This window comes from Polyodon spathula, chromosome 50 (assembly GCF_017654505.1).
Source record: "Polyodon spathula isolate WHYD16114869_AA chromosome 50, ASM1765450v1, whole genome shotgun sequence".
NCBI lineage: Eukaryota > Metazoa > Chordata > Actinopteri > Acipenseriformes > Polyodontidae > Polyodon > Polyodon spathula.
Genome location: NC_054583.1, coordinates 1,133,406 through 1,203,813, shown reverse-complemented (window position 1 = coordinate 1,203,813; position 70,408 = coordinate 1,133,406). Strand labels below are relative to the sequence as shown.

Genomic DNA, 70,408 nt, shown 5'->3' with positions numbered 1-70,408 from the left:
TCTGACACCAAATGTGGCAGGCTGGCGAGTGGATAGAGGCCCAGAGACAGACTGCAGTTCAAAAAAATAACTATTTTATTATAAATAAACAAAAATAAAGTGCACAAGGGCAAAATAACAGATACTCAAACACAAATAAAGCAAAAACAAAACTCACAAAAATAAAGTTTCCAGGCTGGGCAATGCCTTCACTGGACTTAGAATTCAAAAACCACAAAAACCCACAAACACCAACTTGCTTCCTCAGCTCCCTCTTCCCAAATGAGAAGCAGAGGCCTCCTTTTATATCAGGTGGCTGGGCGCTGATTGATCGTTAATTAACCTAATCAACTAATCAACCCCAGCCACCTGAACACAATAAACCCAGGCAGGTAGGGGAATTTAACCCCATCCCTGCCAATTTCTAAAGAGCAGAGCTTTGCTCTGCCACAGTTCCAGACCCTCACGATTCTCTGTGTAAAAAAGTGCCTCCTCTTTTCTGTGCTTCACTACAGTTCAGTGACAATAAGCAGTGGGATCTTCTCTATTGCTTCTGAATCTCTGCAAAGCAAGACTGAATATCTTTCATATTCTGGATTTTAAAGTCCCTGCAGCCTTCCACTGGGACTGGCCCATAGAAAATCAACATTCAATATGCTCTACATCCCATAGTTTAATACAGTTACCAACGGGGCATTCCAGAAGATTTTGGGCAGAGACATTCAGAGGCAGTTTTGTCATTGTAAAGTCTTTCATAACTGCATTTGTAATAAACAGGCACGCACTTGACTGAATAATAAACAAAAACAAAGAGAAACCTTAAAATAAAAATAAACTCATTTTTCTGAGTGTCTGAGAAGCGATCTCCCTTCATCATCTGAAAATACTGCATCCCAATTAAACAAAGGGACGTCCCAATTAAATAACATCAACAGCACTGTCTCTGCTGGACTAGAGGCCTTGTTGGACTTCTAGCAGCAAACTGAGTGTTGTTTACAGCACCACAGTCCGACACAGAGACCTGCAACCACACAAAGAAGAAGAGGAACTGCTCCTAAAACCCACCAGTGGTGTCGTTGAGCCGGAACCACGACTACCTCAGTCAGGCCCGACCCGTGCAGTCTAGGAGTGGAAACAGAGCACTCATATTCTCCAGCATCTTCCTCCCTGACTCTCCTCAGCAGCAGTGAAGCGTTCCCGCGCTGCAGCTCAGAATCAAACAGGCTGGTCCTGCTCACATACTGAGGGAGCTGATGGGCAAGCTCGTCCCTGTTGTCATGGTAACTGTGAACAATTTTGTGTGTTCCCACTTGTCTCCAGGTCACACCTGTCTTCTCATCCCAGCCCCCAGCTGTGTGGTTGAAGGTGCAGCTCAGGATACAGTCCTGCCCCTCAGTACACTTCACTGAGCCCGGGACTGTCACATGAGCTGGTGCTGTTGTGGGTTCAGCCGGAACCACGACTACCTCAGTCAGGCCCGTCCCGTACAGTCTACGAGCGTTAACAGAGCACCTGTATTGTCCAGCGTCTTCCTCCCTGACTCTCCTCAGCAGCAGTGAAGCGTTCCCGCGCTGCAGCTCAGAATCAAACAGGCTGGTCCTGCTCACATACTGAGGGAACTGATGGGCAAGCTGCTGATTATTAAGCAAGTGTCCATGTTATAGTAACTGTGAACGATCCGGCCTGTTTCTAGTCGTCTCCAGGTCACACCTGTCCTCTCATCCCAGTCTCCAGCTGTGTAGTTGAAGGTGCAGCTTAGGATACAGTCCTGCCCCTCAGTACACTTCACTGAGCTCGGGACTGTCACAAACTCACTGCCGCTGACCCTGCCAGCAGCCAGTATGAGGATTGCCAATACCCCGGTAACAGCAGCAGCAGCAGGGCCAGTGAAGCACACTCTCCTCCTTAACTGGATCCTGGACTCGGTCCTTCTCTTCAAATAGAGCCTGAACAGGAGAAGAGCAAACAGTTCAGAAACACAGAGAGAGAGAGAGAGAGAGAGAGAGAGAGAGAGAGAGAGAGAGAGAGAGAGAGAGACACACAGGGAGCACCAGGGTTATAAACACACACGAAGGGTTCAGCACATTTGTGACTCGGACACTCACTGGGGCAGTTTGCTCCCAGGCTGCCTGATGTGATCCGGTGCCAATGAAACAAGTTCAATAGCGACTAGAAACTTGAAACAGAAGAGAAGAGGAGAAAGTGACGCATCAAACTGAGCGCAGAGAGCAGGACGAGAAGGGCACGCATTGAAGCCAAGAGAAAAGAAACCCTGGAGTACAATACTGGATCGGGGGTCTTACTGGTTCCAGGGCAGCTCAGGTGAATTCAGGGACGCTTCTTCTCCTGCAGAGTCCATCCTCTTTGCACGCTCCGTCTGCATCTCTGTACCGACAAACAAGAGAAATCTCAAATTCATACCACGATACACACTGGAGCCACTCAATATTCAAAGACTCGTCTGTCTGTTTATCATTATTATTACACATCACAGCGCTCTTAGTTATAGACTATACACTCCAGGAAAGTTTCATGAAATTAAACCCAGAAGGAAAGGGCAATTGTGAACGCCTACAGATTCACAACCAGAAAAACTACACTTCCCATGAGCCTCTCTTCAGTTTCCCTTCAGCTACAGGATGCACAGGGTCTCCCCCCATTTCTTCAGAAGGACGCAGAGCCTACAGCAAACATGCAGCTTTGAACCCTTGTGAATGAACTGCAGCACTGCTGATTATAAACTAACCTGCCTGCACACACACACGCCTAATCGCGATACTGATAAGTTTATCCCGCCTCAAAATTGCCGATGTTTAGACACTAGAAAAATAAGAGAGTGCAGCAGACATGCAAGTTAACACAGGCCATGCAAACTCACTGTTAGACTCCGCTTGCATTTTAACTGCAAACACAATCTGCATTTACAAAAATAGTCCGCTTTAACGTGCCTGAGGACATTTAACAGCCTGTATCTATTTTAAACACAATATTTAATAACTCTCTCTCTCATAACATAAATGCAAGCATGTGGGCTGCGTGTCGGGGCGCCTCACTTCTGTTCCCTGTTCCTTCCTGAAGGAGGAATAAAATCGAACCCCTTCGAGTATTTTGTTGCCAGCAATGCTAAAGTGCATCTGGGTTTGCTTCCAGTGTCGCTTCATCTCCCTTATTGTAAATCAGCTAAACGCTACGCCTGCACCGATTTTTATCAGCTTCAGAAAAGAAACTTGAGCGAGTCCGGATCTCAGTGAAGCGCACCGAGGGGCAGGGCTGTGTCTCACACACCGGAGTTTGCAGCGATTCCGCTCCGCTCATTTTTGCTGCACATTAAGCAGAGAGACGCTGCAAACATGCGTGTGTATTTCACAAAGAAAAAAAAAAACCCAACCCAGGACCTGCTCTGATAAACTGGATCTTCAGTGAAAGCAGCTCGAACCGAACCGCCAGCAACCTCCTATTGGGTTAGCCAGGGAGCGGCACCAACGCCATTGGATCATCAACCAATAGAGGAACCGCCCGCAGGATTGATTACAGGAGTGGTTTTAAATCGCAAATCGCGACGCAATTACTGTGGTTAAAATTGACTGAGTGGTTTGAAACTTGAATACATACCAGACAGAGAGAGACCTGCAGAGAGCCCGCTGTGTGACACGCATGCAAAGTAAAGGGTTTGAAAGTTGTGTTTTATTGTTTGCAAAGGACATGCTTTGTATCGTTATTGTTTATTTATTTATTAATATATGTTTTTATTTACTCATTTATTTCTGTCTTTATCTTGTCTTTATTCTTGCGGCGGGCTGTTCTTTTGCAGGCTGGAAAATGCTACCGGTAAACCCCCCCTCCGATTGTAAAAATCCGTGTTTTAAATACATTATTTATGAAAAACGAAAAGCAAATTGTGTTTTGTTGAGCCGGATTCGATTACATTTTGTGTAAAATGCGTTTTGTAATTTTCGCTTTTGAGTTTTCTAAATACGAGCTGTTCAGCATACCCACTATTAATTAATGTTATTTATTTGTTTTTAAACGTGTCGCATATACTCAGTTTTAGTATTTGCAAAGGCAATGCTTTGTCTCGTTATATTTATTAATGTATGTATTTATTAATTTATTTCCCCCCTTTGATTGTAAAATCTGTGTATTTATTTATAAAAGCGAAATATGTTTTGTCGAAATGGTTAAGATTACATGTCGTGTATTTGGCAAAAGCAACATAATTAAACACGAGTCTGTCACTCCACACAAAATAGGGTTAGTTTGTGGTTTTCAAGAGGCAGCAGGAAAGAAACTGTCAAAATTCGGCATTAGGGACGTAACGGGGACGGGGGGGCGTGTCTTGTTATTGACTTGTCACGTGATCTGGGTGAGGTTACTCTGTATCCATGAGGAACAGGATCACAGGCGCCCTCTGTGGGGATCCCTGGTAATGCAGGCAGCGCTCTCATATCCGAGCCTGGGAGCACAGTGCCGGTTAACCAGTGTGAATATACATAAATAACTCATTCATTCATTCCTTTCCTTTTTCTCACTTGCATTTCACATGTCACTCTGTTCATTCGCATTTCGGCTGCGGTATTTCCTTTTCTGCTTTGCTGTTTATCCAATGGCGTTGGTGCCGCTCCCTGGCTAACCCAATAGGAGGTTGCTGGCGGTTCGGTTCGAGCTGCTTTCACTGAAGATCCAGTTTATCAGAGCAGGTCCTGGGTTGGGTTTTTTTTTTTCTTTGTGAAATACACACGCATGTTTGCAGTGTCTCTCTGCTTAATGTGCAGCAAAAATGAGCGGAGCGGAATCGCTGCAAACTCCGGTGTGTGAGACACAGCCCTGCCCCTCGGTGCGCTTCACTGAGATCCGGACTCGCTCAAGTCTCTTTTCTGAAGCTGATAAAAATCGGTGCAGGCGTAGCGTTTAGCTGATTTACAATAAGGGAGATGAAGCGACACTGGAAGCAAACCCAGGTGCTCTTTAGCATTGCTGCCAACAAAATACTCGAAGGGGTTCGATTTTATTCCTTCTTCAGGAAGGAACAGGGAACAGAAGTGAGGCGCCCCGACACGCAGAGAGAGAGGGAGAGAGTCTCCCGGAGTTGTATCCCATTCAGCAGCAATCGTGATTTATCAGTATCGCGATTAGGCGTGTGTGTGTGCAGGCAGGTTAGTTTATAATCAGCAGTGCTGCAGTTCATTCACAAGGGTTCAAAGCTGCATGTTTACTGTAGGCTCTGCGTCCTTCTGAAGAAATGGGGGGAGACCCTGTGCATCCTGTAGCTGAAGGGAAACTGAAGAGAGGCTCATGGGAAGTGTAGTTTTTCTGGTTGTGAATCTGTAGGCGTTCACAATGGCTCTTTCCTTGTGGGTTTAATTTCATGAAACTTTCCTGGAGTATATAGTCTATAACTAAGAGCGCTGTGATGTGTAATAATAATGATAAACAGACAGACGAGTCTTTGAATATTGAGTGGCTCCAGTGTGTATGGCGGTATGAATTTGAGATTTCTCTTGTTTGTCGGTACAGAGATTCAGAGGGAGCGTGCAAAGAGGATGGACTCTGCAGGAGAAGAAGCGTCCCTGAATTCACCTGAGCTGCCCTGGAACCAGTAAGACCCCCGATCCAGTATTGTACTCCAGGGTTTCTTTTCTCTTTGCTTCAATGCGTGCCCTTCTCGTCCTGCTCTCTGCGCTCAGTTAGATGCGTCACTTTCTCCTCTTCTCTTCTGTTTCAAGTTTCTACTGTGTGTGTGTGTCTCTCTCTCTCTCTCTCTCTCTCTCTCTCTGAACTGTTTGCTCTTCTCCTGTTCAGGCTCTATTTGAAGAGAAGGACCGAGTCCAGGATCCAGTTAAGGAGGAGAGTGTGCTTCACTGGCCCTGCTGCTGCTGCTGTTACCGGGGTATTTGCAATCCTCATACTGGCTGCTGGCAGGGTCAGCGGCAGTGAGTTTGTGACAGTCCCGAGCTCAGTGAAGTGTACTGAGGGGCAGGACTGTATCCTGAGCTGCACCTTCAACCACACAGGTGGAGGCTGGGATGAGAAGACAGGTGTGACCTGGAGAAGAGCAGAAACACATGACATCGTTCACAGTTACTATGACAACAGGGACCAGCTTGCCCATCAGCTCCCTCAGTATGTGAGCAGGACCAGCCTGCTTGATTCTGAGCTGCAGCGCGGGAACGCTTCACTGCTGCTGAGGAGAGTCAGGGAGGAAGACTCTGGAAAATACAAGTGCTCTGTTTACGCTCCTAGACTGCACGGGACGGGCCTGACTGAGGTAGTCGTGGTTCCGGCTGAACCCACAACAGCACCAGCTCATGTGACAGTGCTGAGCTCAGTGAAGTGTACTGAGGGGCAGGACTGTATCCTGAGCTGCACCTTCAACCACACAGCTGGAGGCTGGGATGAGAAGACAGATGTGACCTGGAGACGAGTGGAAACACACAGAATTGTTCACAGTTACCATGACAACAGGGACGAGCTTGCCCATCAGCTCCCTCAGTATGTGAGCAGGACCAGCCTGTTTGATTCTGAGCTGCAGCGCGGGAACGCTTCACTGCTGCTGAGGAGAGTCAGGGAGGGAGATACTGGAGAATATGAGTGCTTTGTTTCCACTCCTAGACTGAACGGGTCGGGCCTGACTGAGGTAGTCGTGGTTCCGGCTCAACGACACCACTGGTGGGTTTTAGGAGCAGTTCTTCCTCTTCTTTGTGTGGTTGCCGGTCTCTGTGTCGGACTGTGTTGCTGTAAACAACACGCAGTTTGCTGCTGGAAGTCCAACAGGGCCTGATTGCCTGCACGTCGCCGGTTCTATTCCAGGCTATTCCACTGCCGACCGACGACAGGAGCTCCCAGGGGTGGAGCAGAATTGGTTGAGCACCACTCGGGGGGAGGGAGGGCTAGGGTGTCCTCGGCTCACCGCGCACCAGCTCCCCCTGTGGTCCGGCCGGGCGCCTGCGGGCATGCCTGTAAGCTGCCCAGAGCTGTCGTAATAGGAGGCACTTTTTTACACAGAGAATCGAGATGGTCTGGAATCAACTCCCCAGTAATGTTGTTGAAGCCGACACCCTGGGATCCTTCAAGAAGCTGCTTGATGAGATTCTGGGATCAATAAGCTACTGACAACCAAACCAGCAAGATGGGCCGAATGGCCCCTTCTCGTTTGTAAACTTTCTTATGTTCTTAAGACACAACTTGAAGCAAAGTGCCTTTCAATCCTCAAGAATGTAATTAAAAAAAGGGATTTTCCGTTTGTGGAGCGATCCCTGAACAGGAGTGTTAACCTAGCAATGTATAGATTCTGTAACATATGTGAGCTGTTTATTTATTATTTCATGTGTTATTACAGTAATATTGGTTATGTTTTCTTTGAATAAAATGTTAAAGGAACCAAAATCCATTCTCAGTTCTTCTGCATTATATTTTGCTATTAAACTTTCATGGATTGACGTTGTTCTGTAAAAATTTGTTACATTTGCTAAAATAAAAATGTTTTTAAAAAGACCAAATTCTTATGGAGCTATTTTTATTCATTTTAGATTCTATAGATTTTTATTTTAAAGGTTTTACTATGCAGGCCAGCCGCTATAAGATCGTTACCTTTATTACAAATGTGCACGGATCAATCTATCGATTATCAACTAATGCCAGTAAATTAACCCATGACATCTGTATCGAGTGACAGCACTCGGAGACATGCTTCGTACTGTCCAGGCTGGGCAGAGCCTTCACTGGATTTTCAAAACGCAAACAAACCCACAGTTTAAACCAACCCTCCCTCCCTCCTACCTACTCCTTACCTCCCTCCATCCTACCTCCTTACCTCTCTCCATCCCTCCTTCCCTCCCTCCCTCTTACCTCCCTACCGGCTTTCCTACCTCCTTATCTCCCTCCTACCTACCTCCTTCCCTCCCTCCCTCCTACCTAACTCCTTACCTCCATCCCTCCTTACCTCCCCTTCTTTTAAGGTTCCCTCACTTTTGTATATTTGGGGGGTGGGGGGGGGGGTATTTTGGGCACCTTCTCACTGGGTGCTAGAAATGTGTCTGCTGGGGGAAGATTTTATATCTTGATGGATATTTCATGGCTTTAGAGTTTATTTATTGCATTTGTATATCGCTTTTTATACAAAAGTATCACAAAGCACTGTACAGTACATAGCAGAAAAAAAGAACAAACCACAATGCATTTCTATAGTATGTCACAGATACAACTGCCACAGTCAATAACAGATTTAAATAACAGTACACACAATACAAAAGCTGCTGTTTTAAAGTTACCTTAAAACCCACTAAGATAAGAGAGCCATTTTATAAAAGTCTTTTTGCGGCGTTTTCAGTCTTGACTTGAAAACTGTAACGGTCCCAGCTTCCCTGACAAACGAAGGCAGAGCATCCCATAATTCAGGATCTTTACAAGAAAAAGCCCTCCCTCCTCCTGTGTTGCTTCTGTTGACCCGAGGAATAACCAGCAGCCCTGCATCCTGTTTGGAAGGTACAGGGTCACACTCCTGCACATAACTAGATGCTAATCTATTCAGAGCCTTGGAAGTTAACAGCAAAATCTTAAAATCAGTTCTATACTGCACAGGGAGCCAGTTTAAAGAGGCCAAACCAGGGGTAACATGGTCACTTTTTTGTGCTTTTAGTCAGAATTCTAGCAGCGGTCTTTCTGACGTCACTCGCAGCGTCTGGAGACGTGCCGAATCCACACCGCAGCATTCCCTAACACTCACAATGCATTACGACTCCAAGGTTATGGCTGTGACATTATTAGTTATTGATTTTATTTTCTTTCATTTTACTGTATGATTTCTTTGATCACCAACTGCCATGACAAAACACTCATTTATTTATTTATTTATTTATTTATTTTATGTGTCTAGTATTTATTTTAAGGTAATAAATAAAATTGTCTAGGGATTTATTATTATTATTATTATTATTATTATATATATTTGGAGATTAGATAAAGGGGCATTCAGAACAGAAAATAGGAGGCATTTTTTTACACAGAGAATCGTGAGGGTCTGGAACAAACTCCCCAGTAATGCTGTTGAAGCAGACACCCTGGGATCCTTCAAGAAGCTGCTTGATGAGATTCTGGGATCAATAAGCTACTGACAACCAAACCAGCAAGATGGGGCCGAATGGGCCTCCTCTCGTTTGTAAACTTTCTTATGTTCTAAGAGGGGTGGATTTGGAAATGCAACTATTTGGATTGGCCATCGATGTTACATAACTGTACTTATGAAATTTACAGGTGCAGATTGGAAAGTGAATTTCTCTATGACACAAGTGGCGTTTGAAGCGCTTTGCAAGGTCCCCGGTTCAAATCCCAGCTCACTGTGTGGGACCCTGAGCGAGTCACTTCACCTCCTTGTGCTGCGTCTTTGGGGTGAGATGTTGTTGTAAGAGACTCTGCAGCCAATGCACAGCGCACACGCCCCAGTCTTTTGTAAAGCACTTTGTGATGGTGGTCCACTATGAAAGGCGCTATATAAAAAGATTATCATTTTACAGGAGAGCAAAAATAACATTTTGATTGTTTGCGTTCAATTGCCGTGTATCAGTACAGGCACAGTGTCAATATCATTTTGAAGAAAATGAAAGAGTTTAAAATATTTTTGAATTTTGAAACTTCAAAAAGTAAAAATAGCACCAGAATTTCTGCTTAAAAGTTTATTTTTTTCCCCCAATCATAACCCATTGAAATGAAAACCCATTGCAGAGAAAACTGTGGTTTTCTTCACTAGTTCTATCCCAGGCTTGTTTTTCTTCAATTTAATAACAATTAACAAATCAATATGCATCTTTAAAATATAAATGTTCAAATATACAGTCATATTTGATCATTTAAAAAAAAATCTTCTGCATAAAAAAGCAATTAAAAGCTTTCATAAGAAGAGATGCCTGGTATAAATTTGATAAAAACTACAAGCCCCAGTACAGCTCAGCCACACGTCACTGTCAACAACATGTGTAAGGAAGCCCTGAAGGGACAAATCAACATTCATACCAGCAACTGAATTACAGCGTGATCCCTTTATTGAAACCCTAACGCTGGCACCGTATCCCAAACAATATTGCAAACATGAAAACAGTTTCAATCTTTTAAAGCTATACCACCAATCTAATTACAATATCAACCCGCGACTCCTTAAGATTTCCCGCGGCTGTGTTTTTGAAGTAGCCCAAAAACCGCGGACCTGGTAACTCTGCTGGCTCTCCTGGTACTAAATTTACTTTTGCAATTATGTCTCTATTACCTTTTCACTTTATTCAACGTAGTTTTTGATTCCAGTTAGGTCCTTTTGGCACTAGCTAGATCTCACCGAGAGCTTTGATATATAATCTACCATTTTGACAAAAATGTCGCTTATGCCCCTCTGTTTCTGAGCCCTAGATATGCACCGGACCCCAATCCCATTAAACATGCGAGTTGCCACGGTCCTGTACAAACTAGCCAGCTGTGCCGAGTACAGAGTTACCCGCAGACCACTCTGGGGTTCACAAAGCACACCTCAGAAATCCCATGCAAGGGTTTCGTGGTCATGTAATCCCGAGATTTGAAGAGAAATCTTGCATTCCCCAAATACGTGTAGACCTGTTGCAGCCTCTTCTGACGGGCAGAGAGATTTTTATAAACCGCGGCAGGGTGTGGCAGAGACGTATCTGTAAATATGTACGCGTGTTTATTTATTTATTTTTAATTACTAGTAGAATGCTTGAAATCTAATGTTGCATTTACAACAATCTATATTCTAAAAGTATGTAGCACCCGTTTCATTTTTAAGTCCGATCTCACACTTCCAGTAAATGCTCAATAGCACGCATATATATATATATATATATATATATATATATATATATATATATATATGGAAAGTCCGTGACAAGCAGACGCCCCTTCAGCCGGGGCTGTGGCTATCTGTCTTCCGCATTTACCGTCTATCACACGCCTCCTCTAAAGACATTTTTTGGAGCAAGGATCTGCACAGTCACCCAGGACCATCGGAGGTGTAAAGAAAGACCTATTGGAATAGACGAATAGAAGGAAACAAAAAACCAAGCCAAAAAAAAAGGAGAAGTTGACAGGTATTAATAATAACAGACGAGCGTTTCTTTAAAGACCCGCGTCGTACACGTAGTTTTTTTTAAAATAATATCTGCCTGTTCTTGAAAAAAAAAAAAAAAATAATAACACGTTTACTGCACTGTTTTCTATCTACACGGGCGAAGAAGGGATTTTGTCCGCCGAAACGTCCTGAAATTACACATTTTAATCGCGTAAACGTTTTGTGTACATTAAAAAAAAAAAAAATATATATATATTTTATTTGGTCTCCGTCTGTCTCATGAACGCCACAGTCTTTCTTTCAGCAGTTTTCCGTTCTTCTCTCTTCTCGCAGTCCTCTTTTAGACGGTGTTTCGAGTATATTTCAATGCTTTATTTTGTATTTGATCTGTGTAGTATATGATCTCTCTCTCGTTTCATTGCGCAGCCCTGTATAAAGTTCGCTGTGGTTTTACTGCGCTGTTTGTTTGTCTACGCCCTTCGCAAGCAATCAAAGCGCAGATTAAAAGCAAATGAAGTAAATATGCAAGAATATATATTAAAAAAATTAAATAAAATAAAACGCATTGAAATTACAATTAGGTGATCGATTCTGGGTTTTATTAACATTTTGAAATACCGTTTTTTTTTTTTTTTTTTTTTTCTTTTCTCCAGATAAAAAAACAAAACAAAAAAACAAGTTTATTTACTTGAATGTACTGTAATTATTATTATTATTATTAAATTAAGGGAAACGAGTTGCTTTACACAAATTGAAATAATTCAAATATGTTTTACAATGCTTCCCTGTGCTTTACCAGACCTCTCTGTGCTTTACAATGCTTCCCTATGCTTTACCAGACCTCTCTGTGCTTCACAATGCTTCCCTGTGCTTTACCAGACCTCTCTGTGCTTCACAATGCTTCCCTGTGCTTTACCAGACCTCTCTGTGCTTTACAATGCTTCCCTATGCTTTACCAGACCTCTCTGTGCTTTACAATGCTTCCCTGTGCTTTACCACACCTCTCTGTGCTTTACAATGTTTCCCTATGCTTTACCACACCTCTCTGTGCTTTACAATGCTTCCCTATGCTTTACCACACCTCTCTGTGCTTTACAATGTTTCCCTATGCTTTACCAGACCTCTCTGTGCTTTACAATGCTTCCCTATGCTTTACCAGACCTCTCTGTGCTTTACAATGCTTCCCTATGCTTTACCAGACCTCTCTGTGCTTTACAATGCTTCCCTATGCTTTACCACACCTCTCTGTGCTTTACAATGTTTCCCTATGCTTTACCACCCCTCTGTGTGCTTTACAATGCTTGTTGTTACCTTGGGGACAAAGTTTAGTTAACTGTATTGCTTTAAGAGCTAGTTATACAGGTCAAACCAGTTATTGCACAGTGCATACAAATACAGCAGTCAGAAAAAATGAAGCAGCCCCCTTCTCAAAGTGTACTGCTTTGATATCTCCCTGGTAAAAGCACAGCACAGTGTAGTAAAGCACAGAGAAGATAATGAATCAGCCTCCTTCTCAAAGCACAGTGAAGATAATGAATCAGCCTCCTTCTCAAAGCACAGTGAAGATAATGAATCAGCCTCCTTCTCAAAGCACAGATAAGATAATGAAGCCTCTGGTAAAAGCAGGGTCAATTATAATTCCAATTAACATCACAGCAAACTTGGTTGCTCAAATTGCAATGATATTTTGTTCAATTAAAATTACAATTGGATAAAAACTCCTGACATGAACATGTTTATTCTGAATAGCCCAGCAATAATACTCACAGATGCAAATACAGGAACACGCTGTACTATTCTACAGACAAATAATGAAGGGGGGGGAGAGAGGGGGCACCAAAAGTGGTTTGAATTCTGGGCGTTCCGACCGCTCGGCAAAACACAACATTGAACTGAGAACGACTCAGCTGGGAAAGGTGTGCGAGTGATCTGTAATTGACCAATTACAATGTGTAATTATAATCTGAATTACACTGTGTACCAAGATTGAACTACAATTTGAGTTGCATTGTCACTGCAATGAATTCTGAATCACAGTTACAGTGATATTGTATTGAATTTTGAACTGCAGTTAGTGATATTTTATTGAATTCTGAATTGCAGTTAGTGATATTTTATTGAATTCTGAATTGCAGTTACAGTGATATTGTATTGAATTCTGAATCAGTGATATTGTATTGAATTTTGAATTGCAGTTAGTGATATTGTATTGAATTCTGAATTGCAGTTACAGTGATATTGTATTGAATTCTGAATCACAGTGATATTGTATTGAATTTTGAATTGCAGTTAGTGATATTGTATTGAATTTTGAATTGCAGTTACAGTGATATTGTATTGAATTCTGAATCACAGTGATATTGTATTGAATTTTGAATTGCAGTTACAGTGATATTGTATTGAATTTTGAATTGCAGTTAGTGATATTGTATTGAATTCTGAATTGCAGTTACAGTGATATTGTATTGAATTCTGAATCTCAGTGATATTGTATTGAATTTTGAATTGCAGTTACAGTGATATTGTAATGAATTCTGAATTGCAGTTACAGTTGAATTGCAGTTGAATTGCACAGTCTCATTGAGATTGTAACCCATGCTGAATGGCACACTCTTTGATAGCTTGCTGTCTGTGTCTGTTCTCCCCTCCAGTTCATGGCTCCACCCAGATTCCCAGAGAAGATGTCAGATGAATCCATCATTCGTATCCCGCCTCACCACTACATCCATGTGCTGGACCAGAACAGTAACATCGCCCGGGTCGAGACCGGACCCAAGACCTACATCCGGCAGGACAATGAGAGGTACAGCACCAGAACCACAACTCAGCACGGTCTATACCTTAATAAGAAATTACAATAATGATTTCAAATAAAATATTATAACGTCATTATATATATTTAAATGCATTTTTCAGTTTTTTAATTACTTGGCTGTATTGCTCATATATATATATGGGCAGCTGGCTCTTATATTGAATACTGTGTTCAGTTCTGGTCACCTCGCTATAAAATAGATATTGCTGCTCTAGAAAGAGTGCAAGGAAGAGCGACCAGAATTACTCCGGGTTTAAAAGGCACTCACATGCAGACAGGCTAAAAGAATTGAATCTGTTCAGTCTTGAACAAAGAAGACGACACGGCGACCTGATTCAAGCATTCAAAATTCAAAAAGGTATTGACAGTGTCGACCCAGGGGACTGAAAAAAGAAACAAGGACCAGGGGTCACAAATGGAGATTAGACAAAGGGGCATTCAGAACAGAAAATAGGAGGCACTTTTTTACACAGAGAATCGTGAGGGCCTGGAACCAACTCCCCAGTAATGTTGTTGAAGCCAACACCCTGGGATCCTTCAAGAAGCTGCTTGATGAGATTCTGGGATCAATAAGCTACTGACAACCAAACGAGCAAGATGGGCCGAATGGCCTCCTCTCGTTTGTAAACTTTCTTACCTTCTTATATATAAAAATGCACAATACAGTCCAGTCTGCAATACAATCTGGATCAATACAGTGCAATTTAACCTAGGTTTGTCCAGTCCAATTAAGTACAATACATTCTGGTCCAATCCAGTACACTACAGTCTAGTCCGGTCCAATACAATACAATGTGGTGTAGTTCAGTCCAATATAATATAGCCTGCGGATACAGTAGTTTAACATAGTCCAATACAATACAGTCCAGCCCAAACAAAACAATAGTCTGATCTTGTCTAGTTTAGTCTAATCCAGTCCAATATAGTCCAGTTTGGTTACGCCCCTCCAGGGTTCTCTTTGCCCCGGTGAAGATGACGATGGTCCCGCCCCGTCACTACTGCGTGATTCAGAACCCTGTGCTGCGCGATGCTGACGGGCGCGTCGAGTTCGACCAACTGGGGCAGGCCAAGCTGAGGCACGCAGACCTGGAGATCCGACTCGCCCAGGAGCCCTTTCCCCTGTACCCTGGAGAGGAGCTGCAACAGGTACAGAGACCGGTCAACACACTGCAATACAGAGCAATCAATACACTGCAATACAGACCGGTCAACACACTGCAGTACAGACCAGTCCAATACACTGCAGTACAGACCGGTTCCTCTCTCTCCCCCAGGGCCTGACCCCTCTGCAGGTGGTGTTCCCCAACACTGCCCTGCGGCTGCAGGCTCTGCTGGACTTCGAGGATGACCAGGGCAATAAGAGAGTGGCCGGAGATGAGTGGCTGTTCGAGGGGCCTGGTGAGAACAGCTGCGAGAGAATGTGTGTGTGTGTGTGTGCGTGTGCGTGTGCGTGTGCATGTGTGTGTGTGTGTGTCTGTGTGTCTGTCTGTCTGCACTGACATTATTAATACAGGTCCAGCCCACTGTGCCAAATTAAAGATCCTAATTTCTCTCTCTCTCTCTCTCTCTCTCTCTCTCTCTCTCTCTCTCTCTCTCTCTCTCTCTCTCTCTCTCTCCACCGTGGATGTAGGGAGCCTCCTCCACCTTCAGCACCTCTGCTAGGATCCGGTGCAAACCTAGGCTGTGTTGGGCGGGTAGGCTGACGCTCGGTCCTTTCTCCCTCTCTATCTCCTACTAGAGACCTCTCACTGGCCGGTGAGAGGGAGAGAGGGGAAGGGAGAATGACTGAGGAGAGGAGAGAGACTGGTCAGAGGGGAGGGGAGAGGAGAGAGTGACTGGTGATAGGGGACGGGAGAGTGAGAGGAGAGAGGGAGGGAAGGGAGAGGGTGACAGGAGAGAGGGTGGGGAGGAGAGAGACTGGGGAGAGGGAGGGGAGAGAAAGGTATTTAAAATACGTTTGTGTCTGACTCTCTGTGACTGTCTCTCTGTCTCTCTCTCTCCTCTCTCCCCCTCCTCTCTCTCTCTGTCCAGGGGAGGAGTGGCTTGTTCGCAAGGTGGGTGCCTACCTGCCCGGGGTTCACGAGGAGGTTATGGACATCGTGGACGCCTTCGTGCTCACTGATAAGGTGAGACACCGGAACAGTAGCCATGTCACAGACAGACAGACGAAGCACTGTAGAAGGCACGAGCTGAATCGCTTGTCTGCTTGACTTATTCTCGCAGTTTTACCTTTGAATTCTCATTGAGGGTTTTAATTTTTTTGTACCTGGTTAAATGAAGGAACGGATTGCCTGATATATTGACTGCTGTATTGACTGATGTAAGGACTGTTTTATTGATTGCTGTATTAACTGATGTAAAGACTAATTTTGATATAATGACTACTATATTGATATATTGACTGCTGTATTGAATGTTACGATATCTGATATTGATATGACTGCTGTATTGATTGATATAGTGACTGATATTGATATATTGGCTGCAGTATTGAATGATATAATGACTGATGTTAATATATTGGCTGCTGTATTGCCCTCGCCTCTCCCCCTCAGAAAGCGCTCCGTGTGCGCGCGCTGCGTCCGTTCCGCGACGCCGGGGGGGTGGACAGGCGCACGGGGGAGGAGTGGCTCATCACGCACAGCCAGAGGGATGCGCACATCCCTGACGTGTCGGAGGAAGTGGTGGGCGAGGTCGAGGTCACGACCCTCGGCAGCCGGCAGTATTGCGTCATCCTGGACCCTGTGGGGAGGGACGGGAAACCCCAGCTGGGGCAGAAGCGAGTCGTCAAGGTGAAGAGCCGACTGGCTAGCTAGCTAGCTAACTAACTAACCAGCTAGCTAACTAACAAACCAGCTAACTAGCTAACTAACTAGCTAACTAACTAACCAGCTAGCTAACTAGCTAACTAACTAACCAGCTAGCTAAATAACTAGCCAGCTAACTAATCAACAAGCTAACCAAATTTCCAGTTAGAGAATCAACCAACCTGTGAGATAACCAGCTTACTAACTAACCAGTTAATCAGCCAACTAATTGGATAACCAGCTAACTAACCAACTAACTTGTCAAGTTAGCCTACAGCTGGTGCAGAACCAAGCAAGGTGAGGCGCCTACCTTCAGACCAAGTGTCAAGCGGCGCTACAGGTTCATGCCTTGTTTTTCTTTCTCGTCCTCTTTCCCAGGGGGAGAAGTCCTTCTTCCTGCAGCCTGGAGAGAGCTTGGAGAACGGGATTCAGGACGTCTTCATCCTGTCTGAGCAGGAGGGTCTGGTGCTGAAGGCAGTGGAGGCTTTCACTGAGACTCAGGGGGTAAGCATGTGTGCTGATGTCTTACCCTCTCTGTGTCCTTGCTCTCTCTCTCTCTCTTCCCTCTCCCTCCTTCCTCCTATGCGCTCTCCCTTCTTTCCTTTCTCCCTCCTTCTCCTATATCAGTGGATAAGGGTGTCTGCTAAGCAATAATAATAATAATAATAATAATAATAATAAAGTATTCTCTATCTGTCTCTCAGCAGGTGGAGAGAGGTGAGGAGGAGGAGGAGGAGGAGGGCGGGGGAGCTGCGGGGGGCGTGTCCCGTCGCCCCGGCGATCGCTGGATGCTCCGGGGACCCCTGGAGTACGTCCCCCCCGTGGAGGTGGAGGTGCAGCTGAGGCGCCAGGCGATACCCCTCGACGAAAACGAGGGCATCTATGTGCAGGACATCAGGAGCGGCAAGGTAAGGCAGCTGTGGCCATGTTGGATCCTGCACGAGGAGGGAACCCTGTGCAAAGCAGTGGGGACGTGGAGCCAAGATGGCCGACACTGGGGCACAGTTTCACAGTCATATAAATATCCGTTCTGTATTGGTTGGGAAATTGAGAGCTGGCTGAAGCAGTGAGGCAGTTTCACTTGGGATGTAGGAGGGAAGGAACCTGGTGTAATGGGGCTCTGCACGCCGAGGGCGCTTCTAACAGCAGCGAGTCAAGCTCAGAGCAGGGAAGAAATTGATTCTTTTCAAATATGGATTTGTATAACCAGCATGATGATTGTTATTTTTGTTGTCATTTTTAGCTTTTTAAAACTGATAATTTTACTTTTTTTTTAAAAAATTTTTTTATATAAAGTGCCGATTGTATGAGAGAAACGAAACCTGGACTATTTACAACTTGACAACCTTTATGGAACAAGCATATATTTTTAATATATGGTAGAAAAGTATGATCCTTATGTTTTTCATATATAGAAATTGGCCCCTTTTTATATATTTAAAATATATGGGATATATTTAAAATATATTTTAGTCTGTAATTTTATATGGATTATAGACTAATGAAAATATATGGTGCACCATATATTTTCAACATATAAAATAAATATATGGATTACATACCAAGATATATTTTAAATTTATCCCATATATTTTAAATATATAAAAATAGGTCAATTTCTACATATGAAAAGTATAAGGATCATACTTTTGTATCATATATTAAAAAACATTCTTTATTACTGCGTGTGGTCTAGTGGTTAAAAAATCGGGCTTGTAACCAGCCGGTCCCGGGTTCAAATCCCAGCTCTGCCACTGACTCGCTGTGTGAGACCCTGAGCGAGTCATTAAACCTGCTTGTGCTGCGTCTTTGGGGAGAGGCGTTGTTGTAGGAGACTCTGCAGCTGATGCATAGCTCACACACCCTTGTAAAGCACTTTGTGATGGTGGTCCACTATGAAAGGTGCTATATAAAGATTATTATTATTAAAGATGATTTATTATTACAAAGTTACAGTGGTAATAATTAAATGAAAAAAATATATATATAAATACATACAAAACTAACCTAGGCGTTAATAATCGCAGGTACAAATACAGAAACACAGTAGAAAACTTTTTTCAAACAAATAATGGGGGGAAGAGTCACTCCAAGTGGTTGAAAATACTTGCTCAAAGCACAGCATGGAACTGAGAAGGGTGCAGCTGGGAAATTGAGTGTAATTGAACTGTAATTGAATTGCAATTACTACACCACGGTTCGAGTTGCTCAGTTACAATTCTAACTAAGCAGAGTGCCTGTCAATCGAAACGTGTCGGTAACGCAAGCCCCGCCTCCTCGCTGCAGGTGCGCGCTGTCATTGGTCAGACCTACATGCTGAACCAGGATGAGGAGCTGTGGGAGAAGGTGCTGCCCCCCAACGTGGAGGCCCTGCTGACTGCAGCCCGGGACCCTCTCGCTGACCGTTCAGACAGAGAGCGCGGGAGGGAGAGTAAGGAGATTGTCGAGCGAAACCGGACCAGGGTGGTGTCGTACAGGGTGCCTCACAATGCAGCTGTACAGGTGTACGACTACCGGGAGAAGAAAGCCAGGTACACCTGGCATAGCAGTGAGAGCCAGCATCAACACTGATAGCAATGAGAGCCAGCATCAACACTGATAGCAATGAGAGCCAGCATCAACACTGTGATAGCAATGAGAGCCAGCATCAACACTGTGATAGCAATGAGAGCCAGCATCAACACTGTGATAGCAATGAGAGCCAGCATCAACACTGTGATAGCAATGAGAGCCAGCATCAACACTGTGATAGCAATGAGAGCCAGCATCAACACTGTGATAGCAATGAGAGCCAGCATCAACACTGTGATAGCAATGAGAGCCAGCATCAACACTGTGATAGCAATGAGAGCCAGCATCAACACTGTGATAGCAATGAGAGCCAGCATCAACACTGTGATAGCAATGAGAGCCAGCATCAACACTGTGATAGCAATGAGAGCCAGCATCAACACTGTGATAGCAATGAGAGCCAGCATCAACACTGTGATAGCAATGAGAGCCAGCATCAACACTGTGATAGCAATGAGAGCCAGCATCAACACTGTGATAGCAATGAGAGCCAGCATCAACACTGTGATAGCAATGAGAGCCAGCATCAACACTGTGATAGCAATGAGAGCCAGCATCAACACTGTGATAGCAATGAGAGCCAGCATCAACACTGTGATAGCAATGAGAGCCAGCATCAACACTGTGATAGCAATGAGAGCCAGCATCAACACTGTGATAGCAATGAGAGCCAGCATCAACACTGTGATAGCAATGAGAGCCAGCATCAACACTGTGATAGCAATGAGAGCCAGCATCAACACTGTGATAGCAATGAGAGCCAGCATCAACACTGTGATAGCAATGAGAGCCAGCATCAACACTGTGATAGCAATGAGAGCCAGCATCAACACTGTGATAGCAATGAGAGCCAGCATCAACACTGTGATAGCAATGAGAGCCAGCATCAACACTGTGATAGCAATGAGAGCCAGCATCAACACTGTGATAGCAATGAGAGCCAGCATCAACACTGTGATAGCAATGAGAGCCAGCATCAACACTGTGATAGCAATGAGAGCCAGCATCAACACTGATAGCAATGAGAGCCAGCATCAACACTGTGATAGCACTGAGAGCCAGCATCAACACTGTGATAGCAATGAGAGCCAGCATCAACACTGATAGCAGTGAGACCCAGTACAGCCAATGTGATAGCAATGCAGCCTTCCTCAGTCCATCCACAAGGGCTGTAACAAGGGAACCCACTGCTCCGTGTGTTTGCCCCCTTGCCCTGTGTGTTTGCCACTGTGTATTTACCCGTGTGTTTGCCCCCCTCTATATTTACCCCTGCCCTGTGTCTCTGCCCCGCAGGGTGGTGTTTGGCCCTGAGCTGGTCATGCTGGGCCCAGATGAGCAGTTCACGGTGATCAGCCTCTCGGGAGACAAGCCCAAGAGATCCAACGTCATCAAAAGCATCTGCCTGCTGCTGGGACCAGACTTCTGTACTGACATCATCAACATAGAGACTGCCGAGCCAGCATCAACACTGTGCTAGCAGCTGAGCCAGCATCAACACTGTAGCAGTGAGACCCAGTAACCAATGCAGCAGCCTTCCTCAGTCCATCCGCTAGCTGTAACAAGTGAACTGTCTGTGTGTTTCCCCCTTGCCCTGTGTGTTTGCCACTGTGTATTTACCCGTGTGTTTGCCCCCCTGTGTGTTTACCCCTGCCCTGTGTCTCTGCCCCGCAGTGTGTGTGTGTGTGTCATGCTGGGCCCAGATGAGCAGACAACGTCATCAAAAGCACGCCAGACTGCATCTCTCTATACATATATAAAACTCCCTCTCTCCCTCTCCCTCCCCCTCAGGCACTTCGATCTGAAGGACAAGTCCGACCCAGCCGAGGGGTTCCGGATCTTCAGCGTTCCCGATTTCATTGGAGATTCCTGCAAAGCCATTGCCTCCCGGATCAGAGGAGCGGTCGCCTCGGTGCAGTTTGACGACTTCCACAAGGTGGAGAACACAGTCCAGTATAATATATAAAACTATGGCTATTGAAACTCAGGGGGCCGTGTGAATCATTGCTGGAGCCACAGTCCAGTATAATGTATAAAACTATGGCTATTGAAACTCAGGGGGGCTGTGTGAATCATTGCTGGAGCCACAGTCCAGTATAATATATAAAACTATGGCTATTGAAACTCAGGGGGGCTGTCTGAATCATTGCTGGAGCCACAGTCCAGTATAATATATAAAACTATGGCTATTGAAACTCAGGGGGGCTGTGTGAATCATTGCTGGAGCCACAGTCCAGTATAATATATAAAACTATGGCTATTGAAACTCAGGGGGGCTGTGTGAATCATTGCTGGAGCCACAGTCCAGTATAATATATAAAACCCTGGCTATTGAAACTTGGGGTGGGGGGGGGGGGGCTGTGTGAATCATTGCTGGAGACACAGTCTCTCTGTCTCTCTCACACTCCCCTCTCACCCTCTCTCTCTCTCTCTCTCTCACACTCCCTTCTCTCTCAGAACTCGAACAGGATTATCTGCTCGGCTGTGTTCGGGTTCGATGGACAGATGAAGGTGCGGGACAGTTTCCGGTTCCCTCAGAACAATCTGGTGATCACGAGCGTGGATATCCAGTCTGTGGAGCCAGTAGACCAACGGACCAGAGACTCGCTGCAGAAGAGCGTGCAGCTGGCTATAGAGATCACCACCAACTCGCAGGAGGCAGCGGCCAGGTGTGTGTGTCTGTGTGTCTATCTGTGTGTCTGTCTCCGTGTGTGTGTCTCTGTCTGTGTCGCCCGGATCGCACGTCTGATATGTACAGACACCAGTGTACACACTGGTAATCGTGAGTGGTTGTAGACAGACTGTCTGGTCTGTTCGCCTGTCCACGTGTGTGTGTGTGTGTGTGTGTGTGTGTCTGTATCTGTGTGTGTGTCTGTGTCTGTGTGTCTGTATCTGTGTGTGTGTCTCTCTCTGTGTCTGTGTGTCTATCTGTGTGTCTGTGTGTGTGTGTGTGTGTGTCTGTGTGTGTGTGTGTCTGTGTGTGTGTGTATCTGTGTGTGTGTGTGTCTGTGTCTGTGTGTCTGTATCTGTGTGTGTGTGTGTGTCTGCACTGACATAATTAATACAGACCATGCTGACTGCACCAACTGATTATAATCTCTCTCTCTCTCTCTGTCTCTCCTACCCCCCCTCCCATCCGAGTCACGTGGGCGTCTGGAGAGGCAGCGGATCACTGACCAGTCCGAGGCAGAACGAGCCCGCAAGGAGCTGCTAGAGCTGGAGGCACTCAGGTCAGGCCTGGTTTGCTGTCCAGTTGGTTTACATGAGCGCAGAAAACCCAGAGAGCTGTGCAGACTGCAGGAATTGCACTCCGTTAGATTCCGTTTGTATTTGCAAAATATATGTCTGTCAAGTGATTTAATAAAAGAATCGCGATTTTAATCTTTAGATTTAAAAAAATATATATTATCTATGTTAATCTTGGTTTTAATCTTAGATTTAATTTATACAGTGATTGCATCCATCTCATTTAAATGTGTATTATTATTATTATAATTATTATTATTATTATCATCCAAGCAACATAAAAAAACCCTGGCTTCCTGTTTCTGGATTCTCGTTCTAGTTTTAGATTTATTTACAATCCCAGTGGACTGTTTATTATTGTTTGGTCTTGTATCTTGTCAACTAAATTGCCAAAATGGTTTAATAGATCAATTAAAAAAAATATTCAGCGAAAAAAGGCACTTTACAGAGCATTAAAAAAGGACCAAAAAGAAAGTACACAGAAAGAGTACACAGAACTGCAAATGCAAGTCAAAAAGGAAGTTAGAAAGGCCAAGAGAGAAATAGAAATGAACATTGCTAAGGGAGCTAAAACCAATTCCAAAATGTTTTTCCAATATTACAACAGCAAGAGAACATTCAAAGAGGAGATTAAATGTTTAAGAGATACAAATGGCAAAATCGTAGATGAAGAAAAAAAAAAATAGCAAATATGTTAAATGATTACTTTTCACAAGTTTTTACAAAGGAGGATACGGACAACATGCCCCACATTGTCATCCAGTTCCTATCCAGTTTTAAATAACTTTAGCATAACTGAGGCAGAAGTGTTAAAGGGACTAGGAGCTCTTAAAATAAACAAATCCCCTGGGCCGGATGAGATCCTCCCAGTAGTACTCAAAGAAATGAAAGAAGTAATTTACAAACCGCTAACCAAGATCATGCAACAGTCTCTTGACACAGGGGTTGTACCGACAGACTGGAAAATTGCAAACGTAATACCGATCCACAAAAAGGGAAACAAAACTGAACCAGGTAACTACAGACCAGTAAGCCTGACTTCTATTATATGCAAACTTATGGAAACTATAATAAGAGCCAAAATGGAAAATTACCTATATGGTAACAGGGTACTGGGAGACAGTCAACATGGTTTTAGGAAAGGGAGATCGTGCCTAACTAACTTGCTTGATTTTTTTGAGGATGCAACATCGATAATGGATAATTGCAAAGCATATGACATGGTTTATTTAGATTTCCAGAAAGCTTTTGACAAAGTCCCGCACAAAAGATTAATTCTCAAACTGAACGCAGTTGGGATTCAAGGAAACACATGTACATGGATTAGGGAGTGGTTAACATGTAGAAAACAGAAAGTACTGATTAGAGGAAAAACCTCAGAATGGAGTGTGGTAACCAGCGGTGTACCACAGGGATCAGTATTAGGTCCTCTGCTATTCCTAATCTACATTAATGATTTAGATTCTGGTATAGTAAGCAAACTTGTTAAATTTGCAGACGACACAAAAGTAGGAGGAGTGGCAAACACTGTTGCAGCAGCAAAGGTCATTCAAAATGATCTAGACAAGATTCAGAACTGGGCAGACACATGGCAAATGACATTTAATAGAGAAAAGTGTAAGGTACTGCACGCAGGAAATAAAAATGTACATTATAAATATCATATGGGAGATATTGAAATTGGAGAAGGAATCTATGAAAAAGACCTAGGAGTTTTTGTTGACTCAGAAATGTCTTCATCTAGGCAATGTGGGGAAGCTATAAAAAAGGCTAACAAGATACTCGGATACATTGTGAAAAGTGTTGAATTTAAATCAAGGGAAGTAATGTTAAAACTGTACAATGCATTAGTAAGACCTCATCTTGAATATTGTGTTCAGTTCTGGTCACCTCGCTATAAAAAAGATATTGCTGCTCTAGAAAGAGTGCAAAGAAGAGCGACCAGAATTATTCCGGGCTTAAAAGGCATGTCATATGCAGACAGGCTAAAAGAATTGAATCTGTTCAGTCTTGAACAAAGAAGACTACGTGGCGACCTAATTCAAGCATTCAAAATTCTAAAAGGTATTGACAGTGTCGACCCAAGGGACTTTTTCAGCCTGAAAAAAGAAACAAGGACCAGGGGTCACAAATGGAGTTTAGAAAAAGGGGCATTCAGAACAGAAAATAGGAGACACTTTTTTACACAGAGAATTGTGAGGGTCTGGAATCAACTCCCCAGTAATGTTGTTGAAGCTGACACCCTGGGATCCTTCAAGAAGCTGCTTGATGAGATTCTGGGATCAATAAGCTACTAACAACCAAACGAGCAAGATGGGCCGAATGGCCTCCTCTCGTTTGTAAACTTTCTTATGTTCTTATGTTTTAGATTTCGCTTTGTGTGATGGTGGTCCATCTATGATGAATTACGCTTATATATAAAAGGAGAGATAATAATTATTCCTCTCCTCACTACAATGAAATCGATGGTTTCCTATACAGCTTTCTACGCTCATAAAACTGATGTTTTTTCATTGCTGTTTTAAATAATAATAATCTTTTATATAGCGCGGGTGCTGATTGACCGTAATTAATTAATTATCTAATATTAAATGGGGCCCAGGGGTGGTTCATCATTTGGGTCCAATACATAAACCATGGCCGGCAGGTAGGGTAGGGAATGTTAACCCAACATCCCTGCCAATTTACGAAACAGGTGAGCTTTGCTCTGCCACAGTATACATGGGACCACCATCACAAAGCGGCTTTACAAGAGACTGGGGGTGTGTGAGCTGTGCATCAGCTGCACAGAGTCACTCCACAACAACGCCTCACCCAAAGAGACGCGAGCGACAAGGGGGTTCAGTGGACTCGCACAAGGGTCCACAACAGGGGGTCAGTGGCTTGAGCTGGAATTTGAACCCGGGACCTGCTGGTTACAAACCTGTTTCTTAACACTGGACCACACAGCCTCCTAATAGTAAACAAAAATCTGTCTATCCCCTTTCACTTCTACTCTCTATTCCTATCTCCCTCTCCCTCCCTCTCGTGCCTGAACAAAATCTGTCTATCCCCTTTCACTTCTACTCTCTATTCCTATCTCCCTCTCCCTCCCTCTCGTGCTGCTCTCCTCTCCTCTCTCCACCCTTTCTCTCTGTCTGTGTCTCTCTCTTCCCCTCTCTCCTCACTCCCCTCTCTCCTCTCTCTCTCCTCCCCCCTCTCTCTCCTCTCTCTCCCCCTCTCTCTCCCCTCTCTCTCTCCCCTCCTCTCCTCTCTCTCCTCTCTCCTCCCTCTCTCTCTCTCTCTCTCCCTCTCCTCTCTCTCTCTCTCTCTCTCTCCCTCTCTCTCTCTCTCTCTCCCCCTCTCTCTCTCTCTCTCTCTCTCTCTCTCTCTCCTCCTCCCCCCCCCCCCTCCTCTCCTCCTCTCTCTCTCCAGCGCGGCGGTGGAGAGTACAGGTGCAGCGAAGGCCGAGGCTCAGTCCAGGTCTGAAGCTGCTAAGATCGAGGGGGAGGGTTGTGTGTGTGTGTGTGAGACTGCTAGGGGGCCGCATGCAGCCAAGGGGGTCAGGCAGACGATTCTAGTAAAAACTAAAGCAGAAGCGCTGCAGATAGAGGCGGTGAGTGTGTGTGTGTGTGTGTGTGTGTGTCTGTGTGTGTGTGTGTATAAAACTATGTGAAACTGGGGGGCTGTGTGAATCATTGCTGGAGCCACAGTCCAGTATAATACATAAAACTATGGCTATTGAAACTCAGGGGGGCTGTCTGAATCATTGCTGGAGCCACAGTCCAGTATAATATATAAAACTATGGCTATTGAAACTCAGGGGGGCTGTCTGAATCATTGCTGGAGCCACAGTCCAGTATAATATATAAAACTATGGCTATTGAAACCAAGGGGGGCTGTGTGAATCATTGCTGGAGCCACAGTCCAGTATAATATATAAAACTATGGCTATTGAAACTCAGGGGGGCTGTGTGAATCATTGCTGGAGCCACAGTCCAGTATAATATATAAAACTATGGCTATTGAAACTCAGGGGGGCTGTGTGAATCATTGCTGGCCACAGTCCAGTATAATATATGTCCAGTATAATAATATATAAAACTATGGCTATTGAAACTCAGGGGGGCTGTCTGAATCATTGCGGGAACCACAGTCCAGTATAATATATAAAACTATGGCTATTGAAACTCAGGGGGGCTGTGTGAATCATTGCTGGAGCCACAGTCCAGTATAATATATAAAACTATGGCTATTGAAACTCAGGGGGGCTGTGTGAATCATTGCTGGAACCACAGCCCAGTATAATATATAAAACTATGGCTATTGAAACTCAGGGGGGCTGTGTGAATCATTGCTGGAGCCACAGTCCAGTATAATATATTAAACTATGTGTGTGAATCATTGCTGGAGCCACAGTCCAGTATAATATATTGTGATTGACGTTGTTGTTGGCATGCTGTGATGTTTCCCCCTCCCTTCCTGTTTGGACAGGAATCTGAGCTGGCTCGTTTGTCGAAGGCCCGGGAACAGGAGCTGGTCTACCAACGCGAGCAAAACAAACTGGAGGTGGAGCGGGCCTCGCGGCTCGGAGAGATCGAGATCAAGAAGTTCCAGGAGCTGGTCCACAGCATCGGTGCCGATACCATCCGAGCCATCGCAGTGGCCGGGCCAGAACTACAGGTACAGATCCAAACAGAGAGTGAGAAAGGGGGGGTGTGAGAGAGAGAGAGGGAGGGGTGTGAGAGAGAGGGTGTTTGTTTGTGTGTGTGTGTGAGTGTGAGAGAGAGGGGGGGGGGTGTAAGTATGAGAGAGAGGGAGGTGTGTGTGTGTGTGTGTGTGAGAGAGAGAGGGAAGGTGTGTGGGGGACAGGGAGGGTGTGTGTGTGAAAGAGACAGAGAAAGTGAGAGGGTGTGTGTGTGTGTGTGTGTGTGTGAGACTCCCATTGCATAGCGGCTTGATCCAGTCCCGGTTTCACTAGGACTTTAATAATAAGACACACCTGAGCTTGTTAGCTACACACACTGGGGGCTGATCAAGCTGGTAGTAAAACCTGGACTGGTTGACACTGCTGTGCAATAGGAGTCTGATTCCCATCCCTGGTGTGTGTCAGTGTCCTTTATTGCCATACAGTCTATTTACTCACTCTCTGTCTCTCTTTCCAGGTGAAGTTGCTGAAGGGTCTCGGTCTCCAGTCCACTCTCATCACCGACGGCTCCTCTCCCATCAACCTCTTCACAACCGCACACGGCCTGCTGGGGGCGCTGCCCAAACCGAGAGAGAAAGGAGAGGAGGAGTGAGAGAGGGGGGAGGGAGAGAGAGAGAGAGAGAATATCCAAAGAGTCCAAGTAGGGTCCTCCAGATTGCAGCAGAGGAAGATTTAGAGTCAGCCTGCAGCTGATGCGTAGTTCACAACCCCTGTGAGTCGCCTTGGATAAAGACGTCTGCTAATTAAATTGATTAACACACAGCAGCGTCATTTTAACAACATGCTGCCCTTGCAATTCGATTAAGAAAGGCGTGTAAATTGTAAAAAGCAATTGAATTGTATGAAAAAAAGGAATTTCTTTCTATACTCAACAGCCTGCAATGCTACTGAAATAACTCTGTGTTGCATTTGAGAGGAGACCCCTGCTGTGTCCTCCCTCTCACTAAAACCGTGCCTTGTTATTATTTTTTTGTTCTGTTTTATTTTGCTTGCATTTAAGGAATAAAGTAACAGACTCGATCGTGTGTGAAACGTGTCTTGGTTTCAACAACATGGACTGGAGCGGCTGTCGTGGAGTTTGTCGCTATCTAGTGGTGAATGCTGTCACTGCACGCAAAAGCAAATGTACAGCGTCAGACAAAAGTTTTGCATAACTTAGAATTTTAGGATTGAGACTTAATAAAAAAAATAATAAATCATTTCGATATTTTATTTAATCAATCAAATAAACTACACAATTATGGCAAAAGTCTCCTGGAATAGTGGTGCAGTGGTATTTCAAGTTAGGGTTAGAAATGTCACATATTGTTTCAATTTGTCAGTTTTTTTTTAAATATCTCGAATACTGCAAAGTGGCGGTGTGGAATTCAATATGTTAACAAGGGAACATTATTCAGCAGCTTTCACTGGACTCTATGAAGCTGAGGGAGTTCATTCTATATAGAGGGGGTGCGATTCAATATGTTAACAAGGGAACATTATTCAGCAGCTTTCACTGGACTCTATGAAGCTGAGGGAGTTCATTCTATACAGAGGGGGTGCAATTCAATATGTTAACAAGGGAACATTATTCAGCAGCTTTCACTGGACTCTATGAAGCTGAGGGAGTTCATTCTATATAGAGGGGGTGCAATTCAATATGTTAACAAGGGAACATTATTCAGCAGCTTTCACTGGACTCTATGAAGCTGAGGGAGTTCATTCTATATAGAGGGGGTGCAATTCAATATGTTAACAAGGGAACATTATTCAGCAGCTTTCACTGGACTCTATGAAGCTGAGTTCATTCTATACAGAGCGGGTGCAAAATGTTTGCCTGCAGCTGTAGTAACACTAATCCTAATATTTTTTTGTTTTTGTTAGTAAGTTCTGTAAAGTGTGTGTGAATAAATACCGCACAGCCTAGTATCGCATGACCTTACCTCTTAATCCACACATAGTAAGCTAATTCTATGGCAATGGTGTAACAGTACTTGGCTAATTGACAAACTTGTCAGTTAGTTTTCTCTATGGTGTAAGCAATGTTTGCACTAATAAGTAGTCAGTTCTGCATATATTATAATTCTGTTCAAACTGAAGTTTACATCTTACCGCTATAAATTATCCTGTCGTTGAAGAGATTATATATTATATATATAAAAAAATTAGTCCTACAAATCTATTAGATGGTGTTTTTATTAATATACAATTAAAAATCGAGCTACATGTAGACAGCCAGGCACGCAAGCACCACTCGCAGACATACACTTTATTTGTAAAATATTTTAATATTTCAAAAATGAAAAAAAAGGATCAATTTTTGAAATTATTTACACTATAAAAAACAAAAGAAAAAAAAAACAACCCATGGAGTTTTATTACCGTTGCAGCTCATCTTGTGTGCTGGAGATCGTGGCAGTACTAGCCCTTCTCACTGTTCGTTTGTTGAGTGGAACACACTCTGGACTGGGCCGGTTCTGGTTCGGTAGGAGCCGGTTTTGAAATTGCTGTGGTGAGGAGGAGGAGGAGGAGGTGTTTGGGTTGGTTCTGAGATGCAGAAAGCCGAGCCGCGCTCTTCCCCTGGTGCAGAAACGCTGGCCGGTGTGAAACTGAACTACATTCTGAAACGTTCTGTAGACCATGGCAGCTCAGAGATTACAGCGTATCCTGAGGGCTCTGTTTTCATAGGGAGCAGCGATCCAGAGAGCGCCGTGACGGGGGAGTGACATCACCACTGGCACTCTGAAGGGAAAACGCTTTCTTCAGCAGAACTGAGTCTTAGAAAATGAAATGAATCGCCCCGAATGCCATTCTTCTACGATCCTAACCAAAAATAACCTCACCCCTAACCTTAACACCTGCCTAGCACCTCACCCCTAACACTAACCTTAACACTTAGCCCTACCCCTAACCTAACCCTAACCTTAACATATAGCTCTACCCCTTGCCCCTGCTCCTAATGTTAGGCGTGTGTGTTGATTTGAAACTCAGTATTTTAATTCCCTCAGCTAGCCCTTCTTTCTGCACCCAGGTGGGTTCTGGTTCCGGTCCAGTCTCAGTATTTGCGTTGCTGGGGTGAGAAGATGGCGCTGGGCCCTCGTTTGGGGGTGCCGCTGCCCGGGCCCTGGTTCTGGTTCTTGTGACCGGGCTGTGGTTCTGGTTCAGGGTGCTGCTGCTTGAAGACGTCTCGGCCCGTTCTCAGGATGTGCTCCTCGATCTTCTTGTGCCTCTTCATGTCCGACAGAACCTTGTCCAAGCGGGCCTCCCTGCGCTGGGGGCGACCCACAGAACCTGAGAGTCAAAGAAAAGCGCACTCAATGAAACAGGATGGGTCCGACTCACTGCGTATTGTGAGCCTTTACATTATGCATTGGAATAGAGGTCTGTAGCATTTGCATGTAAAAAACTACAGCTCCCAGTATCCCTGTAGGTGCAGAGGCATGCTGGGAACTGTAGTTCTAGCCATGGCTGTGCAGAGAGACAAACAGTTACCAGGGGTTCTCCGACGGTCGATAAAAGAGGTTTTTGGGGTGACAGGGGGCGCCTCGTCATCAAAATCAAACTCTGTAGGAGAGGGAGCCCTAAAAAAAACACAAAGAAACAGGAGGTGCCAGTGATCATGCTGATAAGAGGTGAGAGAATGGATTTTAAAGATGGTCAGCACTCCTTTAAAGGGAGGGGTCAGTGATCCTGTTAATAAAGCTAATAAGAGGTGAGAGAATGGGTTTTAAAGATGGTCAGCGCTCCTTTAAAGGGAGGGGCCAGTGATCATGTTAATAAAGCTAATAAGAGGTGAGAGAATGGATTTTAAAGATGGTCAGCGCTCCTTTAAAGGGAGGGGCCAGTGATCCTGTTAATAAAGCTAATAAGAGGTGAGAGAATGGATTTTAAAGATGGTCAGCGCTCCTTTAAAGGGAGGGGCCAGTGATCATGTTAATAAAGCTAATAAGAGGCGAGAATGGATTTTAAAGACGCTCACCTCTCTCTCTCCCTGTCCTCTCGCTCCCTCCTCTCTCTCTCTTCCTCGGAATCCTCGCTCGCCCCACTCATACGGTCGGGGTCAGGCTCCGGTGTCGGGGGTCGTCGGGGGAGGAGCTCCACATTGAGCTCGAGGACCTCTCCTGTGGCTAGCAGCCCGTAGAGACGCCTGATCTCGGTGACAGGGGGGGTCCAGTGAGCAGGTTCTGAAATTTCATCATCACTGCAGGGCAAACACCAGTCTTCCGAGTCGTCCTCCTTCAGCACCTCCCCGTCTCCTCCCTCTCCCTCTCCTGCCATCCCTCCATCTACCAGAAATCACACATACAACAAAAAAATAAAAATCTAAACAGCCACTATTAAATGGAAGAATTGAAACCCGGTCACTGCAGAACAGCTCAGTCCTGGTACTCAATACTAAAATGCTTAAGAAATGATAGTTAAGGACACATCAAGCTGGTAGTGAAACCTAAAATCCATTCTCTTACATTAGCTTTATTAACATCATCACTGATAAAGCTAATAAGAGGTGAGAGAATGGATTTTAAAGATGGTAAGCGCTCCTGTAAAGGGAGGGGCCAGTGATCCTGTTAATAAAGCTAATAAGAGGTGAGAGAATGGATTTTAAAGATGGTCAGCGCTCCTGTAAAGGGAGGGGCCAGTGATCCTGTTAATAAAGCTAATAAGAGGTGAGAAAATGGATTTTAAAGATGGTCAGCGCTCCTGTAAAGGGAGGGGCCAGTGATCCTGTTAATAAAGCTAATAAGAGGTGAGAGAATGGATTTTAAAGATGGTCAGCGCTCCTTTAAAGGGAGGGGGGTCAGTGATCCTGTTAATAAAGCTAATAAGAGGTGAGAGAATGGATTTTAGGATTTACTACCAGCTTGATCAGCCCCCAGTGTGTCTAGGCAACAAGCTCAGGTGTGTCTTATTATTAAACTCCTAGTGAAACCAGGAATGGATCACCTTGCTGTGCAAAGAGCAGTCTTATTCCCATCCCTGCTATAAAAAGTTATGTTTGAAATATTTGTGCATCGGAAACTAAACTAAACCGATTCTCGACCCTAATTACGTTTCGCAAACAAACCTTCGTTTCTGTCTCTCTCTCTGTCCATCTCATCGTCATCGTCATCATCATCTTCATCTTTCTCTGTTGTTTCTCCCCCTGCTCTCTCTGCCTCCTCCTCCTCCTCCTCCTCTCCTCTCGCTCCCTCGCTTATTTTCTTCTCTTCTGGAGCGTCGACAGCTAGAGACTCCAGTCCTTTCTGCACCTCCCCCGTCGAAGTTTCTGTCGACTGCATCTTTGAAACAGAAACGGCATCCGTTCAGGGACAGCAGAGGAAAACAGTGGGTCATTTATAATTCGGGCTTCTGGTTTGCTGCGTTTTACCTCGACTAAGAATTCAATTCATCCTCGTTAAGCCAATTCACGTCTCTCAATCACAGCTGTGAAAAGCGTTCGTAGTAAAACCGATTTCATTTGGAGGGTTCCCCCGCCCCGCCCCGCCCCGCAGTGAAACAACTAGCTTTTAACTCGCAAGTCTTTCTCATTTCAAAGCTGAAGCGACTCCTCTTTATCGATGGAAATCCAGTCACGCTGCGGCACGGTGGTGATAAAGCGCCTCCTGCAGAAAATCCTTTATTTTTCATCAGAGCTTCGATAAAGACGAGTCGCTTATTGACATCTTGTCCTGCTTGTAAATGAAAAATGAAGGCTTGATTTAAAAGCCCATTTAGTTTTAACAGAAACAAACGCTGTAAATGAAATCAATTTTAATACGAGCGCATTTCCCAGCTGCGATTGAGAGACACGGATTGGCTTAACAGGGATCAAGCGAATTCTTAAAGCAGAGTAGAAAAGTAAGAGCAGGACACCGAAAATCAGACAGAGTTATAAATCACAATGCCAGCAGCATCGATTGCTGAAACTGAATTCCAATCAAGGTGCTGTTTCATTCAGGACATAGGCGTCACTCCTGGTTTTCAATACCAATTCCTTTCTAACATCAGTTCCTTCGAAGGGATTGATATTTTACAGGCATGATAAAAAAAAACAAAAAACTATTGCGAATGTTCAGCTGCTTTCATTTGAAGGCAATTTTAAATCGACTAACAGTGACTTCAAGTCATTGTACTGCCACTGTTGTGAGAAGCTCACTTTTACAGAATGCTGTTGATTGCAATTTTGATCAACGAGGTGGAATTGATTAAACAGGAACAGGCCCCAACCACTGGAATTCTAGTTAAAGCTGACCTTGTAGATACAGTAATTAAAATCACAATGTATATTGAGCATCGAAAGAAACTGATCCCTTATATTTGGATAAACTTCACTAGCTGTGATTGGAAAATGACACTGCCTCCAACACGCCGATCGCTTGAAGGCGCTGCTCTCTGGACAGATGTGACATGTTGTTGTTTTCTGTGTTTTTTCTTTATTGCTTTTATTCAAGCTTGCAATTCAACAGCTGAAATCACTCCATATCCAGCGTCCAAACAACTGTCTCGCTAATCAGGTGATTAAGAGCTTCAGTCACAGTCGCTCCAGCGTGTCGTGGGCAAGGATGAGTGATCAAGCGATTAAAAAGAAAAACATTTTGTCAATGTTCATCATTTATATACCTTTTTTTTCAAAAATAAAAGGTGCTATAATAGTGATACGTTTCTTTGGTATAATTACACTACAGCTCAACGCAGGCATGCCTGCCTAACTAGTTGTAATTACACCATTGATCAATTACAGATTTGTTGAAAATCGATCATTAGTCTTGTATTTTCAACCCCCTTAAAAAGTTGTACCGGGGGGGGGGGCGCAATCCACGAAGGAGAAGTAATAATAAATATAAAGGCCATTTCAAATCCTTTAATGATAAGGCACGGGAGGGTCAGATTAACAATGTGTGATTGAGACACGAAAACTTCTAAGACTACTGCACAGCAGTGTATATACAAAATCTTTTAAAAATAAAAATGTTAAATAACATACATGCAATCTTATAATATATATATATATATATTATATAATATATATATATGATATATATATATATATCTATAGTATATATATAGATATATATATATATATATCTACATATAACAGGACTAGTAGGATAAGAAACGGCACAACATGTTTTAAAAGTCACTGTAGAAATCCGACAGCGATAGTGATCATGCATCTATTAACATAACGAGGTACTGTGCCCCCCTTTATACTGCGGGACAAGTGACAAGGCGGTACGGTCATGGCTCCAGCTTGCCCCATAATGCCATTATAGGCGAAACACAAACATCTCGGTCTCTTAACTGTGGCTACCGTTAGAGAGGACACGCAAACAACCGAGACAACACACACCAACACACACACACACACACACACTCTTAGGGTTAGCTGTTATGGCTGGATGACATACAAGCTAAAATGCATCGTGCGCCACGTTTAGATACAAAATGCATACATATAAAACAACAACAACAACAACAACGTACTTCACCGCTACTTACTAAAATTGCGCCAGATTCTTTAACTGTCTTCAACCTTTTTCGCCTGCAATTAAGTCCACATTAGCGCACTCGTACGCTCGTCACGCTTACAAACCGAAAATGTGATATTTTGTTAGCTGGACGGGTAAACTGTTCGGTTTTCTTTGAGAATGTGAACGCTTGCTTTTTTTTAAAAGCAAAAAAAAAAAAAAAAAAAAGAGAAGTCACATTTCCGCCATTCTTCTAAAAACGCTTTGTTTTGGGGGCGTGGTTAGAAGGGTAAATAACTACACATTTAAATCCGTATTTAAATAAAGTTAAAGATCTGACTACGACTCTGGTTTGTTAATGCAAACGAAGAACGCATCTGGTGGTTAAAATATATATATATCTATATTTTTTTTAAATAGTTTGGGTTGGTGACGTCAGGGGGTTAATTCGCCGCGTTGTTGTTTTTTTTTTTTTAACGCATTTTGAATCGCAGTAAGTCTTAAAATGCGATATAACTGCGTGTAAATAATGTAATACATTTAAAATAACAAACAGTTTCTGTTTTAACGTGTGTACTTTCTTTCAAAGCGAAGTATTTGTATTATTATAATTGTTTTCATTTCTCTAACCCCCCCCCCCTCTTCCCGTTGCTAAGCAAAAAGTCGACGGTCGTCTAGGCATGACGTAGACACGTCCGGCTTGCGTTCTGATTGGCCAGCTCTGCAGACGCTCGAAATTCAAAAAAAAAAAGAACGAAGGGAAGGCTCGCGAGATAAGAAACCGTTTTTTTTTCAAACGACTTTTTAACCGAATCTGTGAATTAAAAAAAAAAAAAAAAAAAAAAATAAACTGGAATAAAATAAAAATAAAACAATTCACGGTAACGGGACGAGGGAGTTTCATAAATAAGGTAAGTTTAGGTGTGTGTAAGACGTTGTGAGCCGATAAACAACGCGGCCGACTCTTTTATTTAAATTTCATTTCACAGGATAATTGAACTACTTAAAATTGAAATATTTAAAATGTGTGGTGTTGTGGGGTTTTTTTTTGTTTTTTTGTTTTGTTTGTTTTTTGATGAACTGTTTCAGTTGAAGCCGTTTTCATTGGCGAAAGCCATTTGTTGTCACTGTGAGAAGCTAATTATTTTGACATACTCAAAAACTGCCATTTTCCCCGCCTCTAAATTTACAATAATAACATATACATATTCTTATTTCATAATCCCTGAGACGGTGTTAAACTACCCACTTACGTTTTTATGCGATGTGTCTTATTGACAGTACTTAATCAAGACGATTATTTATTCCATATAATATATATATATATATATATATAGTGTGTATGTGGTGTGTGTGCGTATAAACACACACACCACACTATATACATATACATCATCCATAAATACCCATATATATACAAAATATATACACCCTATATATATATATATATATATATATATGTGTGTATATATTATATATATATATATTATATATATATATAGTATATGTATGTCACAAACATAAAACACTACGTTACGTCATACACATGTATGTCTTGTATAATTGCTTTAAGCACAAAAGGCCGCTGGCAAAATATTTTCAGAACGTCTTTCTGTTACATTAGGTGTACACACGGTACAGTAACATCAGTTACAGTTATTAATTGCAATTTTAATTTGACTAATAATTCCACTAAAGAGTAACAAAGTTCACACGTTTATTCGAAAGAACCCAGCAATGATAATTACAGGTACAGAAACAGACTAGAGAACTTGTACATAGAGATTATTATCATTATTATTATTATACTATTATTATTATTATTATTATTATTAAAAAAAATGTTACCACGACAAAGTGGTTTCGTCGTCAATTTATGATCTTATCCCTAGCATACTGTTTATTACACAAATTAAATGTGTTACTGAAACTGCTGTCCATCAGTCAATCATACCCTGGTATAAACTACAATCACACAGGCATGCCGAGGTTCAAGCACAGTTACCTTTTAATCTCAGTGGACTACTACTACAGAGCACTTGACAGAAACAGCGCAGATGTTGTTGGCATACCAGTTAGTTTACATTCCCTTTGTTTTTTATTTAGGGGGTGGAAAGTGTCAGGAGGGTTTCAATACTAATTGTATATCTGTAAATACATAACCAGTCAATTGATCAGTCTTTATTTCTGTAGAGCACTTTACACCAATAAAGGCGTCTCTGCATCAAGCGAAATGGGAGAATACACAAATGATTAAAATGACATGCAGAAAATTAAAGTATAAACAAAATGAGATACACTTGGGCGATACAGCATTTCAGAGTGATAACAAAATGATTATGAGGCAGTGTGGTCTAGTGGTTTAAGTCCAGGGCTTGTCATGGGAAGGGTCACAGGTTCAAATACCACCTCTGCCACTGGACCTGACCCCTTGTGTGTGACCCTGAGTGAGTCACTTCACCTTCTTGTGCTCCATTCTGCGGATGAGACGTTAAATCAATGTCCTATTGCAAGTGACTCTGCATATAATGCACAGTTCACAGCCTGCCTCTGTAAAGCGCTTTGTGATGGTAGTCCATATGAACTGCGCTATATACAAAATAAAGATATAACTGATGCAAACTGTAATCTCAATTACTACTTGCGCAACTGCAATTATTGAACCCAGGTCTCCTGCCCCTCAGCAATGGCAGCAATACGGGTGAGCCTGGCCGAACTGGGCTGGTGAAGAAGCCATCTCACTCAGCAGCGACTCAGGTTCGAGTGTCAGTGAGGCTGCGCCTGTATATGAGCCGGGACGATGAGAGGAAGGAGGGGCCGTGCGTGCGGGGTACTGGAAGCCATTCCCTCGAAATCCTGAACTGGAGGAACACCATGGAAACCGTGAGCTACCAGTAAGGCTGCCCACCTTCACCAAAACCCGAAGCATTGCTCAGTGCAACAGCGATGGGAATGAGACTTGCCTTTTTTTTTGCTTTTATCTGAAACTGTGTGAACAGGTTGCTAATTGTGTTGGGAAAGAAACAGCTACAGTGTTGGGTTTCAGTAACAAAGAGGTTCCTCAAAAACAGCTCCCAAAATCCAGCTGCTTTGTATTGAATTCAGGGAGTGAAATAAGACTCCTATTGGACAGCAGTGTCACCCAGTCCAGGTTCTACTGTGTCCTGGTCTAAATTATGAGTTTAATAAGACACACCTGAGCTTGTTACCTAGACACACTGGGGCTGGTCAAGCTGGTAGTAAAACCTGGAATGGGTGACACTGCTGTGCACTAGGAGACTTACTTCGCTCCCTGAAGTCAATAGTTTTTGAGGAACCTCTTTGTTACCGAAACCCACAACTGTAGCAGTTTCTTTCCCAGCACCATTAGGAACCCCACCCATTGTCTGTTTTCACGAAAATAATGTTTGTCAGTCTTTGTGTCATCTGTTCCGTTCTGATTTGTACTTTTTTAGTCATGAAAACATCTTTTAAGTAGCCCCTTGGCTCTAATGGACTCTGTTTGACTGCCAGTCTCTCTACTTTCTCTGTTAATTTTTTTTCTCTCCTCTTTCTCTCCACCCTCTCTCTGCAGATTTGATGCGTTCTATGGAGAGAACTCCTCTCAGCAGGAGGTGTACACAGGCTCGGTGAAGCCGGTTCTGTCTCACCTGCTGTCCGGCCAGAACACCAGCGTCTTTGCATACGGGCCGACAGGGGCAGGTGAGTCCGGTCGAACACCCCGGTTGAGCTCTCCTCAGGTGAGGGGCGCTGGTGTCAATCAGGCTGATTCGTTCAGAGTGAAGAAACAGCAGCTTGGGTTTGTGTGGGTTGCTGTTCTCCACAGAGTCTGAAGAAAAAGCAACGATCGTCACAAACCCAAGCAGCTGCTTCTTAATTCACTGTGAGGGTGAAATCAGCCCGATCGACACCAGCCACCCTCGTCTGATTTCAGGGGAGAGTTCGATCTCAATAAGGCTGAATGGTCTGTGCTCGTTCTCAAACATTTCTGATGATATTATTATTATTATTATTATTATTATTATTATTTTATTTATTAGCAGATGCCCTTACCCAAGGGCGACTTACAATTGATGTATCACCGTACAAATATCACCGTACAGAATCTCACATTACATATAAGAGCAGTTATAAAGTACAATACAATCATTAGAAAATCAAATTCAAATAAGAGCAGAATTGAGAATACAGTAAATTACAATTAAGAGTGAATTCAACCGAACAGTTAAACTTCTAGTAAAAATATTTGCTTGTAAGAGTAAATTGCATTAAGAGTAGTAAGTCTGATAAGACATAACTGCACTCAAAGGTACAGAGAAGGGCTGATTGAATCATAAATGGTCTAAAACAGGGATTCAGTTCAATAGAACAGGGGTTCAATTCAGTAGTACACGGGTTCCCAAACTTTACCTGAGGCCCATCTGTTCAGCTGCATTACCCACTATTAGCGCGCTCTGGGGAAAATGTCAAATTAAAAAAAATATTTTATATGTTTAAACCTGTGACATTATAAATAAAGCTAATCTAAACCGTCCTTTATTCATTTCACTAAATATTGTGACAGAAGGAACATGCACAGAGGGAAAAAAAATGTAAACACTTTCATTTTAGTAAATAAAATAAATTGCAAAAACTAAACAAACATTTTTTTTTTTTTAATCAAACTTTTAAGTATAATTGAAAATTGATATTATTCTTGGTCATCAAACAGGAAAGCAGTGCATGTCTCTCATCATTCCCATTCATAAATACCTGAACAGGAATCACTTGAGTGAAACCAGTACAACGAGCACAAAAACACAACTCTTAAATCCTCATTTCTGAACACTGTGTATCTAAAACGTCCAGCCGTTGCCTCTCACGCCGAACTGTCATGCACAATGCAGAAGGAATCGAGAGCCTTGCATAAGATACTTTTTCCCCAACTACTCTGTACAACCAAATACAACTTGCAAAATCACATTCAGCTGGCTTACAACATCACCCCCTTAAAAAAAAAAAAAAAAAAAAAAAAAAAAAATCGGAGCACAACTGTGCCATGTAACCAAAAAAAAACTTATCAAAATAAAGTCATCTGCAGTGAAATTTGAATGGGTCAAAAAAACAATTATTATTATTGTTATTATTATCCACCAAAATATACTCTGGTGTTATTTTAAGACGACTGAGTGAGCCAGTAATCAATAAAATAGCTGTGTATCCAAACATACTGATAACTCAATTACCGGTATGTAGCAAGATTTATCAGTTTGATTAATAACTTGATTTAGTTAATATTGAAACATACATCAAAGTACTCAATATTTTAAATGTTAGTAGCTAATTAGTCACAGAAACGTATTCGTCATAGGCATCAATTGAATTTTTAAATGAATGTTTTCAAGTGCGCAAGTTAGTATGAAAACGTTTCTACAAAAAAAAAAAAAAATCCATTCCAGCACCTCAAAAGGGTACAAATGCATTCAAACTCCTGTAGCTGCCTTTTTTGTTCTTTATACATTGCAAAGCATATTCTTTGGTTGCGGATTGGACATAATGGACGGATTGGACATAGGAGGCTGTGTACGCCCCAGTCTCGTATCTTGTCAAGCACTTTGTGATGGTGTTCCACTATGAAAGGCGCTGTATAAAAAAAATAAGGTGATACTTATCCGCGACATATTTTTATATATATATATATATATATATATATATATTATATACTGAACACGCTTTTTACAGCGATCACATAACTTTAACTCTGCCCTATTGTCGGAGCTCTCACGTCACATCTTGCCTACAGGTAGGCAGTCTGTCAGCTCTGATTTGTGAATTTCTGTTTTGATTGACAGTCCGCCAATACACAATTTTTCTAGTTACAGCTGCCACCGCCGCCGCCTTTTTGCTATTAATAGAAAAAAGTACGCAGAATGTCATTGCCCCCGCCACCACCCGGGACTGTGTCGCGCCCCACAGTTTGGGAACCCCTGGTCTAAAAGATAGTTAACCCATAGACATTGCTTCCAGTTCAGCACAGAGTAGAACAAGAGGCAGAAGTGGAAAGTGAGAAAGTCTAGAACAGAAAGTAAATTTACAGTTGTAAATGCATGGAATAGCCTAGAAGATTGAGCAGTAGGATCTAAAACACTGGGAGTATTTAAAAAAAAAAAAAAAAAAGAAAAAAGAAAAAGACTAGATTCTGTGCTTTTAAACAAGCCCCCCTCCCCCAGGCAGGGGAGACTGGTGTGCTAACAAGGGACGAGCCTTGATGTGCCGAATGGACTTTTCTCCTTCCCAAACTTTTCTTGTGTTCTCGTTAGAAGTTGCTGTGTGTATCTGGGGGTGCATTTGGGCTGTCTGTCAGTCGCACTGCGTGAGTGCTGTGCTTTTATTTTAACAGTTTTAAAAGCCGCTTGTCCGATTTGTGATGAAATTTGTGTCTTTAGTGCAAGTTGCTGAGGGCCTCAGGATCTGTGTGTGTGTGTTGGGAGTAACAGTGCAGTATGGAGCTCCCTCCTGTAATCTAGAGAGCATTAATACCTTGTGTGTGTGTCTGCCTGTCTCGGGTGCATAGTGGCTGTCAGGAGTAACAGTGTAGTGTGGAGCTTTCTCATGTATAGTAAGTGAATGAATCCCTGTGTGTTTGTCTGTGTATCAGGTGTATGGAGCTCCCTCCTTTAATCACCCTCTCTGTGTCTCAGGTAAGACTCACACCATGCTGGGTGGAGCGGGGCGTGATCCCCAGGGCTGTGAAGGATGTGTTCCAGATGGTGAGGGAGCAGAGCGGCTTGCCAGCCAACCAGGAGTGGGAGCACAGCGTGTGCATGTCCTACCTGGAGATCTACAACGAGAAGGTGCCGCATACAACTGACTGTGTGTGTGGGGGGAGGGCAGGTGTGTCTGTGTGTGGAGGGGGAGGGTGTGTGTGTGTGTGTGTGTGGGCGGGTATTACTATCAATGTGAGGACAAAATTTGAGAATGTCCCCACAAAGATAGTAACTCCTGAAAAACAATGCTGTGGGGGCATCCACACTTTGTAAAACACGTTTTAAGAACTAAATATGCCTAAAAAAATAAATAAAAGTAAGTGCCAAAATGTTTAGTTTGTTGTGAAGTTTCACCCTGTGTGGAGTTTTGTCTGATTGGAGTTAAAAATAATCAATAAAAATATAGTGAGAGTCAATGAGAAACCCCCACAAATACACGCATGCAAACGTGTGTGTGTTCCTGAGGAATTCCAAGAGAAGTTTTTACAATTTCAGCATTTCTAACAATCAGTCCCAGCTCAGACAGAGCGGAGATGATGATCAGACCCCAGTATTTTTTCAACATGTCAAGCAATCCCACAGATCATAAACTGGGAGAAAAACAGGTGCGAGTAACCACCACTGGAAATGAGAAGCAGCTTGTGAGGCTCTGTGTGACAGCAGACAGACTCAGACTGCTTCCATATGCATAACAGGCTGTGGCTTTGTAAATGCAGATTTATTTGAATGTGTTATTTTTTCCTCAAATTGGGAAATTTGGGCTGCGTCTTGAATTCGAAGGAATACGGTATTTTTGCAATCATAAATACACTCGACGTTCCATCAACTCACACACTCATGCAGTTTTTCTAAGATTTCCATTCATTTTCCCAAATGTTCATCCTGTGAACAAGCATGCATAACCCTTTAAACGTTTCAGGAATTAAATAGAAATCATCTTATTTTAGAGATGGAAATAAGACTCCTACTGCACAGCAGTTTGATCGATTCCAGGTTTTACTACCAGTTTGATTAGCCCCAGTGTGTCTAGGTAACAAGCTCTTATTGTTAAACTCATAGTGAAACCAGGAATGGATCAAACTGCTGTGCAACGGGAGTTTTATTTCCATCTATATTTATTTCTTGGACGACACCCTTATCCAGGGTGACTTACTATTATTACTAAGTATCACAGTACAAAGTAGCACATTACAGAATATCACATTACAGATAAGCACAGTTATGAAGTACAATAAAAATCAATGGCAAATGAGATCAAATTCAAATAAGAGCAGAATTGAGAATACAGTAATTACATTGAAGAGCTAGTTCGAGTGAGAGCAGTTAACTTCTAAGCAAATATCTTTACTGTACGAGTGAAGTCCACTAAGAGCAGGTAGTGAGTACGATGAATGGATGACAGTGATTTCAAGTAAGAGCAATTACAAAATGAAAAAGTGAAATCGGACACCTATAAGAGTAAAATCAGTACAAGATACAGTAAGTAGTTATATGGAGCAGTTCAGTGCGAGTACAAGCTGATGCACGTATGGTACAATTGGGTGCCATATAGTCCAGTATAGTGGAGAGTTGTGAGGTTTACAGAGTCTACGACAGACTTCCACAGTCTCTGACTCGTCAGGACTATGGGCACCCGTCCAGCAAGGTGGTGACTCCCCCTCCCACCTCTTCCTCACCCGAGACCTCCGCCCCTCGACTTCCCCCCATGTCGATCAGACGGTCCCACACTCTCCCCCACACCCCTCTTTACTATCGGACCTCTCCCTCCCTCGTCTTCCAGCTCTGTCGCTATCCGCTCATGCTCTCAAAAAACTACCCTCGCCTCTATCCCTCGGTCACATCTCTCACCTCGTCGGACCCTCTTTGTTCCTTCCTTTTATGTTCCGCCCGTCGTCTCAAACCATACTAGACCTACCTCAGCTATCGTCTCTGATAGCAGAGACAAGGAGGCCGGCCAGGAGGGAGTTGCAGTAGTTAAGACTGGACAATACCAGGACCTGAACCTTTATATTTATTGTTCCAGGTTTTGGACCTGCTTGAGCCCCAGGACCTGCCGATCCGAGAGGATAAAGACAAAAACATCTTGATCCCGGGCCTGACCCAGAGATCCATCGGCTCCTTTGCGGAGTTCGAGAGCCATTTCCTTCCAGCCAGCCAGAACCGCACCATGGCCAGCACCAAGCTGAACACACGGTCCAGCCGGAGCCACACGGTGCTGCTGATCAGGGTGAGACGAAGGCGTTTTCTCTCGGGTTTGCTCCCTGAACACTTAACCCAGGGCCCTATGAAATATTTCTGTTTGTTTTTCATACTTATCTATTTATTTATGTGTTTGTGTTTCCATTGTTTTTAATCACAATGGTTGGCTGCAGTGATAGCAGTCAGGTAGCCTAACAAATCTTTATTCAGAATTGGCCAAAATTGATTTGAGAGAAAAGACAAAACATTCCGCAAATTTCCCTTCAAATGTTTAAGCTTAATGCTCTACCGCCAAATTCATTATTATTGTTATTTTCTTTTTTTAATATAAGTAATCGTACAGCACTGGATTCAGAGTTAATTTTGCGATTCTGTCCGTGTTTTCGTTAACGCGGATTTCATCGGGCCCTACACCCTTTTACATGGAGACCTCAATGTTTTTTTATACAGCGCCCTTCCTTCGCCATGGCATCCCAAAGAGCTGTGCAATTTAAAACAAAGCCGGAGAGCTCTTATGTCCAGTACACTCCACTTATTTCAAGTAATGTTTTCAGTTTGGACTATAAAGAATCCAATGATTCAACCTGCCTAATGTCAACAATATCATTTTCAATTAAAAAATATATTGTCCAAAATTACTACTTTTTTCAGCAATTTAATATTTCATGCACAAAAGGGTTTTTAAACTTTAGAATGAAAGACGTTTTTAACATCTTGGCAACGTTTGTAACGAGTGCTGCAACCAAACGATGATTCGAACAAGCTTTCTGCAGAACCCAGAGTAAAGCGAGTGAAGAAGCAGCTGCTGGGGTTTGTGTGGGTCGCTGTTCTCCACGTCTGAAGAAAAAGTCACAAACCCACACAGCTGCTGCTTCACTCGCTTATTACTGGATTGTCCGGTTGCTGGTGTCGATCGGGCTGATTTCACCCTCACAGTGAATTAAGAAGCAGCTGCTTGGGTTTGTGACGATCGCTGCTTTTTCTTCAGACTCTGTGGAGAACAGCGACCCACACAAACCCAAGCTGCTGTTTCTTCACTCTGAATGAATCAGCCCGATTGACACCAGCTGCTTGGGTTTGTGAAGACTGATCGCTGCTTTTCGTAGTGTAGAATACCCTTCAGACCGGCTCATTCTCTAGTGTGGTCTGGCTGGATAAAAGTGTTGCTTTGTGAAAAATACACTTGCTGTCTCCTCTCAACACTCCCTGCTGTGGGTGTTTTTTAATACTCTCTCTCTCTCTCTCTCTCCTCTCTCTCAGGTAGTCAAGTCCCAGCGCGTTTTTCCCTTCAGACAGCTCACTGGAAAGCTCTACCTGATCGACCTGGCCGGCTCGGAGGATAACAGGCGGACCGGGAACCAGGGGATCCGGCTGAAGGAGAGCGGGGCCATCAACTCCTCCTTGTTCGTGCTGAGCAAGGTGGTGGACTCCCTGAACCAGGGTCTGGCCAGAGTGACTTACAGAGACAGCAAGCTCACCAGACTACTGCAGGTAAACCAGAGACAAATGATGATAATAATAATAATAATTATTATTATAATAATATGTTAATCATTGTCTATTTCTCTGTTGGTAGGGTGATGTGAGGACCAGAGGAAAGTCTGTCATCTGCTTTATTATTATTATTATTATTATTATTATTATTATTAATTAGTCATTTAGCAGACGCTTTTACCCAAAGCAACTCGCAGACAAGGGGGTCAACTGTGCATCACTCCTCCTGCTGCTGCAGAGTCACTTCCAATAGGACTGTTTGTTTGACGTCTCATTTGAAGGACAGAGCACAAGGAGGTGAAGTGACTTGCTCAGGGTCACACACACACACACACGCATACACACAGCGAGTCAGTAGCTGAGCTGGGATTTGAACCTCCTGGTATCAAGACCCCTTTCTTTAATCACTGGACCAGCGAGCCCTTGCACGTTTGCTATGTAAGCATCCTTTCTGTATATTAGAAATGCAGGATTTAGTGATGATCTTTGCAGACGCCCTTACCTAGGGTGATTTACAGTTGTATACAAAAAGTACAATGGTACAAAACACAATGACTTCAGTCCTAATAAGAGCAAATACAAAACACAGTACGATTTGATATCGGGGCAGTTCAAAAGCAGATACCAGTGTTGATAGATCATCAGGGTTAGATACGAGTGCAAACGAAATACAAGATGCTACAGGTTGGGTTAAGTGCAGGATTTAATACAGTATAATAGGGAGCAGATAAGAGCAGGTTAAAGTGCATGAAAGGCAGAGTGCTATATTGACCATAAGGGGAGACCTGAGTTTTCCAGGTGTTGTCTGAAGAGGTGTGTCTTGAGGAGGCACTGATAGGTTGTCAGGGAGGGACTAAGCAGTCCTGACATCCGTAGGAAGGTCGTTCCACCACTGCGGGGCAAGGGTGGAGAAGGAGCGGGCTTTGGAGACGGGAGCGTAGAGGAGGTACAGCCAGTCTTCTAGTGCAGTGAGTGGAGTAGCGTGGGAGGTGGTGATCTCTCTCTCTCTCTCTCTCTCTCTCTCTCTCTCTCCCTATGATATCACAAAAGTCTATAGTAATACAGTATTTCATGTTAACGTAACATGGTGCGGGTTCAGGGGGCAAGTTCACAGAAATCAGGTGAGCGGGCTATAGGGGTGGGAATCAGACTCCTATTACACAGTAGTGTCACCCATTCCAGGTTTTACTACCAGCTTGATCAGCCCCCAGTGTGTCTAGGTAACAAGCTCAGGTGTGTCTTGTTAAACTTCTAGTGAAACCAGGAATGGATCAAACCACTATGCGGTAGGAAAATTTACCATTCAGAGTAAAGAAACAGCTGCTTGGGTTTGTGTGGGTCACTGTTCTCCGCAGAGTCCGAAGAAAAAGCAGCGATCGTCACAAACCCGAGCAGCTGCTGCTTCACTCTGAAGGGTGAGTCAGCCCTATCGACACCAGCGACCCTCGCCTGATTGCCAGTGCCTTATTTCTGCGGAGAGCTCCGTCTGGGCAAACCAGTAACGGTTCGTGCAAATCTACAGTGTTCGTGCTGTAGCTGGTACAATAAAACATTTAATCATTCACTAACTTCCAAACTCAAATATCTCTACATCTAAATGTATTGATTTGCTATGAAGAATATGGAAAACTACAAAGCGGTGTGTAATTCAGTATGCTAACATAACATTATTCAGCAGGTTTCATTCTACTTTTGGAAGCAAAATTAGTTCATTCTATAGGGTTATGCAAAACTTTTGGCCAGAGCTGTAGCACAGTGCTGCCCTGTTTTTATACCGCAGTTATGGGGTCCACAATTGGAGACCGCGATAGTTTGTTTCGCCTTATAAGGAATATTGGCTTTTTTTTCCCTGAAATGATTTAGAATGGCCAATTTAATATTGCAGGCACTCAAGCCCCTGTCAGCCTGGGCCTCACCAAAAACAACACAGTCTCTCACATTCACACAGCAGCTCTGTCCTCCGCTGTCAGCTCTGTCCGCGTTGATGTGGGCTTTCGTGTCCCCGCCCACCTGGATGCCAATCAATCCCGGCTGAGGCTGGCTTAATGCTTCCCTGTTTCTGCACACACACAGACAGACACACACAGGGTCCTTAGACCAGTCATGTAACAATATTCCATCAGTTTAGTTTACACCACTCATTTAAATTCTATTTATTTTTTTTCTAATAAATAAGCTGTGAATAAGTAACAGAATCCAGGGACGTTTCTACACACTTGCATTGTTTCCTATTTATTTTGCAACGTTAACGGACAGTTTGTTTTTCATTTTTTAGAAAATAAATACAATGCAAGCATGGGAGCTTTAGAAGTGCTATATGTCCCAGTTTCAGCTTCTATGGATTTAAATGCGGTACTGTAAAACAACAGTAAAACCCAGTGCTTGAGTCAAATTGCTTTATGGGAGCCACGACCTTACTGACTCTGCATTATTACGGGTTGTGTTATAATAAGGTAGCACTGTATATACATCTCTCTCTCTCTCTCTCAGCTTTGAAGAGACCGAGAGAAGAAAGCGCTCCCAATGGAAACGCTCTCAAGAAGATAGCCAAGGAGTCTCGTGACAGCAGCATTGAGATTTCTGACGTCTCTCCCACGGCGTGCAGGTAGAGACAGTCGCCCTCTTGTAAGATTTGAAGGGTTTGCCCAAGAGTGACAGAGATGCAAAGTTTAACAGTCGTTATTATTTACTTATAAGAACTAAATATTATATAAAGCCGTAAGCATACATAAAGGAAAGATATGACTCCTCCCTATGTGGGACAGCCAGGTGATCTGCTGGTCTCTGCTGGAAACTGAACTCCTAGGCTTGTTGGTCCAGTGGTTAAAGAAAAGGGCTTGATACCAAACCGGCTCATCCACTGACTCGCTGTGTGTGACCCTGAGCAAGTCACTGAACCTCCTTGATGTAAAACCAAGGTCTTACTGAAGTGACTCTAAAGACTGGTTCACACTAGGCATAAGATTCAGATGGACGCTACGAATGGACGCAGGCTGTAGTTCACACTGAGCGATCTTCTCCCTGCGTTGGTTCATTCTGATTGGTTTACAAAAGACAGCACTCTGGGAGTGGTGCACACAGCCGCATTTAACCACAGCGCCTCTTTATAAACAGCTGATCCAAAAAAAGAATTGTGTGATTGACAGCAAATGCTATCATTCAGTTTCATGGTAAAATCACTGACATTTGCTCACTTTGTTGAGCTGACCCGGTCAATTTAACCAGCACGCTTTCAGTATGTAGGCTGCCGAGAGACACACATTAAACACGGGTTTAAATTCCTGAGCTGTTATTTTTCATGCTGATTATTTATCTGTTTATTTCTGGTACCGTATCTGCTTCATTATCAGTTCTTTAGCCATTTTCCATAATTTATTTCAAATAATCAACGGTAAATTGTGTTTTACTTGTAAAATTCTAAAGGAAAGAGAAAGGCGTGCGATTTTGTTGAACGCGAGTGACATCACCAACTTCAGTGTCTGCAATTTGAACGCAAGGTGATGCGTTCGTATGAATCGTATGCCCAGCGTGAACCAGCCTGAAGTCTCTTTGGATAAAAGCGTCTACTAAATGACTAATAATGATTGTAACTAGTCCCTGTGCATTCTTTAGACACACAGAACCACGGTTTTTATATGAGAGAGGTCTTGCAAGTTACTGTAGTAACTGAACTGATGTGTTTTCAAGCACACACATGTTATGTGTGGTCCAGTGTTTAAAGAAACTGGCTTATAACCAGGAGGTCCCCGGTTCAAATCCCAGCTCAGCCACTGACTCACTGTGTGTGACCCTGAGCAAGTCACTAAACCTGCTTGTTCTGCGTCTTTGGGGTGAGGCGTTGTTGTAAGTGACTCTGAGGCTGATGCATAGTTCACGCACCCTAGTCTTGTATCTTTTAAAGCGTTTTGTGATGGTGGTCCACTATGAAAGGTGCTATATTATTATTATTATTATTATTATTATTATTATTATTATTATTATTATAATCATTATTGTATAATACAAGACTATTATTCCCATGAATGCTTGAATTATAGTCTAAAACTACAAAGCGGTATGTAATTGAAATATGTTAACGTAACATTATTCAGCAGGTTTCATTCGACCTTTTATGAAGCAGAATTATTTCATTTTATAGGGCTGATGCAAAGCTTTTGGCCTTAGCTGTAGTCTCTCCCTCTCTCATTCCTTCTCTCTCTCCCTCTCTCATTCCCCCCTTTTTCTCATTCCCCCTTTTTCTCTCTCCCTTTCTCTCTCTCTCTCCCTCTCTAATTCCCTCTTCTCTCTTCCTTATTCCCCCTTTCTCTCATTCCCCTTTCTCTCTCTCCCTCTCTTCCCCCTTCTCCCTCTTATTCCCCTTTCTCTCATTCCCCCTTTCTCTCTCTCCCTCTAATTCCCCTTTCTCTCTCTCTCTCTCTTTCCCTCCTCTCTCTAATTCCCCTTCTCTCTCTCCCTCTCATTCCTCCCCTTTCTCTCATTCCCTCTTTCTCTCTCCCATTCCCCCCTCTCTCTAACCCCTCCTCTCATTCCCCTCTTTCTCTCTCTCTCATTCCCCACCCTCTCCCTCCCTCTCTCTCTTCTGCAGCCCCCCTGTAGGGATGTCTGACCCCTCGGTGCTGGTCAGGCTGCTCACCCTGGAGAAGATGATGAAAGGAACCCCAGAGAAGGAGAGGCTGAACCTGCTGCGCACTGTGCAGGAGAGCAGACAGGAGATCAAGGTGAAACCAAAGATAGATAGATAGATATATATACACACACACACACGTACGCACACGCACACACGTACGCACGCGCACACACATACCCCAGCCTTTACTTAACCTGCTGCGCACTGTGCAGGAGAGCAGACAGAAGATCAAGGTGAAACCAGACACATAATATATACCTCCTGTCGATTGCTATCTATAATTAGTCATTTAACGATGCTTTTATCCAAAGCGACTATGTGGTGAACTGTGCATCAACTGCTGCTGCAGAGTCACTTACCTTGTTTGTTTTACGCCTAAGTAGACTTCACACACACATATTATATATATCTATATATATATATATATTATATAATATTATATCCACACACCTCCCTTTACTCAAGCTGCTCAATTCTGTACTGGAGATAAAGATAATGTACAAAGCAGGGATATATTAAACTGCTATGCAACAGGAGTCTGATTCCCATCCCTATGATAACCAGCATTATTATTGCAGAGGTGGGAATAAGACTCCTATTGCACAGCAGTGTCACCCAGTCCAGGTTTTACTACCAGTTTGATCAGCCCCAGTGTGTCTAGGTAACAAGCTCAGGTGTGTCTCTTTATTAAACTCCTAGTGAAACCAGGAATAGATCAAACTGCTGTACAACAGGAGTCTTATTCCCATCCCTGCAGAGGATATACACACCCTATCTATCTATCTATCTATCTATAATCTCAACGTTAAACTGAGGATAATGTAACTCCTAACAATATAATAAAATAACAATTAAATGCATGAGTTGTAGTAAATAGTTTTATGCTTACAAAGCGAGTTAACTATAAACTAAAGGATTCTAACTCGAATTAAAGATATACAGGACTGTGAACGGGACCAGTGTTAAACCTCTGGCACTCGCACAGTGAAAACCCATCCATACTTGCAGTTACCTGTTGAATCTTTGAATTGACTTCTTGCCCTAAGGAAAAAGGCAATGGTGAAAGGCTTGTCAGCTTGACTTCCTTTCTTTTATAGTTTTGCCTTCAACAGCTGGGGTGTCCAATCACAGTCCAGGAGGGCCTTTATTCAACAGCCTGTTTTAACATCTCTTTCTTTCTCTCTGTGTCTCTCTCACTCCTCTTTCTCTTTTTTCTTTTTCTTCCTTTCTTTTGCTCTTTCTTTGTGCCCTCCTGTTTTTCTGTCTTCCATTTTCCTCTCTGTTGTAGGAGCTGCAGTTGAAGCAGAAGGAGTTGGAAGAGCAAGCTCTGGCTGCCCAGTCTCTGTTGGCCGAGACTCGCAGGACTGCTGCTGCTGCTCCCAGTGTTCCCACTGCCACCACCAGCTCCTTGAATGCAGAGGCCCAGGGCCTGTTAACAAAACCCAGCCACCTGCCCCTACACCGCAAAACCAGCACGGCCAAGCCCTGGAGACAACGAGCTGTCGCTTCACAGCAGGGTAAGAGAGAGCAGGGAGGATACTGGAGCAACATCAGGGGCTGCTGTATATTATAAAGACATTTCAGAGTGCTGGATCTCATCAATATCAGGGTCTAGTGCTGTATATTATAAAGACATTTCAGAGGGCTGGATCTCATCAATATCAGGGTCTAGTGCTGTATATTATAAAGACATTTCAGAGGGCTGGATCTCATCAATATCAAGGTCTAGTGCTGTATATTATAAAGAAATTTCAGAGGGCTGGATCTCATCAATATCAGGGTCTAGTGCTGTATATTAAAGATATTACAGAGGGCTGGTTCTCATCAGTGTTAGGGTCTGCTAGATATAACGCATACAACTACTAACTTGCTTTATTTTTCATGGTATATTTAAATCGCACTGCAGTCGTTGTGATGTGCTGTATTACTATTTTTTTTTTTTTTATTTGGCTTCCGTCTTTTTTTGTGAATTTTTGGTTCATTCTTTTGTTGTATGTATTCTACAGTGTCTCAAGTGCAGCCACTGCCTTCCTCCATAATGACCTGCAAGGCTGAGACAAGGAAGATGAAGGTGTCCGAGGTGAGGGATGTGCCAGCTTGTACTGGGCTGGAGTGTCGGGTGTCTGCTTCGATTCGTGTTTCGTTCTCTTGCACTGTTTGTATTACAGACCCTGCCTCCTCCCTCTCCCCTCTCCCTGTACCTCAGTCTTATATAAATTAATCTGTGGTGTGTCGGGTGTGTCTCCCTCTGATTGTGTTGAGTGTGTGTTTCATTGTCTTGCACTCTTTGCTGTGTTATGTTTGTAGCACTGAGTCATACATCTAAATACAGTGGTCTGCTAACACAGAGCACACCCTGATATTGGAAACCATACTGCGAGACATTGTCTCTGTAGTTCATCGCTTTGATTTGCAATCAAAATGAGAACATTTTAATATACATGGGATGATGATGATAAGTAAATATAGTTCTCTTCTTTCATAACGCTACTGTGGTCTAAAGGGCAGCTTTTATAACACATGCAGCCATCCTTTGGATGAGATGTAGAAACGAGGAGGAGCACGAGGGCTCCCCGCGTAGGTCATTTCTGCAAGACACACCTCACGTCCTACGCGGGACATCGGACCTCTAGCGTCTAAGTTTAGGTCCGATAAGGTGACGACTGGCACTGTCCCCCAAGGATTCCCCGCCGCGTGTTAACCGGCTCGCGGCGGGTCCATCCCTCCCGAATCCAGCCGACCCCTTAGGTGCCAAGTCGCGCGTAGTCGCGGGGGGGACACCGGTTATCCCCACGGACGTCCTGACGTCACCACGGTGGTTAGACACAACAGGAGGTCGCGATATCCAGACTACCGAAACGACACCTAGGCGTCATGCTTTTTATTCTGACCGTAAAGGTCTCAGCCACCCCCCCAACACGTTTGCCACTTGGCCCTACGTTTATTATCAACCCGTAATGTTTTGACCCCTCTTTGGCCCCATTTTTTTAACCTCTACTGATTTTTATTTATTTTTTTTAATTTTTTTTTCTCCCTCCAGGATCCATTGTAATGTGATAATTTGTACGTCAGACTACACGACATCATGAAGTTTAACACATACGTTTATCAAGATCGATTTCTCATCCTGATTCATGAAGTAGGTATTACTACTTATTAGTACTGATGTAAACTGTAGACTTTATCTTAACGTTTGTTTATCTTATGTTTTTGGAAAAGTCAACCAGTTACGAGAAGTTTAGTTGAAAGTGTTTCCTGAATGATTTTAAGAAAGTTATAATTTTAAACCTTTCAGTCCTCAATTCTTTGTCAAAATGAAGTTTATTAATTAGAAAAGGAACTCCTTTATTGAGAGTGCATGAGAACAGGCAAAAAGGAATCATGAGTCTCCAACACCAGCATGCTTGCTCTGTCTTGTATAAAACAATACAGCTGATCTGATATTGCTTATGTAAGGACTGTGGAAGAAGCTAGTAATCGATTTTATTAAGCAAAGTTATTCATGGTACTTGGTAATGGTGAGTACATTTCAAATACAGCATACATTATTCAAAGATTATTAGTAATACAGAAATCCACAGTAGCAATGATACCTCTAGATGTGATGTAATGATCCTCTAGTCTAAATAGTTAAAAGAAATAGCTGATCAAACTAGTCCAGGCTGTCATCTCAAATTAATTTGTCAAATTCCATTTATTTATAACTGGCTTCTGATTTTTAAGAATTAAAAAATTCAGGATTCAGAATTCAGTTGATCCCTGTTAAACCAATTTGTGTCTCTCAATCACAGCTGAGAAACGCGTTCATAAAATTGATTTCATTTACAGCATTTTCTCCTGTTAAACAACTTAAATTTGCTTTCAAATCGCAAGTCCGGGCGGGGTAGGGTTAGGTTCGCCAGGGAGTCCTTGGCTTACTGCACACCAGCACCCCCTGTGGTCTGGCCGGGCACCTGCGGGCTTGCCTGTAAGCTGCCAGGAGCTGTCCTCCGACGCTGTAGCTCCTGGGTGGCTGCACGGCGAGTCTGCAGCGTGTAAAGAAACGAGCGGCTGACGGCACACACTTCGGAGGACAGCGTGTGTTCGTCTTGGCCCCTCCCGAGTCACCGCAGGGGTGGTAGCGGTGAGCTGAGCCTAAAAATAATTGGCATTCCAAATTGGGAAAAAAAATAATTAAATTACCGACTACTAAATAAAAAAAAAAAAAAATTAAAAATAAAGTTTGTAACTGGAGGAGGTCAGCTGGGCATGTGTTTGTACTGTGGTGTCGTGAGTTTAGTAATGCTCTTCATTATTACAATTCAAATTATTATCACTTCTTTTTTTTAATGTTATATACCTCCCAGGATACATTATTTTCTTTATACTTTTTAAATGAAGTGTTTTGTATTTAATCTAATCATTAATGTAATTTCCAATCTATGTATATGTGTTCTCATTTGTGTACATTTTCTTTGATGTAAAGTGCGCTGAGACACCTTTGTTGCGTGAAGTGCGCTGCATATTGATTCACTGCTTTAACCCTTCGTGTGTTATCACTACAATACAGAAACATCGATCGCTTGACATTTCTTTCCTTAATATTCAAAGACTCTTAACTGTACAAACGGTGACCTCATTAAAATGTGTCTCATTGTGGCTGCCTGTCCTTTTCCACGTTCCCAGTCCGATGTCCTGGAAGACGAGGAGAGCGTGGAGACTCAGCTGGACTCTGCGGTCCTGCAAAGATGCCGGGATCGGATCCTGAACCTCTTGAACACGGGATCCCTGAAAGAGCTGAAGGGATTGCAGAAGATCGGAGACAAGAAGGCAAAGCTGATCATAGGCTGGAGAGAGATCAATGGGGCCTTCACACGGGTACAGGGGAAAGGGGCTGGGGAAGTAGAGGAGGGATAGGGGATGGAGGGAGAGGGGCTGGGGAGAGGAGAGGAGAGAGAGGGGGAACTCGTCCCGACCCCTCCCTCTCTCCTCCACTACCTTCCTACCCTACCCTACTTGGGGATGGATAGAGAGGAGGGGCTGGGGAGGGGATCGAGAGGGGCTATGGAGGGGGAGAGAGGCTGGGGAGGGATAAAGAGTACTTCAGTTTATTTTGGCCTATTTTGCATTTGCCAACTAGCTTTAAGGCACAACTTCTAAATGTTAGCTTTTTTTTTTTTTTTGCAGGTTGAAGATTTAGGAAACATAGAAGGCTTTTCGGCAAAACTGCTGGCTTTATTTCTAAAGGTATGCAGGGCAGGGCTACAATGCAAGTTTCATGTTTCATGCAGTGTAGTTTACAGTGCAAATAATAACAACACAACTAGAATACAATATGAACTCGGATGCAACAAGTTTACAGCGAGTTACATCTACAGTATCGTTAGGATAGTCACATGCAGCAGGAGGGGCAGATCAAGCGATCTAAAATTATTAAATTTATAGACTTGATCATACTGTAGGTGCAGAAAGCCGGCCTGCGCTCTTCCCCTGGTGCAGAAACGCTGGCCAATGTGAAACTGAACTACATTCTATCGGAAACCTGAAACGTTCTCCTGCTGCTTGTTCTAGACCAACGTTTACCAAAGTGGAGGTCGCGACCCAAATATGGGTCAAGGCAAGGCTTCTGTTGGGTCTCCAATCTGAAACATGAAACATCTTATGCTTTTAAGATTTGCACTGTGAATTAGGAGCCAATCGTGTACTGCTATTAATACACACTGAAATGCATTGGCTTTCCCATGGGAAGATGCTGCAGCATCTATTTGAGCTTTGAGAAGAGGCGCGTTCCTTTTTCTCTGAAAAAAGAACACCATTGGTGATTTTATTGATGATGATAATCTGCTTCTTTAGCTGGACTACTTTGCAGATTTATTCGCTTTCCTAAACGAGTTACATTCAGCAATGCTGGGAAAAGGTTGTAATATTTAAGCAGCTCTGCAAAATTCAAAGTAAAGCTGCAGCTGTGGCAGAAACGAATGGCAGAATGCCGTTATTAAAGGTTCTCACTTATTCTGTCCGAGTTTTATTGAAAAGGAGGAGTTTTGATGTCTCCATTACCAAACGAGTAACTGACCAGCATTTTAAAAGCCCTCTAAGTTTCAGGACTACTTTCCTAGAAACCCACATGGGCTCCCGCTTCTCTCAATAAAAGGGACATTTTTTTTTTACCACCTGAAGTAGTTGTGGCTCATTGCTGTAGACAAATACTGTACCCATAACTTGCTGGAAAGGCAATTTCAATTTTATTTAGTTCTATTAAACAAAATGCCGAGACAGACTGCATGCTGGTAACATCTAGTGTAGTAACTGTCAGAAGTGGCTGGCCTAATCTGTGACAGGTTGCCGGTATGTTTGCAATCCTTGATGTTGAATTGAAAATTGAAACTGGTATTCAGTATGTTGTGACACAGTTTTCAAATTTATATTGTTAGTTTTAAAACCTTTTTGTACTAATAATGAAATTGGTAAAAAGCAAACATTTTCACAGCCTGTAAAACTATGAAAGCCTAACTGCTTATATACAAATAAATGAAACGTTGCTTTTTGATTGGTTAAGTGTTTAAGTTAAAATACTGAATGGTGAAACGTTTTGGGTCGTGGCTTCATTGTTCCCGTGTTCATTTGGGTCACCAGTCAAAAGGTTTGGGAATACTTCTGTAGACCATGGCAGCTCAGAGATTACAGCGTATCCTGAGGGCTCTGTTTTCATAGGGAGCAGCGATCCAGAGAGCGCCGTGACGGGGGAGTGACATCACCACTGGCACTCTGAAGGGAAAACGCTTTCTTCAGCAGAACTGAGTCTTAGAAAATGAAATGAATTGCCCCGAATGCCATTCTTCTATGATCCTAACCAAAACTAACCTCACCCCTAACCTTAACACATAGCCCTACACCTAACCCCACCCCTAACTTAATCCCTAACTCTAACCCTAATCAACCTCACCGCTAATACTAACCCTAATCAACCTCACCCCTAATACTAACCCTAACCCAAACCAACCTCACCCCTAATACTAACCCTAACCAGCCTCGCCCCTAATACTAACCCAAACCAACCTCACCCCTAATACTAACCCTAACCAACCTCACCCCTAATACTAACCCTAACCAACCTCACCCCTAATACTAACCCTAACCAACCAACACTTACCCCTATCCTCACCCCTAACGCTAACCCTAATGTTAAGGTGTGTGTGTGTGATGGAATTAAGAACTGTTTCATATATTCAGCTCTTGCATTCTCTCAGCTGAACAGTCTTTCTACACTTCTCCCTGGATTTGTACTGTGCTGCATTTACAAACTCTCTTAATCCTTGTGATGAGGGTGCTATAGAAATGTGAATTAACCCCTCTCTCTCTCTCTCTCACAGGTGAATATCCTCAGTGCGATCGCACACTGACTGCTTCAGCATCTTCATTTTGTGCACATTTATTTTCAAACTTTTTTTCGCTATGTGTATTTAAAATACAAAGTTGTGGTTTTATATTTATTTTTGTTACGCTTTATTTCTGTTAATTTTAATAAAGGAATATATACTTTTTTTTGTGTGTGGGAGCGTACAGTAACTCTTCATAGAAAACAGTAGATTACAATATAATGGATGTTTGAGTGTCGAGTGTCTCCCTCTGAACGTGTTGAGAGTGTTTCATTATCTTGCACTCTTTGCTGTGTCAGTGAGGCTCTATCATACAAACAGTGCAAGAGAACGAAACACGCTCTCAACACGATCAGAGGCAGACGCACCTGACACTCAGAAATATATAATGAGACACCAGACACACCACAGATTAATTTATATAAAACTGAGCTACAGGGAGAGGGAGGAGGGAGGGTCTGTCATACAAAGATGAGATAATGAAACACTCTCAACACGATTAGTGGGAGACACCCGACACTTATAAACACACATTACAGCTCATTAAATCGAAATAAAAAAAAAATGGCAAGAAGCTGATCTTAACGTATTGAATCTGTTTGTATCGATGATGTTGTGGTTGACATTGTGAGTGTGAGATCTCCACTCTCGTAGAAGTGTAGTAGCTACTGCTGAGAGGGTCCAATGGGGGCATGTCTTTCTTATTTATCTATCTCTGTCTAATTATTTAGGAGGCTGTGTGGTCCAGTGGTTAAAGAAACAGGCTTGTAACCAGCAGGTCCCCAGTTCAAATCTCAACTCAGCCACTGACTCGCTGTGTGTGTGACCCTGAGCTAGTCACTTCACCTCCTTGTGCTCTGTCTTTGGGGTGAGACATTGTTGTAAGTGACCCTGCAGCTGATGCGTAGTTCAAACACCCTTATCTCATATCTTGTAAAGCACTTTGTGGTGGTGGTCCACTATGAAAGGCATAGATACAAATTATTTCTTTTATGCAATGGCATAAAACAAGTCACAGGAAAATTGGAATAAACTGAAGAATGTTGGTATAACGCAGTGGTGGTAATGACTCCTCTTGCACAGCTGTTTGATCCAGTCCTGGTTTCACTAGGAGTTTAATAATAAGACACACCTGAGCTTGTTACCTATACACACTGGGGCTGATCAAGCTATATAGTAAAACCTGGAATGGATCACACTGCTGTGCAATAGGAATCTTATTCCCATCCCTTGTGTGGGAGGCACCACCTCTCATTGCTTTTAAAGTCAGATTAAAAACACATGCTTATCTTTTTGATGAAATGTAACTTTCCATTTTATCTTTTCTTTAAATCCCTTATATATATATATGTAAATGTGAAACAAAAAAATGATATTTTAGGTACTTAAAGATAAAATTGATTATTGAATACAAAAATCTGCCAATGAAGGACTTATAGTCTGAAACGTCCTGATAACAGATTTGTAATCGATTATTCTACCTTTAAGTACCTAAAATATGCTTTTCTTTTTTTCGTTTTTCTTATTGCTCATTTTGGTACAAAGCTCGCTCTCTGTCTCTCTCTCATATATATATATCTAGACTATCTGATATCATTTGTCACTGAACTGCTACGAAACTGAGGTGGAAATACATGTGTAACCGGAGCGAGTTTTAATGGAAGCTCAAATGTCTGCCTGCAGTTACCCCTGACGAGATCCGAGATTGGTGACGTAATTACATTGTTGTGAATTTACAGGAAAAAAAACTAAATATAACTTTATCGTATTACAAACAGGGGCATTCAGAAGCGTCACCTAGCAGTTCCTTTTGGTGCAGATTTGTGTAAATACGGTATACCTGCACACGATTTACCTTTTACGAAACGGTGCTAACTCAACGCACAAAGCCGGCGTTTCTTGCAAACAGCAGCTGTGCGTTCTTCCCCTTTAAGACGCAGCGCTAGCATTTTCGGTCGGCTCAGACATGGCGAGAGAGTGGGAGGGAAAAAGACATCCCCTTTAATACCGGGATTGGAAAAAAATGGAGTCTCTCTGAATTGTATATTATTTAGTAGAGAGTCTGCAAAAAGAGATCAGAAATCCTCCGACTACTAATATCTTCGATTCCCGATATCGAATACAGTTATATACAATTTAAACGGTGCAAAAGCGGGTTGGATTTTAATAAAATCGGCCGTGTATATTTATCATATTTTTAAATTGAGGTCGAAGGGGGTAAAAAGTTCGTTTTTTTTATAATAAAACGGTGCTAGTACATATTTCCAATAATATGTACATCTATATATAACCCAAAACCGTCGCTGTTTAACTTCGCGTTCTGATTAATTTATTTATTAGTGTGTGTTTTTTTTTTGTTTTTTTTTTCTTAATGAAAGCGTGCTAAAAAAAAAAACCCATCACTAACGCATCGCTTGCATGCGTGCACAAATCCACAGTAAATAAATATCTGTTTATCTGCGTTTCAAACGGAGATCTGCAAGCTCCTCTCGGGTCGCGATGATTTTATTTCTAAGTCGATGAGGGAGGGGGGTGCTGGGGTTCGACAAAGGGTCGAGAGGTCAAAATATCCGGCCGAACGTTATACTGTTGTGATATTATTATTATTATTATTACTACAATATAAAATACATATTTTGCATGGGTCTGAATACGCAGGCTGAACAGTTATTATTTTAGAACCCTCGCTGATCAAATTGTTTGATTAATGCGTTTGTTTTATGTGTATGTGTGTATATATTAACATCTATCTAAACAGCCGTATTAACAAGATTAATACTATATTATTAGGTTATTAGGCTTAAAGTGCTGTTTTTCTTCTATCATTACGTTTATTATTATTATTATTATTATTATTATTATTATTATTTATTTATTTATTTTTTTTTTTTTAAATTTTTTTTTTCCTTCTTTGGGATAAAAACGTAAATTCCCACGCGTCTACAAAATGGATACATCCTGGAGCAATTTCCTGTTTCAGGTAAGACAACACTCGCGCACTTTCTAACACAGAACAAAAACAGCAGCAGCAAGTGTGTGTGTCTGTGTCTGTGTCCCTGTCCCTGTCCCTGTCCCTGTCCACACACGGCACGGTGGCGTGGTGGTTAGCTCTGCTGCCTCACAGCGCCACTGTCCTGGGGTTCGATTCTGCCCTAGGGGGTTCTGTCTGTGTGGAGTTTGCATGTTCTCCCTATGTTCTTGTGGGTTTGCTCCCACAGTCCAAAGACATGCTGTTTAGTCTAATTGGTCACTCTAAATTCCGTGTGTGTGTGTGTGTGGTGCCTTGCGAGGGACTGGCGTCCCATCCAGGGTGTAGTCCTGTCATGCGCCCCTGTGTCTGCCAGGTTGGGCTCCAGCTCACTGCGACCCTGTAAAGGATTAAGTGTGTAATGGATGTATATGTGTATATGTTTTGTCTCAGTATATGCTTCTGTATAGTATGGATTTGTGATGCACTACAGTGCTGAGATTAACAGCCCAGAGCTGTGCATCACCCAATAGATACCCTAATTGTGCTTCATGAAGTCCAGTGAAAGCTGCAGAATAATTTTCCATTCACATATTGAATTACACACCGCCACTTTGTATAGTTTGCCCACATATGAAATAAAAAAAGGGACATGAAATATTTACTGTGCTGCTATTATGGCTTCCGGTAGACTTTTTTTTTTTTTGCAAATCTCATTTTGTAGTTTTTCAGTTGTTGATTAGACAGTGTTAAATAAAAGATGTTAATTGAATTCATGCAGTTTATTTATCTAATTCCACGTCTGGGGTTGGAGGGTCGCCACCTCTTCCCTGCATCGTTCCAGTTTTGAGGAACATGTCCTGGGAATTCAGTTTTGAATCTTAAGCCCCTTTCACACTGGCACTCCTACCCAGGTTTGGACTCGGGTTCTAGCTACCTGGGTCCCAATCCTGCATACTGTGAAAACACGTACTTGGCTCAAACCCGGGTCCCACCTCAGGATGTGGCTCGACGCACTTTGACCCGTCTGTCTGCCTGTCTGTTTGCAGCTTCAGTGAAACTAAACTTTCAGAATGTAGTAAACTAACAGACACCAAGAAGAAGGGATTATATTGTAGCGTCAAACTGAACAGGATTGTGGGGCTCTGTCTGTCTGTCAGTCTGTCTGTAGCTTCAGTGAAATTAAACTGAGAGAATGTTGTAAAATAAGAGACACAGGGAAGGGGTTTTATTACAGAAAGCACAGTGGCTCTTTGATTGTAACAGCACACAATGTGTGAGTAAAGAGATTTTGTCTGTTTGTGACGACTTTGACTTTATCTCTCTAGACTCAACCTACCCAGAGCCAAGGGGCGGAGCCTCTGCAAGTGGAGCTCCTCCCAGTACTGGAAAGCCCCACACAGGCTCCTCCCCCTGTCCAGATAGCCCCGCCCCCGTCCACAGTCGACACGGCGGCTCTGAAGCAGGAGACTGACAGCGGTGAGGAAAGCAACACTTTACCAGTCTCTGCAGTGTCTCCCAGGGAATGAGCCGGTTAGGAAACTGGGTTTTAGGAATATATGATTCCCATACGTTTTTGGAGATGTTAGCTGCATATAGTGTTAAGTTAATGTGAATCAACAAGAAGCTATTATTTGTAGCTTGACTTGTGAGCTGTACTGCAGAGTACAGATTTCAGCTCCATATTATTATTTATTTCTTTATTTAAATTTAGTCGTCGCCAATTAGTTTTTGTTATTTTCTCCCCAATTTGGTAGTGTCCAGTTATTTTTAGGCTCAGCTCACCGCTGGCATCCCTGCGCTGATTCGGGAGGGGCGAAGACGAACACACGCTGTCCTCCGAAGCGTGTGCCGTCAGCCGCTCGCTTCTTTACACACTGCAGACTCGCCGTGCAGCCACCCAGGAGCTACAGCGTCAGAGGACAGCTCTGGGCAGCTTACAGGCAAGCCTACAGGCACCCGGCCGGACCACATGTCGCTGGGGCGCTGTGAGCTGAGGACACCCTAGGCCATCTAAGCCCTCCCACCCCCCGGGCGGCGCTCAGACAATTGTGCGCCGCCCCCTGGGAGCTCCTGTCTTCGGTCGGCAGTGGAATATCCTGGACTGGAACCGGCAACGTCCAGACTATAGGGCTCATCCTGCACTACACTCGATTCTTAGTTCCATGGGTTTATTCAGCCAGATTTAGTATCTTACACTACTTCTGGAAATAATATGTTGCATGTTCTGAGGCCATCATATTGAACCAAAGTGCTATAAACCCTATAGACTGCACCACCAATCCCAGTTAACCCTTTGCAGTCCATTTTATTCAGTGCTTGTCAGTCACGTCGGGTCTAATTTATTTTCACACACGCTGTTTATTTTACACGCGCCGTTTACATTTTTTTTTTTCCACAGTAAAACAGGTTTAAAAGGTACTGAATCGCAAAAGGACACTCAATACTGTATCTACAGCCCCACCCCTCGCTCGCTGTATTTTTCTCATACCTCTTTATAGACGTGCACACTGATAAATCCTCTCCTGATCACTCATTTTATCACCAAACTCCTCAATAATGCAGTCCAGGTCATTATTTTATTACTATAACATCTCCAGAAGCTCTGCAGATGTCTGATATTCTTTGAGCGCTGGATGCAGAAGCAGCTGTCTCCTTTGTTATGTCTGTGTTATCTCTGTAGTGGATGGGGCTATGAGATATGCACCTTTTTTTTCGGTCTCACTCGGCCATTGAAAGGTTTTCTCAGCATTTTCCTGAGAAAAAACGACTCAAGACCTGTGCTTGACGTGTTTTTGATGATGTGGGACAGGGTCCGAAATCGGACTGGAAAGGGAAAATTGTAATACAGGACCACAAAGGGTTAAACCTGCAAAATTGAGACACTGTTTATCTACAAAGCATAGTGCAAAAAAACTAAACAATGTTAAACAAAAGAAACAGGAGCTTTGCCATCAGTAGCTTTCAGTGCGCAGAATGACAGTGCTCCTTGCTGACCTGCTAGTGAATATTGAAGCCCAGGAATGCTGTTAAGTTATCTACGTTCTGTAAATACTTTCTACACGTGATTAGACATATGCACATGCAAGTGAGGTTCAAAATGCTCTTGCGAAAAAATGCGTGGCAAGTGATCTCCCTTTGTTTTGAGCCCCTTGTGCTGTTCCTTGAGTTTAAAACGCAACACCTGTACACTAAGCTTCATTTGTTCTGGATCCCAGATCCCAAATCCGGTACCATTCTCTCCAGCAGACGAGTATGAAACAGTTTGCAAAAGAAGAACACTTTCAGGGCAGTGTTATTGTTTGTTTATTTAGCAGACGTCTTTATCCAAGGCGACTTACAAAGAGACTAGGGTGTGTCTGAACTACAGTATGCATCAGCTGCAGAGTCGCTTACAACAACATCTCACCCCAAAGACGCAGCACAAGGAGATTCGGTGACTTGCTCAGGGTCACACAGTGAGTCAGTGGCTGAGCTGGGATCTTAACAGCCTCCCAAATATGTAATTAATGTTATAACGAACTATAGTTGCAACCCGGGCAGACATCTTTACATTATACATGTTTATGAACTGCGCAAGTTTTAGAGGAGGTCAGGGGCAGTGTTAACTCTGACTGTAAAAACAACCCTTATTGACTTTTAAACCTTTGCAGTCCTGTGACGCACCAGGTCCGACATTACAATTTTCCCTTTCCAGTCCGATGTCGGACCCTGTCTCACATCAGCAAAAAGACGTCAAGCACAGGTCTCTAGTCGTTTATTCTCCAGAAAAAGCAGAGAAAACCTTTCAATGGCCAAGTGAGACCGACTGGAGCCGAATGAAACCAAAAAAAAAGGGCGTATCTCATAGCCCCATCCACTACGGAGATAACACAGACACAAACAAAGGAGATAGCTGCTTCTGCATCCAGCTTTCTGAGATGTTACAGTAATAAAATAATGACTGGGATCACGTTATTGAGGAATTTGGTGATAAAACGAGTGATCAGGAGAGGATTTATCAATATGCCTATAAAGAGGTATATGAAAAATACAGCTAACAAGGAGTGGGGCTTGGCTGTAGCTACAGTACTGCGTGTCCTTTTGTGATTCAGTGCCTTTAACCTGTTTTCCTCTGAAAAAACATACTTTAAAGAGCGTGTGTGAAAATAAATTAGACCAGACACGCCTGACAAGCGCTGAATGAATGGACCACTAAGAGCTAAAGCGTGAAACAAATCACTTGTCGTTTCTGATTGCTGTACACATGGGGCTCATGCATAGTCTCAGATTGTAAAAGAACACTAGCTTGACATAAGGACTCGCAACAAAAATGTATCCTTATGCAACAAACTCAAGCTCTTAAGAGGTTTTCGTTTCCCTTTAAGGGGTGGGGCCTGTTGCTGGGGGGCGGGCCCAGAAGCGCCCCAGGGGCGGAGTCAGCCACATCTGCCCCACCTGCTCCAAACAGTTCAAGAATGGCTACAATCTGAGGCGACACCAGGCCGTTCACACCGGGGTGAGGAGAGAGGGGCGGGACAGCGGGGCCAGGGTGCCTGTCAGCCTCCTACAGCTGCCAGGAAGTGAGGTCACTGCCCCTGCCCCCCCGCAGCCCGATGGCGCCATCTCCGCGGCAACGGCGAGCCTCGGAGTCAACATGGGCATGAGTGTGAACCTGAGTGCCAATAATCAAGCAGGCAGCGGAGTGGGGAACACAATACAGGTACTGCAATAGAGGGACTGCAATACAGGGACTGTACAATACAGGTACTGAAATACAGGGACAGTGCAATACAGGGACTGTACAATACAGGTAGTGCAATACAGGGACTGTACAATACAGGTACTGAAATACAGGGACTGTACAATACAGGGACTGTACAATACAGGGACTGCAATACAGGGACTGTACAATACAGGTACTGAAATACAGGGACTGTACAATACAGGGACTGTACAATACAGGGACTGCAATACAGGGACTGTACTATACAGGTACTGTAAATACAGGGACTGTACAATACAGGTACTGTACAATACAGGGACTGTACAATACAGGGACTGTACAATACAGGTACTGCAATACAGGGACTGTACAATACAGGTACTGAACAATACAGGGACTGTACAATACAGGTACTGCAATACAGGGACTGTGCAATACAGGGACTGTACAATACAGGGACTGTACAATACAGGTACTGCAATACAGGGACTGTACAATACAGGTACTGTACAATACAGGGACTGTACAATACAGGTACTGCAATACAGGGACTGTACAATACAGGTACTGCAATACAGGGACTGTACAATACAGGTACTGAAATACAGGGACTGTACAATACAGGGACTGTGCAATACAGGGACTGTACAATACAGGTACTGCAATACAGGGACTGTACAATACAGGTACTGCAATACAGGTACTGTACAATACAGGTACTGTACAATACAGGGACTGTACAATACAGGTACTGAAATACAGGGACTGTACAATACAGGTACTGAAATACAGGGACTGGGACTGTACAATACAGGTACTGCAATACAGGTACTGTACAATACAGGTACTGAAATACAGGGACTGTACAATACAGGTACTGTGCAATACAGGGACTGTACAATACAGGTACTGTACAATACAGGTACTGTACAATACAGGGACTGTACAATACAGGTACTGCAATACAGGGACTGTACAATACAGGTACTGTACAATACAGGGACTGTACAATACAGGGACTGTACAATACAGGTACTGTAAATACAGGGACTGTACAATACAGGGACTGCAATACAGGGACTGTACAATACAGGGACTGTACAATACAGGTACTGCAATACAGGGACTGTACAATACAGGTACTGCAATACAGGGACTGTACAATACAGGTACTGCAATACAGGGACTGTACAATACAGGTACTGTGCAATACAGGACTGTACAATACAGGTAGTGCAATACAGGGACTGTACAATACAGGTACTGCAATACAGGGACAGTACAATACAGGGACTGTACAATACAGGGACTGCAATACAGGTACTGCAATAGAGGGACTGCAATACAGGGACTGTACAATACAGGTACTGTGCAATACGGACTGTACAATACAGGTAGTGCAATACAGGGACTGTACAATACAGGGACTGCACAACACAGTTACACTGCAATACAGATACTGTGTAATACAGGGACTGTGCAATGCAGGTACTGCGCAATACAGGGACTGTACAATACAGGTACTGAAATACAGGGACTGTACAATACAGGGACTGCAATACAGGGACTGTACAATGCAGTTACTGCGCAATACAGGGACTGCAATACAGGTACTGTACAATACAGGTACTGAAATACAGGGACAGTACAATACAGGGACTGTACAGTACATGTACTGCAATACAGGGACTGTGCAATACAGGTACTGTACAATACATGTACTGAAATACAGGGACTGTACGATACAGGTACTGAAATACAGGGACTGTACAATACAGGTACTGCAATACAGGGATTGTGCAATACAGGGACTGTATAATACAGGTACTGCAGTACAGGGACTGTGCAATACAGGGACTGTACAATACAGGTACTGCAGTACAGGGACTGTGCAATACAGGTACTGTACAATACAGGTACTGCAATACAGGTACTGTACAATACAGGGACTGTGCAGTACAGGGACAGTACAATACAGGGACTGTACAATACAGGGACTGCAGTACAGGAACTGCAATACAGGGACTGTACAATACAGGTACTGTACAATACAGGTACTGCAATACAGGTACTGTACAATACAGGTACTGCAATACAGGTACTGTACAATACAGATACTGCAATACAGGTACTGCAATACAGGGACTGTACAATACAGGGACTGCAATACAGGGACTGTGCAATACAGCTACTGTACAATAGAGGTAATGTGCAATACAGGGACTGTACAATACAGGTACTGAAATGCAGGGACTGTACAATACAGGTACTGTACAATACAGTTACACTGCAGTACAGGGACTACAGTACAGGTACTGCAATACAGAGAGTGCATAATATATAGCTTCTCTTTTCTCTCACCTCCTTTTTCTGCTCTCTCCTACCCCCCAGCCCCTGGACGCGTCTCTGTCTCTCTCTGCCCCGGTGTCAGTCCCTGTCTCTGTGTGTGCGAGGCGTGTGCGTAAGGACCACGCTTGTGACGCGTGTGGCAAGGCGTTCCGAGATGTGTACCACCTGAACCGGCACAAGCTGTCCCACTCCGACGAGAAGCCCTTCGAGTGCCCGGTGTGCCAGCAGCGCTTCAAGAGGAAGGACCGCATGAGCTACCACGTGAGATCACACCAGGGAGGGGTGGAGAAACCGTACGTGTGCCCACACTGCAGCAAGGGATTCTCCAGGTGAGAGGGGTGAGGAGACTGTGTGTGAGAGTGAGGGGAGGGGGTGAGGGTGTCTGTGTGTGATTTGCTCTCTGTCTGTGTGTGTGTGTGTCTGGTTTGTTGTCTGTCTGTGTATCTGTCTGTGTGTCTGTGTGTCTGTCTGTGTGTCTGTCTGTCTGTGTATCTGTCTGTGTGTCTGTGTGTCTGTCTGTGTGTCTGTGTGTCTGTCTGTGTTGTCTGTCTGTGTATCTGTCTGTGTGTCTGTGTGTCTGTCTGTGTGTCTGGTTTGTTGTCGGTCTGTGTATCTGTCTGTGTGTCTGTGTGTCTGTCTGTGTGTCTGATTTGTTGTCTGTCTGTGTATCTGTCTGTGTGTCTGTGTGTCTGATTTGTTGTCTGTCTGTGTGTCTGTCTGTGTGTCTGTGTGTCTGTCTGTGTGTCTGATTTGTTGTCTGTCTGTGTATCTGTCTGTGTGTCTGTCTGTGTGTCTGGTTTGTTGTCGGTCTGTGTGTCTGTCTTTGTGTCTGTGTGTCTGGTTTTGTGTCTGTGTATCTGTCTGTGTGTCTGTGTGTCTGTTTGTTGTCGGTCTGTGTATCTGTCTTTGTGTCTGTGTGTCTGTCTGTGTGTCTGTTTGTGTCGGTCTGTGTTTGTCTGTGTGTCTGTGTGTCTGTCTGTGTGTCTGTTTGTTGTCTGTCTGTGTGTCTGTCTGTGTATCTGTCTGTGTGTCTGTGTGTCTGGTTTGTTGTCGGTCTGTGTATCTGTCTTTGTGTCTGTGCGTCTGTCTGTGTATCTGATTTGTTGTCGGTCTGTGTATCTGTCTGTGTGTCTGTGTGTCTGTCTGTGTGTCTGTCTGTGTGTCTGATTTGTTGTCTGTCTGTGTGTCTGTGTGTCTGTCTGTGTGTCTGTCTTTGTGTCTGTGTGTCTGGTTTGTTGTCGGTCTGTGTGTCTGTCTTTGTGTCTGTGTGTCTGGTTTGTTGTCGGTCTGTGTATCTGTCTGTGTGTCTGATTTGTTGTCTTTGTGTTTCAGGCCAGATCATCTCAACAGTCATGTTAGACAAGTGCACTCCACTGAGAGACCCTTCAAATGCCAGGTACCCTCCTTCCTCTCTCCCTCCTTCCTCTCCACCTCTCCCTCCTCTTTCTCCATCTCTTCATCTCATCTTTCTGCCCCCCCCCCCTCTCTCTCTCTCTCTCTCTCTCTGTGTAATGTGATATACTGCAGTGCAGTGCTGGTTTATATTCACCCCCTGTCTCTCCAGACGTGCGAATCTGCCTTCGCCACGAAGGACCGTCTCCGCGCTCACATGATCCGCCACGAGGAGAAGGTTCCGTGCCATGTGTGCGGCAAGCTGCTGTCCGCCGCTTACATCACTGATCACATGAGGGTGCACAGCCAATCACAGAACCACGTGTGTGAGACCTGCAACCGAGGTGAGGGGGGGTCTGCACCGACATCAGTAATACAGATCAACTCGTACAGCTGTTTGTGTGTGTGTGTGCGTGTGAGTGTCAGTCCTTCTGAGACCATCAACCAACAGTCAATCTTAAAATGAAAGGTGAAAAATGAAGCAGACAGACGTTTCAACACAGACACTGAGACACAGACAAGAACACACTGACGCAGACGCACACAGACACACTCGCACAGACAAACACACTCTGACACAGACGCACAGACACACACTGACACAGCCGCACACACGCACACAGACGCACAGACACACACAAAGACACAGACGCACAGACACACGCACACAGACGCACAGACACGCACGCAGATGCGCACACACACTGACACATAGGCACACAGACAAACACACTGACACAGACACAAATGCGCACACACACACTGACACAGACGCACACACGCACACTGACACACACAGACACGCACATACTGACACTGACGCACACAGATAGCAAGGCAGACAGATGAAAGCACACACACAGACCGACAGAGAGACAGACAGAGAGAGATACATGTGTCTAACCTCGTCTATCTTTGTCTCCCTGCCTCTCTCTCTCTCTCTCTGTCTGTCTGCGTGTCTGTCTGCAGGCTTCACCACACTGGCCTATCTCCGAGTCCATGCACTGAAGCACCACGGGCTGGCGTGGCGCTCACCGGGGAGCGGGGGCAGCCCCCACGTGTGCCAGCTGTGCGGCGTGATCTGCAAGACCCCCACGCAGCTCCGTGGGCACATGGGCACCCATGGGGCCACAGGACAGGGCAGCGGGGGCCCCATCGCCATGGAGACACACGCCAACAATAACAACAACAGCAACACAGCCCCACGCTAGAGAAAGAGAGGAGAGAGAGGAGAGCGTGACACACAGGCAAGGGCTTCTGGGATATAGCGAGACAGACACAGAAAGAAAGACACACAAACACACATTGAGAGAGAGAGAGAGAGAGAGACAGACAGACACACAGGCAAAGAGATAGACACAGACACAAACAGAAAGACAGACACACAGAGAGAGACAAACAGAAAGACAGAGACAAACAGACCGAGAGAGACACAGACAAAGAGATAGGCACAGACACAAACAGAAAGACAGACAGAGAGACACACAGACACAAACAGAAAGACAGACAGACAGAAACAAACAGAAAGACAGAGACACACAGAGATAGAGGCACACAGACAGGGAGGGAGGGAGTGACAGACGCACAGCATTCGAGCTAAAACCCAGTGCAGAGTTTCTGATTGAAGTTCTGGATGAGCTATCTATAATATCACAAGATCCACTGAACTAACAGACAGGAGGTGAAACAGACTCTTCCAATCTCTCTCTCACACACACACATACACACACTACACTGATGAAGGCACTAGAGCCCAAGCGCTGGACTGCTTGACTCAGTTTAGTTTCAGTAACGCTGATGAGGGCACTAGTGCTGAGACGCTGGTCTGCTTGACTCAGTTTAGTTTCAGTAACGCTGATGAAGGCACTAGAGCCCCAAACACTGGTCTGCTTGACTCAGTTTAGTTTTAGTAACGTTGATGAGGCACTAGAGCCCAACAAACGCTGGTCTGCTTGACTCTTCTGCTGATTTTTTTG

At 43.6% G+C, this 70,408-nt stretch overlaps 5 protein-coding genes and 1 pseudogene across 7 annotated transcripts in view; 4 read left to right on the top strand and 2 right to left on the bottom strand.

Annotated features, from left to right (window-relative positions):
- Positions 1-699: 699 nt before the first annotated feature.
- Positions 700-3,294, bottom strand: LOC121306791 (CD276 antigen homolog). Its single transcript, XM_041238718.1, has 4 exons — positions 3,207-3,294; positions 2,283-2,364; positions 1,805-1,925; positions 700-1,613 (listed from the first exon to the last, which is right to left on the bottom strand). The coding sequence occupies exons 1-4, from the start codon at positions 3,292-3,294 to the stop codon at positions 951-953; spliced, it is 954 nt and encodes a 317-aa protein (XP_041094652.1). The 3' UTR covers positions 700-950.
- Positions 3,295-3,375: 81 nt separating this feature from the next.
- On the top strand, positions 3,376-6,923 carry LOC121306757 (CD276 antigen homolog). The gene is made up of 3 exons (XM_041238665.1): positions 3,376-3,640; positions 5,494-5,575; positions 5,779-6,923. Exons 1-3 carry the CDS (start codon positions 3,634-3,636, stop codon positions 6,755-6,757), a joined length of 1,068 nt encoding a protein of 355 aa, XP_041094599.1. The 5' UTR covers positions 3,376-3,633; the 3' UTR covers positions 6,758-6,923.
- A 3,989-nt stretch (positions 6,924-10,912) lies between these two features.
- Positions 10,913-28,187, top strand: LOC121306790 (major vault protein). Its single transcript, XM_041238717.1, has 18 exons — positions 10,913-11,063; positions 13,696-13,847; positions 14,810-15,005; positions 15,134-15,347; positions 15,677-15,697; positions 15,891-15,985; positions 16,415-16,651; positions 17,045-17,170; positions 17,371-17,574; positions 18,953-19,197; positions 20,531-20,698; positions 20,987-21,170; positions 21,692-21,986; positions 22,338-22,464; positions 25,895-25,976; positions 26,031-26,075; positions 26,954-27,142; positions 27,625-28,187. The coding sequence occupies exons 2-18, from the start codon at positions 13,699-13,701 to the stop codon at positions 27,757-27,759; spliced, it is 2,712 nt and encodes a 903-aa protein (XP_041094651.1). The 5' UTR covers positions 10,913-11,063; positions 13,696-13,698; the 3' UTR covers positions 27,760-28,187.
- A 1,283-nt stretch (positions 28,188-29,470) lies between these two features.
- pagr1 (PAXIP1 associated glutamate-rich protein 1) lies at positions 29,471-34,780 on the bottom strand. Of its 2 annotated transcripts, none has more exons than XM_041238684.1 (5): positions 34,616-34,780; positions 32,212-32,425; positions 31,126-31,432; positions 30,639-30,727; positions 29,471-30,437 (listed from the first exon to the last, which is right to left on the bottom strand). In XM_041238684.1, the coding sequence occupies exons 2-5, from the start codon at positions 32,423-32,425 to the stop codon at positions 30,202-30,204; spliced, it is 846 nt and encodes a 281-aa protein (XP_041094618.1). In that variant the 5' UTR covers positions 34,616-34,780; the 3' UTR covers positions 29,471-30,201. The 2 variants fall into 2 exon arrangements, with proteins under 2 accessions (XP_041094618.1, XP_041094619.1); XM_041238685.1 differs by having other exon boundaries at positions 29,472-30,437; positions 34,626-34,780.
- A 494-nt stretch (positions 34,781-35,274) lies between these two features.
- Positions 35,275-57,083, top strand: LOC121306789 (annotated as a pseudogene).
- Positions 57,084-59,008: 1,925 nt separating this feature from the next.
- mazb (MYC-associated zinc finger protein b (purine-binding transcription factor)) overlaps positions 59,009-70,408 on the top strand; it is an 11,812-nt gene continuing 412 nt past the window's right edge. The window contains exons 1-7 of one of the 2 annotated variants that reach the window (XM_041238660.1): positions 59,010-59,998; positions 61,315-61,465; positions 64,354-64,688; positions 67,083-67,369; positions 68,373-68,436; positions 68,605-68,776; positions 69,402-69,674. In XM_041238660.1, coding sequence (XP_041094594.1) covers positions 59,966-59,998; positions 61,315-61,465; positions 64,354-64,688; positions 67,083-67,369; positions 68,373-68,436; positions 68,605-68,776; positions 69,402-69,643 — 1,284 coding nt within the window. In that variant the 5' untranslated portion in view covers positions 59,010-59,965 and the 3' untranslated portion in view covers positions 69,644-69,674. Of the gene's footprint in view, positions 59,999-61,314; positions 61,466-64,353; positions 64,689-67,082; positions 67,370-68,372; positions 68,437-68,604; positions 68,777-69,401; positions 69,675-70,408 lie in introns of those variants that run through there. The other variant, XM_041238661.1, reaches the window with a different exon arrangement.

What these genes read in the sequence shown, in the direction of transcription:
- pagr1 (XM_041238684.1), bottom strand. Translation starts at nt 32,425, where the DNA reads ATGCAGTCGACAGAAACTTCGACGGGGGAGGTGCAGAAAGGACTGGAG. An exon ending in AGAGAGAGACAGAAACGAAG is followed by an intron (nt 31,433 to 32,211) that starts GTTTGTTTGCGA and finishes GATTTCTGGTAG; the next exon opens with ATGGAGGGATGGCAGGAGAG. An exon ending in GAGGACAGGGAGAGAGAGAG is followed by an intron (nt 30,728 to 31,125) that starts GTGAGCGTCTTT and finishes TGTTTTTTTTAG; the next exon opens with GGCTCCCTCTCCTACAGAGT.
- LOC121306790 (XM_041238717.1), top strand. Translation starts at nt 13,699, where the DNA reads ATGGCTCCACCCAGATTCCCAGAGAAGATGTCAGATGAATCCATCATT. An exon ending in GGGAGAGGAGAGAGTGACTG is followed by an intron (nt 15,698 to 15,890) that starts GTGATAGGGGAC and finishes CTCTCTGTCCAG; the next exon opens with GGGAGGAGTGGCTTGTTCGC. An exon ending in ATAGAGACTGCCGAGCCAGC is followed by an intron (nt 20,699 to 20,986) that starts ATCAACACTGTG and finishes ATCTCTCTATAC; the next exon opens with ATATATAAAACTCCCTCTCT.
- LOC121306757 (XM_041238665.1), top strand. An exon ending in CCTGAGCTGCCCTGGAACCA is followed by an intron (nt 5,576 to 5,778) that starts GTAAGACCCCCG and finishes TCTCCTGTTCAG; the next exon opens with GCTCTATTTGAAGAGAAGGA.
- LOC121306791 (XM_041238718.1), bottom strand. Translation starts at nt 3,294, where the DNA reads ATGAGCGGAGCGGAATCGCTGCAAACTCCGGTGTGTGAGACACAGCCC. An exon ending in CCTGAGCTGCCCTGGAACCA is followed by an intron (nt 1,926 to 2,282) that starts GTAAGACCCCCG and finishes TCTCCTGTTCAG; the next exon opens with GCTCTATTTGAAGAGAAGGA. An exon ending in TCATACTGGCTGCTGGCAGG is followed by an intron (nt 1,614 to 1,804) that starts GTCAGCGGCAGT and finishes CTTAATAATCAG; the next exon opens with CAGCTTGCCCATCAGTTCCC.